Source organism: Rattus rattus, chromosome 3 (genome assembly GCF_011064425.1).
Source record: "Rattus rattus isolate New Zealand chromosome 3, Rrattus_CSIRO_v1, whole genome shotgun sequence".
Lineage (NCBI taxonomy): Eukaryota > Metazoa > Chordata > Mammalia > Rodentia > Muridae > Rattus > Rattus rattus.
The window spans coordinates 3,644,292-3,716,380 of NC_046156.1; the positions used below are offsets into that span (position 1 = coordinate 3,644,292).

General features: G+C 43.5%; 1 protein-coding gene across 1 annotated transcript; it reads left to right on the forward strand.

The window, feature by feature from the left end:
- Window positions 1-6,588: 6,588 nt before the first annotated feature.
- On the forward strand, window positions 6,589-32,706 carry Cth (cystathionine gamma-lyase). The gene is made up of 12 exons (XM_032897112.1): window positions 6,589-6,818; window positions 10,158-10,239; window positions 10,848-10,943; window positions 12,364-12,473; window positions 15,429-15,560; window positions 18,038-18,095; window positions 19,763-19,840; window positions 21,388-21,540; window positions 22,621-22,742; window positions 24,388-24,440; window positions 29,211-29,349; window positions 32,139-32,706. Exons 1-12 carry the CDS (start codon window positions 6,654-6,656, stop codon window positions 32,145-32,147), a joined length of 1,197 nt encoding a protein of 398 aa, XP_032753003.1. The 5' UTR covers window positions 6,589-6,653; the 3' UTR covers window positions 32,148-32,706.
- Window positions 32,707-72,089: the final 39,383 nt, after the last annotated feature.

The window sequence follows — 72,089 nt, forward strand, 5'->3', positions numbered from 1 at the left end:
AACATAGCACAGTCTGGGGATGAGGGAGGAAACAAAACAGCACAACCAGGAAGAACTCGGGATTAGAAGTGGAGGAATGTTACATTCATTTTGAGTGGATCCTGATACTCACCGCAGAGCATGCCACTCTGGTTCTGTGGGTTAGTTTTCAAAGTCCTTTCTGCTAGGAGAACGAGACAGTAAAGAAGCAGAATACGCTATCATGCTTGCCCATAATTGGGACAGAGTAACTGTTTGTTGATGAGCAAATGAATGTTGGAGAGTGACAGCATTATCGTTCTTGGCACACCACATGCACATAAGCTGTGGGGGTGGAAAAAACACAGAATTATTTCGTGGTGTGGTGGACTTGACAGTATTTTTTATGATTAAAAAAAAAAACCCTCAAAAACTCAAAACACCTTTACTTTTGAGAGATTATTCTGACCCTAGACGCAGGATGAACCAGAAAGGGATCAGTCCTGAGTACACATTAACTGCCAGCAGAAGAAGAAATATCAGAAGTTCAGGAGAGAGCTGGGGAGGACAGGGTGTGGAAGTCAGACACTCCATTTATGCTGTGTGTTGTGTTTTATAAAAAGAAGGAGAGACCAGAGATTTGTTTGGTGGGAGTGCGGTATGGCGTGGGGGGAGGGATGCCTCATCATGGACCCACAGAGGCACCCCCTTTGAGATTCCAGCCACATAGATGGTATAGTGTAGAATAGAGTTTATTCAGGGGAGTTACGAGAAAAGGCAGAGAGAGGGAGAAGAGGAGTAGAGGCCAGCAATGAGCACATGGAGAGGGGGGAGGGGAACGGGGAGAGAGGGAGAACAGGAGCAAGAGGAGAGAGCAAGAGCAACAGGGCAAGAGAGGAGGGGGCAAGCAGCCCTTTTTATAGCAAGTCAAGCACAGTTGCCAGATAACTGTGGGGCAAGGCCTAGAAGAAATGCCAACACTGTGCTCCTGGGAAAATGAGGCCACCTCTCCCTTCTTCTCTATTCTGATTTGTGGGTCTGACACGATGTCTACTCTGTGATATTCTCTGCAAGTATTGGCGAAATGCTTAAACTAGGCTCGATAGGAGGCAGCTAAGCAAGTGTGTTTTCTAATGCTTTAAGAGAATATCTGAGGTTGGCTCCTGCACATAGACGCTTACTGACCTCACAGCCCTGGAGCCTCATGGGTACTGAAGGGGCATGGACCAATCTGCCGAAAAGCAGACAGCATTGAAAAGGTGGTGTATGCTCGTGTGAGAGAAATATCACACATCAAATCAGAGTGTAAGACTGGGGTACAGGGTTGGGGATTTAGCTCAGTGGTAGAGCGCTTGCCTATAGCGCAAGGCCCTGTTAGGTCCCCAGCTCCAAAAAAAAAAAAAAAAAAAAAAAAAAAAAAGACTGGGGTACAAAGAAGAAAGTCTTATTGCTTTCTTTTTACACCACCCCTTCCCAAATAATCCAGTTACCTCCCATTAAGCCCTACTTCTTCAAAGGCCTGTCATACAAGGAACCAAGCTTCCACCACTCTAACTGTAAAGCTCCAGCAATGGCTTCCATGGTGTGATTACTGTTGTGGATATAAAAACCCTCAAAGGTGTTGGGGAAGCTGGGAGGCAGTGGGGAAACTGAGTCAGTTCACATCACCTTCTCTATGAGGACGGCAAAAGGAGATCGAGGAAGGAAGTTCTGGAGTAAGGATTTTAGAGAGGATGACACAAGCACAGGATGGCAGTGTACCCGGTCTGGATCTGTCATTCTGTCTCCTGAAGAGCCAATCAGGGTACTGCACTCAAGGCTAGCGTGCTCTGCACAACAGAACAGCCTCTCCCCAACGCGTGAGACAACTAGAAGTTTATCTTGGACATTTTCTATTTATTCTCTTTTCTTCTTTGCTACAGGCTGTTATGTAGCCCAGGCTGGCCTGGAACTAACTCACCATGTAGCTATTTGAGGATGATGAACTCTGGATTCTCCCTGCAGCACTACTGTGAATGTGTCTGTTACCTTCTCTGTAACCAGCATCGACACAAAGCCTGCCAGCCGCCCCAGTCAGTGTCTCTCAATATGAAGTCGGTGGTTGACTAAAAAAATTCAACTTCTTTAGTGTCAACTGATGCTATTTTAAATTATTCCCTATTTAAAATTCAATGTTTCTTTTCCTGCTTGTTCTTTAAAAAAAATTATAGATGGGGCAGGAGGTGGGCTCAGGTAAAAACGTGGTTGTCTAACATGCAGGAAGCCATGAACTCTCCTAACCAAATAAACCAAGCATAGCAGTGTACACAGGAGGCAGGAGGGGCAGATTCAAGACCGTCCTCTGCTACTTTGAGGCCAGCTTTGAGAAACAGGAGACCCTGCCTCAAAACATACAATAAAGCTGAAAAGAAGGAAAGGACATATGTCCTTCCCCAAACCCATGCCCATGGGTTAGCAGGGTTGTGATAATTTCACGATGGATGGTGTTAACAGATTCTCTAGAGGGAAAGTCAGCACTCAGAGGACATTCACTGTATTTAAATGGCCACCACTCATTTACTTTAAAAGTTTTTTTAGTTGGGTACAGTAAAGACTGCCAGGAGTTTAAGGTCTGCGAGGGTTACAGTATGAGACCGTGTCTCTAAAGAAAAAGATTATTCTACTTCATGTATATGAGATGTAAAGGAATTTATTTCCCTGTAGGTCTGTGGTTTCTGCCACCACAATTGTTTCACACGTCAAATCGAACATACATTTAAAAGCCGTGCAGCACAGCATGCGCTGCTGAATTCACACACTCTTTTGTAGGTTTTTTTTTTTTTTTTTTTTTTTGATGTCTTGGGAATGGGAGATCACGTCAGTTTTCTTTAATTCTTCTGCTCATTGGCCACTTCATGTGTCTGTCATAGATCTAGCTAATTGGGCTCTGTAGGATGGGAAGTTAAGTGCTTTCCCTCATTCTAGCATGAGAGTTACTCATGCCTGCCTTTGCACACGTGTAAGATGATGTCTGAGAGAAATTCCTGAGTGGAAGGGACACTCATGTGATTAGAGAAATTTAAATCCCGGGCTGCCACCCCACAGTTTCCTCTCACTTTGTCAGAGGCCTCTCATTCAGAAAGTCTGTACAAGGACCACTTTTCAAAGAACTCTTTATGACAATTACACTGAATAAAATGTCCAGTGGGAAGATGGCTCGGTGGGTAAAAATGCTTGCCCCACAGCCCGACACCCTGTGTTCGATGTCCAGCATCCACCTTTGTGCTGCTGTGTATCTGTAATCTCAGCTCTCCTACTGCAGGAGGCGGAGAGTCGGCTGAAGCTCCTGGGTAGGCTGGCCTGGAGAAAGCAGTGCAAAGACCCTGCCTCAACAGAGTGGTAGAACACTGTCCTCTGACCTCAGGTGTGCCACACATTCCTCCGCACTCTCACACACAATAAACGGACAAGTACACAAAGAAATAGAAAACATCCATGTTTGCATAACCCAGGGTTTACCAAGTGTACTTAGAACTGGAATCAAAATGTGACCACATGGCTTTAGAGATGACTCAGGAGGCAAGAGCATTGCCCACAAGAGCATTGGTTCCAGAGCACCAGGGCTTGGCTCGGTCTCCCACATGTCCATCACATCCATTTATAAATGCAGTCCCAGGGGGTTCCAACATCCTTTCTGACCTTTGTAGACACCACATACACTAAAAGCACTCACATATAGCATACTCATTAAAATATATTCAGGCTGAGAACATACTCCTTCCCCCCACACCTGGAGCTGAGGACCAAACCCAGGGCCTTGTGCTTGCTAGGCAAGCACTCTACCACTGAGCTAAATCCCCAACCCTGAGAACAGACTTTAAAAGGAGAAATATTAAGCAAGCAAGAATCGTAACCCATTAGTGTTTCAGAGACCATATCCCCTTCCCCTGTGCCTCCAGCAGTGTACACTTGGTGCTGGAAGGTGAGCGTATCTGAAGCTAATTTGTTTTTTTTTTGGTTCCCTCCCTATCCTCCCCCATCACCGCCCTCCCCCAACAATCACGTTCACTGGGGGTTCAGTCTTAGCAGGACCAAGGGCTTCCCCTTCCACTGGTGCTCTTACTAGGATATTCATTGCTACCTATGAGGTTGGAGTCCAGGGTCAGTCCATGTATAGTCTTTGGGTAGTGGCTTAGTCCCTGGAAGCTCTGGTTGGTTGGCATTGTTGTTCATATGGGGTCTCGAGTCCCTTCAAGCTCTTTCAGTCCTTTCTCTGATTCCTTCAATGGGGGTCCCATTCTCAGTTCAGTGGTTTGCTGCCGGCATTCGCCTATGTATTTGCTGTATTCTGGCTGTGTCTCTCAGGAGAGATCTACATCCGGTTCCTTTCGGCCTGCACTTCTTTGCTTCATCCATCTTATCTAGTTTGGTGGCTGTATATGTATGGGCCACATGTGGGGCAGACTCTGAATGGGTGTTCCTTCTGCCTTTGTTCTAATCTTTGCCTCTCTATTCCCTAGCAAGGGTATTCTTGTTCCCCTTTTAAAGAAGGAGTGAAGCATTCGCATTTTGATCATCCCTCTTGAGTTTCATGTGTTCTGTGCATCTAGGGTAATTCAAGCATTTGGGCTAATAGCCACTTATCAATGAGTGCATACCATGTGTGTTTTTCTGTGATTGGGTTACCTCACTCAGGATAATATTTTCCAGTTCCCTCCATTTCCCTATGAATTTCATAAAGTCATTGTTTTTTGATAGCTGAGTAATATTCCATTGTGTAGATGTACCACATTTTCTGTATCCATTCCTCTGTTAAAGGACATCTGGGTTCTTTCTAGCATCTGGCTATTATAAATAAGGCTGAGATGAACATAGTGGAGCACGTGTCTTTTTTATATGTTGGGGCATCTTTTGGGTATATGCCCGAGAGGTATAGCTGGGTCCTCAGGTAGTTCAATGTCCAATTTTCTGAGGAACTTCCAGACTGATTTCCAGAATGGTTGTACCAGTCTGCAATTCCACCAACAATGGAGGAGTGTTCCTCTTCACATCCTCGCCAGCATTTGCTGCAACTTGAGTTTTTGATCTTAGCCATTCTCACTGGTGTGAGGTATAATCTCAGGGTTGTTTTGATTTGCATTTCCCTTATGACTAAAGATGTTGAACATTTCTTTAGGTGTTTCTCAGCCATTCGGCATTCCTCAGCTGTGAATTCTTTGTTTAGCTCTGAACCCCATTTTTTAATAGGGTTATTTGTCTCCCTGCTGTCTAACTTCTTGAGTTCTTTGTATATTTTGGATATAAGCCCTCTATCTGTTGTAGGATTGGTAAAGATCTTTTCCCAATCTGTTGGTTGCCATTTTGTCCTAACCACAGTGTCCTTTTCCTTACAGAAGCTTTGCAGTTTTATGAGATCCCATTTGTCGATTCTTGATCTTAGAGCATAAGCCATTGGTGTTTTATTCAGGAAATTTTCTCCAGTGCCCATGTGTTCCAAATGCTTCCCTAGTTTTTCTTTTATTAGTTTGAGTGTGTCTGGTTTGATGTGGAGGTCCTTGATCCACTTGGACTTAAGCTTTGTACAGGGTGATAAGGATGGATCGATCTGCATTCTTCTACATGTTGACCTCCAATTGAACCAGCACCATTTGCTGAAAATGCTATCTTTTTTCCATTGGATGGTTTTGGCTCCTTTGTCAAAAATCAAGTGACCATAGGTGTGTGGGTCCATTTCTGGGTCTTCAATTCTATTCCACTGGTCTATCTGTCTGTCTCTGTACCAATACCATGCATTTTTTTTTTTTTATCACTATTGCTCTGTAATACTGCTTGAGTTCAGGGATAGTGATTCCCCCTGAAGTCCTTTTATTGTTGAGGATAGTTTTAGCTATCCTGCTAGGCAAGCACTCTACCACTGAGCTAAATCCCCAACCCCAAGAACAGACTTTAAAAGGAGAAATATTAAGCAAGCAAGCATCGTAACCCATTAGTGTTTCAGAGACTATATCCTCTTCCCCTGTGTCTCCAGCAGTGTACACTTGGTGCTGGAAGGTGAGCGTATCTGAAGCTAATTTGTAAAGCAAACTGATTGTATTTGCTCTTTTAGCTTTATCCAAACCAAAGCTTTTAAAAACGGTTGTTTATTCCTTAACGCCTTCCAAATTCGTTCAACAGTGTTTCAGAGTTTTAGGTTCGACTTCCCAGATACAGAAACGCCTTAAACTCCCTAATTCCCGGACAAGATGTAAAATTAGGTCAAATCTGTGTCTTTTGGGAGCAAAGCTTGGACTGATCTTGCCGGGGTAGAGAGGTGGGCGCTGGTGACTCAGTTCTGGTGGTCCTGAGATCCGAGCAGTTTCGAGGGAAGCTCAACCCTATGCGACCCTTGCCAGAACCCTGCCCCCCCTTCCCCCCGCAAGGCTGCTGGAGGAGGCCCTCACCCGCTTCCTCATCCTGCAGACAGAGGGGGTCTCTGGACTCGTAGCTGCAGCCAGCTGCTGAGGTGCCCCACGTGGGCGCCGCTCAGTGCCACTGGGAGGCGGGGCAGGAACGCCAAGGCCAACACCTCCACTGCGGACCAAAGAGCAAGGCTGCTGCCTAGGGACCAGTGCTGATTGGCCGCGTCGGCCCCTCCCCGCCCTGGATATAAGCGCCAAGCTCAGGAAGGCTTTGGTCGGTGTCTTACTAGCCAAAGCCACACTCACCCCGGCCCCAGCATGCAGAAGGACGCCTCCTCCAGCGGCTTCCTGCCCAGCTTCCAGCACTTTGCCACTCAGGCCATCCACGTGGGACAAGAGCCCGAGCAATGGAGTTCGCGTGCTGTGGTGCTGCCCATTTCGCTGGCCACCACGTTCAAACAGGACTTTCCAGGCCAGTCCTCGGTGAGCAGCCGGGCAGGGCTGGGCTGACTGTGGGAGCGATCGAGAGACTTGTGGTCTCTGAGATTTTCAGTTAAAAATCAGAATTGCAAGTCGTTGAATTCTGTAGCAGCGAAGCCACCTGCAGCCAGTCCTGCTTTGAAAAACGAAGGGTTTGGGGCTGGTGAGATGGCTCAACAGTTGTGCTGACTAGTTTTATATCAACTTGACTCAAGTGAGAGAGGAGGGGGCCTCAATTGAGAAAATGCCTCCAGAAGATCAGGCTGTAAGCAGGCATTTTCTTAACTATGGGTTGATGGGGAGAACAACTCCATTGTGGGTGGGGACACCCACAGGCTGGAGGTCCTGGATGCTATAAGAAGTTGGATGAGCCAGCCATGGCCTCTGCATTAGTTCTTGCCTCCAGCTTCCTGTCCTAACTGCTTTCCATGATGAACTGTTAGACGGAATTAAAATAAACCCTTTCCTCTCCAAGTTGCTTTTGGTCAAGGTGGTTTTGCTTTTTGTTTTTGTTTTTGTTTTTGTTTTTGTTTTTTTTTATCACAACAGGTATATAAAGGTGCTTGTTACCAGACATGACTACAATAATTCAATCCCATAATCCATAGGATGGAGGGAGAGAACTATCTCCTGTAGCCTGGAGTTGTCCTTTGATGCACTCACAGCGTGTGTCTCTCTCTCTCTCTCTCTCTCTCTCTCTCTCTCTCTCTCTCTCTCTCTCCCCTCCCTCCCCTCCCCCCTCTCTCTCCCCCCGCTCCCCTCTCTCTCTCCCCCTCTGTCCCTTTCCCTCTCTCTCTCTCTCTCTCTCTCTCACACACACACACACACACACACACACACACACACACACACACACTATTGAGCATTTACGTACCAAATGTGTACTTAGAACTTATGTGTGTTACATGTAGAATCTCATCAATATTAGCAAGAAGGATCTTAGCCTGAACTAAGGTCTCAGTGTTCAGACAGATATCCGAGATGTGGGGTTACCAGCACAAGGAGTACCAAGGCTCATGAGCCATGAAAGCGAGCTTTAATTTATATTGAGCCCCTTTCTTCTGCAACTGGCCACATGGTGCTGCACTGTAACTGAGCTAAGTAATAGTTCAAGCCATTTCATCATCTAAGCCAGCAGTTCTCAACCTCTGGTCTGTGATCCCTTTGGGGGTTGAACAACGCTTTCACAGGGGTCACATGTTGGATATTTACATTACGATCCCTAATAGTAGCAAAATTATAGTTATGAAGTAGCAACAAAAATAATTTAGTAGTTGGGGGTTACCACACCATGAGGAACTGTATTAAAGGGTCACAGCATAAGGAAGGTTGGCAACCATTGATCTAAGTAGTGTGGCTTTGTGATTAAGAGCACATGGGTTCTAATTCTTACATCAGCTCTTCTGGCTGGGTAACCTGGAGGAGGAAGCTATTTAACCCATCCAAGACTTGAGATGACTCTGTGTAAACTGGGATAATGATAGAACACACCACACAAGCTGTTACTGTTGTAAACTTTGTGGTACACACTTAGAAGGGCTTCATGAGACCTTAGTTCTCATATTGATGAGGTAAGCTTGCTGCCTGTATGGAACAGTGTGTAGAAATTGAGCATTCGGGTATGATATTAATGTTTGTTTGGTTCAGAGAGCAAGCTGGAGTGGTTAAATCCAGTATGTGCTCAGAATCTCCAAAAGGTAATTGCGCTGTAACAATGAGAAGTATCAGAAATCTTTAGTTCCATTTGAAAAGCTGTGGAGTGCACAAGGTAATTTGCCCATGAAGGAAGCTCTCCCACCCTGGGGGTTAAACGTCTGCATGCTTATGAATATTTATGTGAGTACAGCGCTGTTTTAGAAGCCAAGCCTTCGTAGGGAGGTTTGGTGAGTTTAGCGTCCAGGGAGAGTGGTGAGTGCTGAAGACAGCTGGAGTCCTGTAAACTGTGTTTATCCAACACAGGGGAAAACGCTTAAAATTATTATTACAAATGCTGGAAGAGTCCTGAAACAAGGGTGTAAGTAATGGTGTGCTGTATAAGCCTAGGGAAGAAAATTGTAGGATGTTTTGTTTTGTTTTGTTTTTCAAGACAGTCTCTCTCTAAGTAGCCGGAGATGGTCTTGAACTCACAGATCCAACTTTGCTTCTACTGGGATTGCAGATGTGTATGACCAAGGGAGCTTAGATCCTAGCATTGGCTCTGCTAGGAAAACATTCCCCAGGTTTTACAACATTTGGCTGCGCTTTTCTCCAAGTAGGTCACAAGGCTAAATAAAATGATTACATGAACCTTAAGTATAAAAGGATGAACTTAAGTGCAAAGGGAGCTTGACACAGGAGGAGCTTCACTGAGAATTGCTTCCTCCTTTTGAGTCATTTTTTTTAATAGGGTTAATATCTGAGCCCTGAGCACTTAAATGGCTTTTTTTTTAAAAGATTTTATTTTTTATATGAGTACACTGTTGCTGTCTTCAGACACACCAGAAGAGGGCATCAGATCCCATTACAGATGGTTGTGAGCCACCATGTGGTTGCTGGGAATTGAACTCAGGACCTCGGTACCTCAGAACCTCTTTCTTAATGGCTGAGCCATCTCTCCAGCCCTTGAATGGCTCTTTCAACCCTCTCATGTGCTAAATGAATGGGTATCACTTATGCTTTGGAAAGAGAAACACAGGTTAGACTCATGTGCTTCCCTTTTCCTGAAGCATCCATCCTATAAGGAGAGGGTGAGGTGAACTTAACTGCAAGGTCATTGTAACCTTAAGGACTGCCACCTACCTACTAGCTTATGCTTCACCCAATTTCATCTTCACAACTTTGCATGTAAACATGTATTTTTCCCCCCAACCCCAGATTGACTGTTGGAATGTTTCCCTACTAGTACCAAGCTCATAAGTGGCAGGGACATCCTTCTAACCCATGGCAGATACATCATTCTCATCCAGTTTACTCGTTTTTATGTTGGCCAGCATGTCTATCTGTCTGTGCACCACAGGCATGCTGTGCCTGCAGAGGCCAGAGAAGGCCTCAGACTGCTGGAACTAGAGTTCTAGACACAGCAAACTGACATGTGGGTGCTTGGAGTTGAAGTAGGTCCTCTGAAAAAGTACCAAACACCCATTATGCCATCTCCCCAGCCCCACCTCTGGTTACGCCTTGAGCCTCTCTATACTGCCATAGCCACAACAATGCCACAGATAGAAAGCAATCATGGTGGGATGGGCCTGTAGCTGTGGCCATGTCTTCGCAGGCTCTGATAAAAAAAAAAAACAATAAAGCTCTTAAGATGATGAATAATAAGTCCTGGTCCTCCTCTTTCTCTTCTCCCTTTCTTGTTTTCAGGGTTTTGTATACAGCCGCTCTGGAAATCCGACGAGGAATTGCTTGGAAAAAGCAGTGGCTGCACTGGATGGGGCAAAGCACTGTAAGAGACTCACATCTGGAGTGAATGCCAGATTCTCTTTAGGAGTCTAGGGACCACACAGGCATAGAAGAGAGAAAAACAAGAGATCCTCATACCCCAGATTCGCAGTTTCCTAAGACAGTGAATCTTTTGGCCGTGTTCTTCAGCTGGGCATATGCAGGCGTGTTCTCACTAGTTAGAGCGAGTAATGACCAAGCGTAAAGGTAGCTCTCACTGCACTCTTCATCTCTACGCTTATTTGCTGAGCCCAAAATCTTTAATAATATGCTCTCAGAGAGAAGGAACTCGCTCCCTGGACCTTTTCTGGGGAGTGAGTTCCGGTTAAGTCATCTTTGTATTTTCACTATAAATGATGCTAATGATCAGAATAGTGAAGAGAAAAGGTCTCAATATCCTATCTTTTCTCTCTGTGTGTGTTTATATTCACATAGTATTTTAAAGGTTTAATTTTTCAAACCAAAAGGGCTGTCGTGACATTAACTGGAGAACCTCACAGGAGTAGAGGCACCAGCAGCTCAGTCGGCCAGGGGAACCACAGTACAGGTGGCACTACGTTGTTGCGAAGATTTTGGTCATAGCGTAGTAATTGAATTTGCTGTTCATGGTAGGTTTGACCTTCGCCTCGGGGCTTGCCGCCACCACTACGATTACCCATCTTTTAAAAGCAGGAGATGAAGTCATTTGCATGGATGAAGTGTATGGAGGTAGGTGATCTTTCGTTTCCAGGTGTGCCAGGTAGTGCTTTGAAGATAGCAGTAGGTCTTGAACTACACAGGCACCATTGTCACTTTCAGGGACTATGTCCTTTCAAAGGAGTGTCAGGCATCTCCACGGGGCTCAGACTCTGTGTTTCAGAAGTGCTTAGAAGAGACTGTCTGGTAAGAATTGTGTGCAAGATGCTAGAACAAGGATGCAGGACTTGATTAGCTTTCGGATACAACATAGCTTTGGTTCTGAGCGTGTAACACACGCATTTGGTATGAGTTATACTGTCAAGCCATGTGGTATCAATGAATGTCATAGGAGGACAATTTCTGAGAGGCAGTCCTCTCCTTCTACCCTGCGAGTCCTGATGTCAAGCTCAGGTTGCCATGCTTGGTGGCCAGGGACTTTGACCTGTGCATCTCACCAGTAATGATTCATTTGCTTTAGACTCGCATACTGTGAAGAAACTGCTAACAATTGCTTGTGCCTGTGATCCCAGTACTCAGGAGGCGGAGGCAGGAGAATTGCCATGACTTGGCCAGCTTGGGCTGTATAGTGAGTCTGAGGTCAATTGAGCTATAGGGAGACTTGGTTTTTTAATACATACTTTTGAAATGATAATATAATTATGCCGTTTTCCTTTTCCTCCCTTCAACTTTTCCCATGCACATACACACCCCTCAACGAGCACCCTCTCGAATTCATGACCTCTTTTTCTTTGATTATTGGTACCTCTGTGTGTGTGTGTGTGTGTGTGTGTGTGTGTGTGTGTGTGTGTGTGTGTGTGTTCCTAAATACATTAATACAACTTCCTCACTCTATATAATGTTACCTATGTTTACAATCTCAGGGTATTGGATAACCAACTGGCAGATTCCGGTCTGGGGAAGACTACTTCTCCCTTCTTTAGTTATTTGTAGTTCTCTGCCTAGGTTGAGACCTCATGGCTTTATGCCCTTCCCATGTTAGCATGTCTGTTGATTTCATTGTTGTTCAGGTCTCAGGTAGCCACGTGGGTGAGATTTGATGGGTTAGCCTCTCTTGACATTTCTAGGCAATTCAATCTCACAGCAAACTTTTATCTTTCTGCTCCCCCTTCTGTCATGATTCCTGAGTCTTGAGTGCTGTGTTTTAGATACATTAGCTGGGATCATTGGCACCAAGACCCTGCCTTATACATACATACATACATACATACATACATACATACATACATACATACACACACACACATGTAGAGATTTCTACAGAAGAAGCTGTGTTGGGAGATTAGAGAAAGGGGAGTTTGAGAAATAGTTCTGCTTCTTGTCACTTGTATTTAATAAGTAGGGTGGGGTGGGGTGGGGGAGAGTTCTCATTCTGGATGTGTGTAGGTCTGCCAAGAGCAGATACTTCCTGACATCGTGTTCTCCGCCTCAGGCACCAACAGGTACTTCAGGAGGGTGGCATCCGAGTTTGGACTGAAGATTTCTTTTGTGGATTGTTCCAAAACCAAATTGCTGGAGGCAGCGATCACACCACAGACCAAGGTAACTAGCTTGGGTTCTGATTCAGTCTGTTTTTTCCTGTGTTATGTTAGGCCCATAACTTTCTTTTCACGACAGGTTGTAATTATTACGTTTTATCGAATCTGTTGATGAGTTTGACATGGGCTACAGTCTCCGTGGCTTGACAGCATAGTTACCTGGAGTGCACACACAGATTCTGTGGTGGAATTTCAACTGGGCCTTGAGGTAGGGGGGAGGAAAAGATCATTAGACAGAATATATTTAAAAACCACATAACAAGGCTTTAAAGGGAAGGGGAGATTTCTCTTTAAAACCTGGAGTGGAGGGGCTGGAAAGGTGGTTCAGTGGTCAAGAACATTTGCTGCTCTTGCAGAAGACCAGGGTTTGGTGGCTCATAACCATCTTTAACTTGAGTCCCAGAGGAGCCAACATCTCCTCTGGCCTTTGAAAGTACCAGACATGCGTGTGGCACACAGATAGATATATACACAGGCAAAACACTGAATATACATAAAAACATAATAAATAAATGTAAAACTCAGAGAGGAGCTTTAAGAGTGAGAATGAGCAGGTGGATAGATGGCTTAGTGGTTAAGAGAATGCACTGCTCTTGTAGAGGACAATTTGGTTCGAACATTCTACATCGGATGGCTCATAACTGCCTATAACTTCAGCTTCAAGACATCCGATGCCTCTGGCTTCTGTAGACACAGCACCTGCACACATAAACACACACAGACATACATATGTTCCCATAACTAAAAATAAACTCTTTAAGGAAAAGAATGAGATTGGGAGAGGGAGAGACACACACAGAGATGGATAGAGTGGGGTGGAAGTCGTCAGCCGAGCCTCTTTGAAGAAAAGTTCCACAGCAACCTCAAGAACAAAGGAGATAGCAGACTTTTATAAGTTTCACATCATATGATTTAGTTTAATACTGTGTACATGACAAAAAGCTTGAGTGAGCCAGGTATGTAAATCAGGGACTGCTGTGAGTCCTAGTACAGCCTGCTTCTTAACTCTCTGTCCCAGAAGAAGGGCATGCAGAGGCACTGCATGGCCTTTTAAAAGTGACCTCTGTCTTGAAAGGGTAAGTCAATGTTCTAACAGGAAGTTAAAAAAAAAACCAAAACCATGTGCACTGTTAGAAGCTAGTGTGGGTTTAATCTCTCAGCTCCACTCAATCTATTTTTTTTTTCTTGGTAGAAAATGTAAACTCAGGAGTACATAGTTCTCAGATATGCCAAGTGAGCCTGATTCAAAGACCACAGAGCTCCTCAGGCCAGAGGCTTTGATTTCAGTCCCGGGGAAGCTTTGAGCCAGGGAAGGTATTTGTGCTTGAATAGCAGATGTGGTATTTGGGAACCTCATTTAAATTCTGCGGGAGTGGAAGACCAGTGTCTTTTATAAGTGAGCCTTTCCAACTCTCTGCTAAGGATTAAAGCATTGGATTTATACCCGAGCTCATGTGGCAGTGAATGCTAAAAGGTAAACGTCCTTCACACAAAGGTTTCCTTCCAGATTAGCACCAGGGCACCTTTTACTAAGTAAGAATTGTTTTCAAGGACATTGTGTTTTTATCTTGCTTGGGAGAAAAAAAAATTATTCAAATAGCTGGTCCGAGTGTCCCCAAGGGAAGAAATCAGATCACGAGTACGATACATTTTGTCCATAGCATTTTATTTGTTGGCTCTTTACTCACTTGGATTAATACACTTTCCCCTAAAACAAAAGGTTCAGCTTTTGAAGTTACGTACATATGTGTGTTACTGTATGTGTATGGGTGTTTTGTTTCCATGCGCATTTGTGTACTGTGTGCCTACTGCCCGTGGGGGTGATGGATCCCTTAGAACTAGAATTACAGATGGTTGGGAGCCACCACGTGGTGCTGGGACTCTAACAAGTGCTTTTAGCCACTGAGCCATCCCTCCAGCCCCTGCTGTCAATTTTTAGAGTCCACATGAAACAAATTTTGTATTTAGGTACTTGTTTGAATCTTTATTTGTTTTTTAATATTAGCTCGATGAGAATACATTGTTCTTACCCAGGAGTCATTTTTATAGGATTTTAAGTAAATCAAAAAGTTTTAACTACTTTTTAATGGCGAACTTCCAGACCAGGGAGTGCATTCAACTAGATATCTCTTCTGTCTACATAGGAAATAAAAAGTCATTAGTTCTTCTAAGAGAAAGCTGTAGATGACACAGTTCAAAGCAGATGCCCCCTATTTAACAGTGCTCTCACTTGGTCTTTTCAGTAACTGTTGAGGGTGCCCACCATGGCTGACCTGTAGATCAGTGCACTGCCAGTGAACCTGGCTTTCTGCATGGCTACCACCTCTTTTCTTCAGCCTAATGCATGACCTCGGGCTTAGTTCATCCAGTGCCTTTGTCATTATTTAACTCTGAGGGTGTCCTTGATAGCTGATGGTAACTTTGAATTTGTGGTTCTTCTGCCTCTGTTACTTGAATGATGGGAATATAGGCATTGCAACTCCTAACCCCGACCCACACGCCCGCCAATCCTTTCCGGTTTGTGCAGTACTAGGGATTGATCCCAAGCTTCATGCATGCTAGGCAAGGTCTTTACTGAGCTACTTCCCCAGAGCAAGGGTGTATTTTTATACCATCCATATTATTTGTCTTTGAGAACAGAAGCTCCAGACACAAGTCTCTGGGATGATTATACAATTCACTTTTTCTTATTAGAGACATATAACCTCATTTGAGTCTGACAATTGTCCTGTGAGATAAATATCACCAACACTTTTATGCAGATGGGCTGGAGGAAGAAAGAAGAGAGTCTATAGCCTTGGAGAAATTTGTAGGGGAAGCTCAGACTCAGACTTAAGCATTCTACCTTCATTGTCGAAGCCTTTCCATTGTGGCGAGTACTTGCCTTCTACGTTGTTGTATGTGAGATGCATGTATATGTCATGTTTCTAACATAATGTTGTGTGCTGAATTACTGCAGCTTGTTTGGATTGAAACACCCACAAACCCAACCCTGAAGTTGGCCGACATCAAAGCCTGCGCACAAATTGTCCACAAACACAAAGACATCCTTCTGGTTGTAGATAACACTTTCATGTCTGCATATTTCCAGGTAAATGAAATAAAGGGTTTGTGCTGTGAGATTAATAAGCCACACGGTAATCTGTAATTTAACAAGGGAAGGTCTACTTTATAATGTAATCATTATCAAACTTTTGAGAGATAACTATTATTGGTTAGACAAATAATCAGATTTAGACTTTTTTTTTTTTACATTAGTTAATATCTCAGAACTGTGTTACTATTTTATTGGAAGTTTTTCTGGGGTCAGTTGAGCCCCAGGAATAGGAGTAAACACATTTGTCAGGCTAGAATGTATAAGAATAGACACTGTATAGGTTGGTTGTATTCCACCTTTATGTGTCAGCTTGACACAAGGTAGAATCATCAAGGAAGAATGCATCAAGCTTCACTTGAAAGAATGTGTCAGTGAGATCCAGCTGTAGGGGATTTTCTCAATTAATGACTTATGGGGGGTCTTCCCAGCTCATTCTCAGTGGTGCCATCCCTGGGCTGGTGGTCCTAGGTTCTATAAGAAACCAGGCTGAGTGAGCCAGGGGAAGCAAGCCTGTAAGCAGTGCTGTTCATGGCCTCTGCATCAGCTCCTGCCTCCAGGTTCCAACCCTGCTTGAGTTCTTATTCTGACTTACTCCAGTCATGGGTTATGATCTGGAAATGTGAGTCAAATGAACCCTTTTTCTCCGCAACTTGCTTTTTGGTCACAGTGTTTCATCACAATAATAAAACCCTAAGGCAGATACTATGGATAGAAACATGGTAGGTGAAGTCTCAGAGACTCCAAGCCTTTGAGAAGTAATGGGGTCCTTTTTAGCAGTTAAGAGAAGTTACCTCCCCCTTCTTACCTATTTGAACCCTTCCTCAGCCTTCTGAGTTGAGACACCAGGAGCCTTCAGAGTTAGGCTCCCGAGGTTCCTTGATGGTGAGAGATTGGGGGTTTTCTCTTTGTATTTTAATCTTTCTTGTCCCTGTAATATCATTGGGGTAGCCCTGTCTGGTCCCGGTGGTTATATAAAGTCTGTAAATACATGGCTTATTGGGTGGTTGTATCTCTGATGCCGTCCACATTGCAGGCACTAGCATGGCAGTCTGCTGGTTATCAATCCATGTTAAAATAGGAATTTCTGCTTCACCTGTCTCATGGCTAAGAATTCTTGGTTGTAGTTTGGTGCTGCAATCTGGACGGCTTCAGAGCGGGACTTTGCTTCTTACAAACCAAGTGTGAACAATCAGCTTGCACCTTGCCTGGTTTTAATGATTAAAAATCTAAGCAAAGTAGTTTGTACTCACTTGGCACAAAAAATGATTGATGGTTTCGTAAACTGCTCCATGTGTTTAAGGAGTCATAAAATGCACAGGTTTCTCCTGCAGGCAATAAACTCAGGGCCAGCCAACAACTGTAAAGAATCAAGTTTAGGGAGGCTACCAAGTCCCTGTGGAGGGTCAAGTCTGTGCTGGGAGACGAATCCAGGCATCTCTCTGGGGTTTCCGTGAGACTCCAATCCTTTTCCCAACAGGCCTGCTCTCAGGAGCTTATCACCCTCCAGAGTCCTGATTCCCAATGCCATAGTGTGGTCATTAAACTTCAACATGTGAATTGGGGAGACACAGACATTCCAAAACACAGCCATGAGTGTTTTAAGTGAGAACTACCCAGAGAGACTTTGTCTGAAGAAAACAAAACCAAAATATATGTATATAGCATGTAAGTGCATGCAAATGTGTGTTTTAAAGACGGCGATTAGTTGGCAGCAACATTAGGGCAGGAGAATAATCTGTACAAATTTCCTTTTGAAAACTTATTTATTTGGACACGTGTGTGTGTGTGTGTGTGTGTGTGTGTGTGTGTGTGTGTGTGTGTGTGTGTGTTACAGTATAGTGGTAGAAGTCGGAAGAACTTATGTGAATTTAGCTCTCTCTGTCAACTGTTAGGTTCCAAGGATTGAATTCAGGCCACCCCGAGCCATCTCTCTTGCATGAACAGATTTCTTTGTGACTTTATACTTGTCAAAACTAGTATAATAAGAAAGTGACTAGGAGTCAAGAGCCCCACAAACCAAGTATGAACAAACAACTTGTACCTTGTCAGGTTTTAATGACTAAAAATCTAAGCAAAGTAGTTTGTACTCCCTTGGCCCAAGAATTGCCTGATGCTTTCGTAAAGTGCTCCGTGTATTTAACAAGTCATAAAATATACACCTCTCTCTCTGTTGTAGGCAATATGCTCAGGGCCAGCCAATGACTGTAAGGAACAGTTTTGCCTTTTGTTTCCTTGCAACTTACACCTTCAGACTCTGAGCCCAGTCTTCTGTTTGTTTGTTTGTCTTTTCCTTTTGGAGCTTCTTTGGTAGAAGGAACTGTAGATCTTAGAAAAACCGAAGCTGTGTGGATTCTCACCCAGAAGAGCAGAGACAGATTTACCTGGGATCAGATGACAGATGCAGGTGGATGGAATGGTGCTTCTCAGATGGTTTCTCATTTGAAGTAAAGATGTCTGTTGTTCTCTTTCAGAGACCTTTGGCTCTGGGTGCTGATATTTGTATGTGTTCTGCCACAAAATACATGAACGGTAAGATAAGCGTAGCCTACGTCTTAAACATTCTTCACCCACAGATGGGCAATGGTAGGGAGGGCTTGGCATCTTGGACCCGTTTCTTCTGCTACTGTGTAGGACTTATATTACTTGTGTCGAAGATTCCGTGTCTTGAACTTTCTACGTCTACTTCCCAGGGTGAAAACTGTGCATCACCACGCTCAGAATTCCATTTCTCATAGACAGAACTGCAATCGTTGCTCACAGGGCTTACTGTGAAGGGTTATGCTTCCATTTTGCTGGCAGCTTGACTCTTTATATGACTTATTTTACTGCTTTAGGTATAGTCACTGCTATAAAACTGGATAGAGCTCTCCTAAATGATCAAAGAGAAGGCTTTTTGCCTTCTTAGGATTTTTTTTTCAAGAGACAATCATGGTTTGGTGGTGGGGACTTGCCCTGGCCTTTTGCTGTTTGGTTAGACAAAGGCCAAAGAGTGATCATCTCCACCTTGTAACTCTCTCTCACGGTATTGGAGGCTCGAAACTGATGGCTTCCAGAAACCATACATTCTCTTGCTTATTCTGTGGCTGGAAACTGCTGGCTTCTTTTTTCTTTAACTCTCTGTATTTTATTAATGCTGGAAATTTGAAACTGTTGGAAACTGTTCTGTGCTCCAATAAGCACTGAAAATCTAACGCTTTATGCTTAAATACGCGCTATGGAATTATGAAAAGGATTTATTGCTAGTGCTCCTCTCTCTGGTGAGTCAGCCAGGAGCCTCTTGCTGGCCAGGTGAGAGGCTTGAAGCTTGTTAACTCTTTTTGAACCAGAGAGAAGAAAAGGAAAGGAGTCCCTCACACAGACAGCACACACACCCAGCACACACACTGGGAAACATGTGTGCTGTGTCACCTTTCTTTATTGCTGTAGCCTTTTTATACTTTTAGACAAAAAGTTCTCTAAGAAAGAATTACTTCATAGATAAAATGTCACATAAAAGGGTAGCTATGGAAAGGTATCAATAGCAAGTTCAATGTAGTGTTTCATACTGTAAGCTCTTACGTTCAAAGTTTTCCCATGCCCTTGCCTTATCATAGTGCACACCTGTGGTTTCATCCTTGGACCTGAGTGTTTTCCCTTGAGCACAAATTTGTCCCAAGCCTATTTCTCTTTTTAGTGTAATTATGAAAACTCATTATATTTTTATTAGGAAGCCTTTACCTAATATTTATGAGGAATGGGCACAGTTTATTCTTGATTCTAACTTTATTACAACTTTCTAGCAAAACAAATAAAACCATCTCTTAAACCTTTCTTCCCAAAATTATTTGAATCAAATCAGGAATTCTATAAAATCATTAATTCATCTAAACAGAATTAATTCATGAAAGTTCACTTCATGTTGATCTGCAGAAAATCTGCCCAATAGTGTGGACTGATGCCCGGGAATTGTTAAACTATGTAATAGTGACAGGAAAAGGTTTATCAGCTACAAGAAGCTATTCTGAAATGAACTCTCTTGGAATCTTACCTCTCAGAGCTCACCCATTGTAAGCCATGCAAAGATGATGGGCCACCTCCAGGAAGGCCACCTGCTAGCCTTAGCCTATCCTAGATAGCTCCTGACAGTTTGGAAATTATGAAATGAGAAATAAACATGAATTGTTGTTGATGATGGTGATGTTCTTGTTTTGTTCCAGGCCACAGTGATGTTGTCATGGGCTTAGTGTCTGTTAATTCCGATGACCTCAACGAACGGCTTCGTTTCCTGCAGAATTGTAAGTGGTCAAAAGCCCGGGTTTCCTTGTGTGTTTGGTGTATGTGTGCAGGACTCTACACCTGAGTCCTTTGAGACAGGGTCCCTCCTTAAACCTGCAGTTAAGCTCCAGTGATCCTCATGTCTCCGCCCAGCACAACACTCGTATTACAGGTGCACATAGCCATGTCCAACTTCCTACTTGGGTGCAGTGATCCCAACACGGGCCCTTGTTCTTGTACAGAAAGCACTCTTGGGCACTAGGCCATCTCTGCAGTCCTCTAAGTCTGGCTTCTTGTTATGCTACCAGAGACTACACTTGATATTTGTACTTCTACAAAATGTTGTAACACATTTAGGGAGAGAGAAGGAAAAATGTTACAGCTCATACCTGATGGGCAGAAAGGTGTCTGTGAATTCTAGGCTAGCCTGCTGTACATAGTGAGTTCCAACACAGTCAGGTCTCAGCAAGTGAGACCGTGTTTCTTATAAACAAACAAGTAAACAATTGAATAGAGTTATAGCATAGCAGGCTTTTATGCCTAGAGCATAGTGAGGTTCAAGCTAGTCAAGGCTACAGAGCGAGAGTCCCTGTCTCAGATAATAAACAAAGAAATAAATAGAGCCAGATCATAGTAAGATTTCATGACTTTTTACCTCATTTAAGGAGTGAATATTTTTATTTGCTCAAGAAAAAAAAGGTTAAAGCCCAAGTGAGTTTTCAAGACTCAATGTATGATTTTAAACACTGAAATGTTGGTTCAGGTATGTAAGTATGTGGAATGGTGGTTAGTTTTGAATAGCACTCAAGACCTAAGCATACACTTACATTGTTGTGTCCATTAAATACCTTTCCTGGTGCTGTGCTCAGTTTACCTTGAGTTACAGGTGATCATCACACTCTAGCAGATAAGAGACAGATATAATTAAAAATTAAAATACTCTTCTAGAAATCACTCCTAAAGTGATAAAGGGGTTGGGGAGGGGAGTTCACTGGCCGCTTGATAAATAAGTAGGAATGACATAGCTCTACCTAAGAGCTGAAGCTGCTCATGACGAAGAACCTCAGTTCAGTTCCCAGTACCCCACATCAAGCTCACAAGCACCAGCTCTGGGGATTTGACTCCCTCTCCTGGCCTCTGTAGGCACTGCACCCACATGCACAAATAAAAATAAAATCTTTAAGAGTGGAATTAAGGTGTATTGTTAGTCAGTAGATCGTGTAGCAGTAATCATGGCCACACTGCAAAGTCTTCTCTGTCATGTGTTTCAGAGATGTGAGGGTTCACACTATGTGGACGGTCTCATCGCTGAATCATAAAGGACCATCAGAACTGAAAGCCCCACCTTCGTTTCCATTTCTCGGTGTTAATGGACATTTCTCTCGGTGCATTTGTTGTGCTTCCAGTTCAACAAAGCAACTCCTTCCTAAAATACAAACGTTGAGCTTCTTGGCTAGATTTTTTTTGGAGCCATTCTATTGAAAAAAAACAAAAAACAAAACAAAACAGAGGATTCCTTAAACCCCATGGTAGCTCCAAGCTAATTCAAGCTTTGTTTGCTCTCTAGCTCTCGGGGCAGTTCCTTCTCCTTTCGATTGTTACCTCTGCTGCCGAGGCTTGAAGACACTGCAGATCCGGATGGAGAAACACTTCAGGAATGGGATGGCAGTGGCCCGTTTCCTGGAGTCTAATCCCCGAGTAGAAAAGGTTATTTATCCTGGTATGTCAACCTGAATTCTAAGCATCTCTGTTTAGATTATGTGTCATTCTTTGTGTGTTTTCTGTTTTCGTGTAATTTTACATTGTTCCTTGGTTATTGTCACTCTGTCAGGCTCTGGAATGAGCATGGTGGGGCTTGGATAGACAAGATGTTGGACTGAAGGCAATGAATGTCAGGTGTTAAGGACAGCTTCACGTGTGAGATGCTTCTGCATCTGAGGCTTGTGTATACTCCGTCACAGGATAATTCTGATTAATTGGCTGATGGCCCTGCTGGTCACTTGTTCAACACTAGCTCTTACTATAGTCTGATGTAAGTTTGTCCCACTGAGGCTTGACTTACCAGAATTCTCCTTAGGCTCTTTTCAGTTCACCACCCTTTTCAGGTAGACCAGCAGGCTATTGTTTCCCCTTGAGTTTATGTTAGTTGGTAAGCTGCCATGGGCTTCTGCAGCCTTGTTCTTAGATCCTGTGGTGGTCACAGGATGGATCGTGAGTACAGGGTAGTTAAGATTTTTGCCTTCAAGGAAATTGCGTAATCCAAAGTCAAAATGTATGTGAGCTTGGATCTCTACCTTTCATTTGGTAAACGCCGCTTGCTGGGGTACATTTTGGATACAGGGAGAGAGAAGGGCAATGGATAGCACTAATTTGTTTGGTGTTCATGGTCAACTATTTCCAGAGGCATCCAACAACTGTTGGGCCTGGATTTCCCCTAGGATTATGAATGCTATATTAATAAAATAAGTAGATTTGCACTCATGAAGACAGTCTTGTCCCTAAAATACATTGATTAATGAATTGCAGAAGGGTGCAGTTAACAAGGGAGCCCAGACCTGCAGAGATCCTGAATGAGAGGAGCACAGGCTGATAGAGCACAGGCTGATAGAGTCAAGAGAAGAGATGTAGCCAGGGAATGGGAGGAGGTAGGAGAGTGGTCTGCAGTGCCAGACAGGGGAAAAGACCTGTACAGTCCCACCAACAGGCTTACTTGCAGCAGACTTGGGGTCAGTGAAGTTGCTCCCTTGAAGTTGTAAGCATGGCTCTAGAGTGAGACTTCTCTCATGCTTTGTGGTTTTAGGGCTACCGTCTCACCCTCAGCACGAGCTCGCCAAACGCCAGTGCACGGGCTGCCCCGGGATGGTCAGTTTCTACATCAAGGGTACTCTGCAGCATGCTCAGGCCTTCCTCAAAAATATAAAGGTGAGCTCTAGATCGAATTTCCTTCCTCTAAGACTCACAATCACTCCCGGGGTTTTTTTTTGTTTGCAGGTTATTCCTGGCTGAGATCTGTCTCTAAGATTAAAGATAGTATTGACTTCAGACATTTAGTAAAATTAAGCTAGGTAGTTCTATCCGCTTGGGATATGGAGGCAGTAGGATCATGTGATCCGTAAGTCTGAGACGAGGTTAGGCAACAGTAAGAATCTGGAGTAAGTTTTACGGTGCTGTAACACAGGCTTAGTCCTTAGTGCTTGCCATAATATATTAGCCTGTTTTTCATTTCTATCACAAAATGCCAGAGATGAGCTACTTTATAAATAAAAATTTCCTTCTCTGGATGTTCAAAAGCATACGTTCGGAGTTAGGTGGCCCCTTCCTTAAGGCCTGGTGGCAAATGCGTCATGTGTGGGAGAGAGCGCAGCCACCAGTCAGAGAGGCCATTGGCACCTAGGGGCAGGCTTGTTCTGATGGCAACTGGCAGTATTTTGGTTAGTTCTCCCCTCAGTGACCTCAGAGCAAGCCTCACACTGAGGACCTCCACTTCAACCCCTGAGCTTTGGTAGGACAAGCCGCACCCAAACTAGTCAGGTCACTCAGGGTATAGTTCTGGTGGCTGAAGGGACCAAATCTGTCAGTATCCATGTGGCAGAGGTAGAAATATTTTGAGAAAGGGCTTGTGGGAGCAAGAATGCTTTTAAGGCACCACTAATCTGGTGAATGTGACTCGGTGACACGCAGTAGTTACACATTCCTAGAACCACCACTCTGTAGTACCGGCCTCTCATATCACTCGGTCGACCTCAGAAAAGACCATGTGCAAGCCAAAGAGAATCTTGGACCATAGAAACCTTCTCCACAGGCAGTTAAAGCAGGTTTTAATTTAAGTGTAATATGTATATATCTGTTGCTTTTTTAAAGGCAGTGTCTCACTCATTCTATAGTCTGGAACCCTAGCACTCGTTATGTAGCCCCAGCTGGCCTTGAATTAACAGCTATTCTCCTGTCTCTGCCTCCCAGAGGTACTATGGCCAACATCTGTCTTAAGCATATTTGATACATGCAGATTTCTTAGGTATCACCTAAACTAGGGTGATGCAGGAAACTGACTTCGGTCAGTTTATTGTTGATCCATTGATTTTGTAGTGCTGAGGTGAAACTCAGGATCTTGGACATGCCAGGCAAGCACTCCTCTACTGAGCTACAGTCCTCACCTTGCGAAGTTCACAGAGATAAGGTCTCACTATGTCGTTCAGGCTGGCGCTGAACTCACAGAGATCCTCCTGCCTCTGTCTCTCGAGTGCACTAATGACAGCCCTGGCTTCAAGGCTAGCAACTTTTCATGTTTTCAAGGCCTGAACCCAGGGCCTTGCTTGGTATGCAAGTGCTCTAACACTGAGCTAAATCCCCAACCCCAACTTTTCATGTTTTAAAGGTCTGAAGACAGTACATCTAATTAGCAAAAGCATTGTCTTAGACTTTAATATGTTTTTTTTCTTAGTATCTTGCCCAATTCTTGGTTTATTCATAGTTCCCTTCTGGAACAGAGAAATTTCATCAAAAACAATCATTTTTAGATTTTAGCACTACATTATCAGCCAATCTAAATTCCTGTTTTCTTTGCTAGCTGTTTGCTCTGGCTGAGAGCCTGGGAGGCTATGAGAGTCTGGCTGAGCTTCCGTAAGTATTCTCCTGCTTCTCTGTTATTATGGCATCTCACTTATTTAGTCCTTATTTTTAATTGTTGATTTCTGTATGTCTCATGCTAAGCTGCTGCATTGGGCTGAGTACCTCTCATGTTCACTGACGTAAAACCACAGCTCTCATCTTTAAGGGAATGGGACCACGAACCCAGAAACACAGATTAACACAAATTCCATGTTCCAATGTGGAAGCAGTTTCACAGGGTTTTTATAGTTTTATGGAACAAAGAAAGTTATAAATCAAGTCTAAGAAACATTGGTTGGTACGCTGAGATGGTGAGAGCCATTTTGTAGTCCCAAGATGCTATTGATGATACTCTTAGTCTTGGATTGTTGGAAGCTAGTGTTTTGCTAAGCTTCTAAGAGGCCCTATTTATTACCGTCACAAGATGTTAGTTTAGATGCAGAGTGGGGCAAGGAATTGCTATCTGAGAAGGCTAACAGTAACCCAAGATAAAGTAAATAATCTCTGATCCTACAAAATTCCAATCTCCACAGTACTGAATTCCAATCAGTCCATATCACTCTCTGTAGACACAGACTCCACCCAGAGTTTTATTCACAGACAGACTCAGCTTTGTTCATTCATACACCTCAGCTTCCTGAGGGTGGGGACCATAGGCATGTGCCATCTCCCAAGTCCTAAGTCTGTGGGGACAAGGGGGGGGGGAGCAATGCTCTTCTCAAATGCTGCCTCTTTCCCTGTCCGGCCAGAGAGAACAGTAACTATGTCCTATGCTGCTGTTCTCCTGATTGGGCCTTGGAAGGGATGTTGAAGACTTTATCCCAGAAAAGCTGTCAAGGTTCCCTGGAGAATAGAAAATATGTCCTGTGCCTGGTATAGTCAGAGGAGGGTCTGACTATACAGGTAAACCCATTTATCCTCTTAGCATGTTGTCCTTGATGACATTGTGCTATCTGAATACATATACCCTAACTCACCTGACATTCCACAGCCCCGATAACCTAGGCATTAGCCAGAGGATTCTAGAGAGACACCCAGAAGCTTACATTACAGACAGACCCAGCGAGCTTGGCTGATAGGTTCAGGAACACACGGCAAATTCATTCCTGAGGCTTTGTATCAGATATAGTGTGGGTTGGGACTGGGGCAGTGGGTCGAGAGGTCAAGTGCTTGCAACACAAGCACAAGGACTTGATCTTGGCTTCCAGGTAAAAAGCTTGTCCAGGTAAAAAGCTGGACATGGTAGGGCACGCCTGTAATCCCATGGGGAGAGGGAGAGGAAGATGCCAAAGGCTTGCTGGTTAGCCAATGAAGTGGCATTAGTGAGCTCCAGAACATCACAGTCGGTCTTCAACACCCAGGAAGTTGGATGTAGTGTCAGACTGGACCAAAGACTGTTAGCTCCTGGCTCTCTCTGGTTCTTCTGGAGCCAGAGTTGATAGCTTCTGGCAATTGACCTCTGCTGATAGCAGCAAGGGATTAGGAAAAGAAACTTGAGTACTTAGGCTGGCACTTCCCTATGGGAGAATCTTGCACTCTTTTTAACTCTTTAGGGGCTGGAGAGAGAGAAAGGGAAAGAGAAAAAAAATCATACACACATACAATCTGAATGAAGTTTTTTCCTTCAGGTTTTTTTTTTTAACCTTCTCAGACAAAAGTTCTCTACATAAACAAAATTACCTCATAACCAGAAAAGCAATTATCAGGTAGAATCGTTACAACAGGATAATTGATTACATGGTTTTCTAAACACTTCTACATTCCATAAGTGCATGGTAAGTTTAAAGCAATAGCCCATGCCATGGGTCGATAAGGTTTAAGGAGTTACAGCATAACTGTTTATGTGACTTTCCATTAAGTGTCATATCTGACTAAGCATTCTTAGCTCCATGGATTCATTTTAAGTTTAGAGCAATAGTTTTTATGTCATGTTAGCCAGGTTTTTGTCAAGAGACAAGTCATCTGTCTTTTGTCCTATTATTTTGAAGTCTTATACGGATAAAGTAGTCAATCATTTATTTCCTGTCCTTGTACCTATAATAAATCGCCCATTCCCAGTTTATGACCTTTGGTTTATGACCTCAGCCCATGAAGATTTGACCCTCTGAACTCTCACAGTGCATGCTTTTCTAGTATTCCCTAATTAAAATAACTTTGAGTGCTTTAACTGATGTTTATGAAATACTTTAAAGATAGAGGCTACATGAAATTTCTACACATTTAAAAAGTAATGGCTGGCATGCTCAGCAGTCGATGGCCAACAGAAAAGTTCAATGGCATCTCTAGTGGCTCCTTGTCTCATAAAGTCTTGTCTTGGCTTTTCCTTTAAAAAAAGTTTTATTCAAATACATCACGCACATATATGCTATACCATATGTGAACAACACATGTGCACCACCCATATAATACATAAACACACTGTCCATACCACACACACACACACACACACACACCCCATATACACACACATAAAAAAAGTTTTATTTATTTATATATATATTCCCTCTCATTTTACCCTGCAGCAGGTCCTGTGTGTGGTGTATGTATGTGTGTATGTGTATATATATGTATATATATATATGTATATATATATATATATATATATCTTCCAGTGTTTTTATGGGGTTCCTGATTGTACAAATGATTAGGTTTCTGTTTCCTATGTCATCTCTTGGACTCTTTTTCTTCTGTTTGTTTGTTTTGTCCTATTCTGTGTTAATTTTTGTTTTATCTTATTATGTCTTATTTTATTATAAAAGAACAATGGTATATTTCTTTAATTAAAAAAACAAAGCAATGGTAGACCTGGTATCGCATACCTTTAATCCCAACACACTCTGGAGGCAGAAACAGGCTGTGAGTTTCAGGCCAACCTGGTCTATGTAGTGAGCTCAGGACAGCTAGAGCTTCAAACACTCAGGTCATGTTGAAAGGGAATGCACGGACTTTGTTGGTTCGTTTTCGGGTGTTTGTTTGCTTGCTTGTTCTGGGACAGGGACTCATTATATGACTCTGCCAGTCCTGGAACTCACTATGAAGACCAGCCAGGCCTTGAGCTCACAGATATCTGCCTGCCTCTGTCTCCCAGAATTATGATTAAAGGCCTGTGCCACTACAGCTCACAGGGGATGTTTCTCTTAATTTTTGTTACTATTGGGTGTGCAAGCACAATATGTGTGTGGGAGGGGACATGTGTGCCAAGGCATGCATGTGCAGATCAAAGGACAACCTTGTGGATTCTGGAGGTGGGATTCAGGCCATCGTGTTCACGGTCTCTGCCTGTTGAGACATCTGTTGGCCCTGGAATATTATTCATTCCTAAGAGTATGACTCTCTGAGGCCCAGGACTGTTTGGACCTGTACCTGCTCCCTTAGGGAAGAAAGAATCTGCCAGGGCAGAGCGTTTTCCGGAGGATGTTAGTATTTTAAAACTTCCTGCCTTGTTGCTGTGGTAAATACATGTCCAAAAGCAACTTGGGAAGAAGAGTTTATCTTCTTTTACAACTCTCAGCTCTCACCTCCATCACTGAGAGAGTCAGGACAGAAACCTGGAGGTGAGGAGCCGATGGAAAGGCCGTGAAGGAGTATTGTTGACTCGATTCTCATGGCGTCCTCAGCTTTTTGTCTTACGCCTCATGGCCTCTTGCCCAGGGGTGGTGCCTCCTAATTAATGATCATGGGTGGGCCTAGCCCATTCTTTAAGATAATTCCCCATAGGCTTGCCTCCGGGGCAGTCTTTTGTAGGCATTTCTCAACTGTAACTGCATCTTCTCAGATAGCTCATGCTTGTGCCAAAACCAAAGCCAATAACCTGGAAGCTTCTTAGAGGGCCAGCAAGATGGCTCAGCAGATAGACACTTGCTGCGTAAGCCTGGAGTCTTGAGTTCAACCCCAGAACCCTCGTAAATGTTGGAGGAGAGAACTGACTGCACCACATTGTCCTCTGACCTGCACACGCATCCTGTGCCCCTCCCACCAATCACCTACACATACATAAAAACTAAATAAAAAAAAACCTTCCTTAGAGCAACAAAAGAAGATACTGTCTGTTTACTTAGACAACTGAAGTGCTTGAAGGGCACAGGGAAAGAAGCATCCTCACAGCAGTGCACACATTGGATTTATGTATGACTGAGCAGAGCCCCCTCTGCATGGTTCTCAGTCTACGCAGACCCTCCTTTAACCTCCCACAACCTTCTTGCCTGGATTTCGTAGGTTGGTTTGTCTGCTTTTCCTCAGTGCCTCCTTAATCCTCTAAAATAAGGAGAACACCTCATTTCTCCCAGGTGCATGATGGAATGGCCTCCCATGATGCAATGGGAGCATGATTTTTAAACCTGTTGAGGATGATCAACTTCTAGTTTGGAAAAGTCTTCAGGCCTTTCTTTCTTGGGTTCTGTACTAAAATGTCTATTGCCTGATGCTGGCTGGTAGATACCTGGGATTGTCTTTGATTAATCTGCCTCAGAAGGATGTTTCTTGTCAAGAGCAGCCTAGGAGCAATTTGGTCTCAGTAAAGACTTGTTCCATCAGGTGGTCAAATCTAAAGGTTGCTGGTCTCTCCCCTGCTGCCTGCGTACCAGACTGCTGTCTTCAGCTCATTTTTTTAATGACATAAGTGATGTCATAAGACATCCCAGTTTTCATTTAAACTCATGACAAGAAGAGATAAATTTGGCAAAATAAGGGCAGAAAGAACTGAAGATAGCTGACAACACTGAGCGAGAAATATGACTCCACTGCCACAGTCCAATGACAGAATCTGCTCACATTTTCTTCCAGAGCGATCATGACCCATGCCTCCGTGCCTGAGAAGGACAGAGCTACCCTCGGGATCACTGACACACTGATCCGACTTTCCGTGGGCCTGGAGGATGAAAAGGACCTTCTCGAAGACCTGGGTCAGGCTTTAAAGGCAGCGGTGAGTTTTGTGTGTGTGCGTGTGCGTGTGCGTGGGCCTAATCTTTTGTTCTCTTATTTAAAATGGATTTTTTCATGTAGTTTATTCTGGTGCAGTTTCCTTCCAGCTCATCCCATCTCTCCTCACATTGGATCTTTCTGTCAATCGTTAAAAAGTAGGCAGGCATCTAAGGAATAAAAGTAAAATAAAATAAATCAAAAGAAACGAGTCAGAATGTGACAAAACAAACCAAGAAAGAACCAAAGAAAAGGCACTAGAAATGCATGTAGACACAGTAACACACTCACTTGCAGACATAGGAATCCCATAAACCCCTCAAACTAGAAGGCATGATATATATATATATATATATATATATATATATATATATGCAAAGGACCTGTAAGGTAAAAAAAAAAAGTGGTTTGTTTCATCAGTGACACTCTCGTGGAGAACGTGGCTGTCAAGTGGAGCTAGCGTCTGCATTTAGGGATAAGGGTGTGTATCACGTCTTTCAGCTCCAGGACCTCATCTGCTACAGACCCGTGCAGGCCCCATGTGTGTTGCTACAGTCTGTGAGTTCATATGTGTGCCAGCACCTGTTGTGTGTAGAAGACCTTGATTCCTCGGTGTTTTCATCCTCTCTGGCTCTTATATTCCTTCTACCTGCCCTTCCACAGACTTCCCTGAGCTCTGAGGGGAGAGCTTTGATGGAGGATGTCCGTTTCTAGGGCTAACTCTTCCAAGGTTTCTCACTCCGCATGTCGTCTGCCTGTGAATCTGCTGCAGAAGGAAACTTCTCTGATGGCCAACCAAGACACTGGCCTGCGTGTACGGCAGAAAGTCACTAGGAGTCTTTTTACTCCTATCAATCAGATCAATAGTGATTGGTTTCCCCCTAGGTCCTTCCCTTTCTTTTTTTTTTTTCTTTTTCGGAGCTGGGGACCGAACCCAGGGCCTTGCGCTTGCTAGGCAAGTGCTCTACCGCTGAGCTAAATCCCCAACCCGGTCCTTCCCTTTCTAATCTCAGGCTCTTGGCTACCCAAGCAGCATTGGGCGTGAGTTCCATGTAATGGAATGGGCCTTAACTCAAATCATAGATTGGGTGGCTATTCCCACAAACTTTGTAGTTCTGTTGCATCAGGTAATCTTGTAGGCAGGTCACCATTGTAGATGGAAGAGTTTGTACCTTCCTCCTTTGGTAGCATGCAGAGAACCTTCCAGTAGTATCTGATCTGTGTGAGGTGAAGGCTCTAGGAAGGCAGCAGCTCAACCTCTCCATGTTCAGTAAGTTAAGTAGTAGGACCTTACTGTCAGTTTCTGGAGAGCTACCCTCAGCCTTGGCAATAGCCTGGGTTGTTTGAAGGTTTTCATGGGACCCTTTTGGTCAAGAACTCAATTGTATAAGCCACTTTCAGTACTTGAAACTTCATTTGGTGACAAGAAATGCCCAGTTGGGGCTCTGTCTCCCCTGTTATTTGGTGATTTCGATTGCCTTCATATGTGTATGCACTGCAAGAAGCTTCTACTGTATTAGGTTTCTATACAACTCCTCGAATATCCCTTAATTTTAGCTGTTCCTCTTTATATTCCCTTCCTTGCCCCCTTCCTTCTCTCTCCCTATTTGATCCTCTATTGAAGCCCCCATCCTCCATCCATCCATAATTACTGACTCTGTTTCTCCTTCCTATCTATTCTATATCTCCTCCCTTAGTCCCTTATGCTCTACTTAACCTCTGTGGTTACATAGTTTGTAGCTTGCTTGTCAATGACTTAACAGTGAACATTCTCATACAAGTGAATACATACTATAGCTGGATCTGAGTTACCACACTCAGGATGATTTTTTTTCTACTTTCATACTTACCTTCAAATTTCATAATTTCACTTTTTAAGAATTTCTGAGGAATACTCTATTGTGTAAATGTACCATTTCCTTTATATCCATTCTTCTGTTGAAGTGCATCTGAGCTGTTTCCAAGTTCTGGCTATTATGCCTAGAGCAGCAGTGAACATGGTCAAGCAAGGGTCTTTGTGGTAGGATGGTGTGTCCTTTGGGCATATGTCTTAAGAGTGGTATAACTAACTTAATGTAGATCAATTCCTATATTTCTGAGGAACCACCACACCAATTTCTATACTGGCTGTGTAAGTTTGTACTCCCACCAGCTATAGATAAATGTTTTCCTTATTCCATATCCTTGTCATCATGAGCTGCCTTGTCATCATGAGCTGCCTTGTCATCATGAGCTGTCATTGTTTGATTGATATTAGCCAATAGTATCATGTAAAATGAAATCTTGAAGTAGTTTTGATTTGTACTTCCCTAAATAGTAATGGTGCTAAGCATTTCTTTTCAATGTTTCAATGTGCCTAGTAGTGAGGGTCCCCAAGTGACAAGATAATCAACCTACTGGTCCCTCAGTCTAGGTTCAGCTTATCAGCAGGTCTTTACCCCTTTAATAAAGCAAGAACCCCAAGCCACCCAACATCTCCTAGAATGACATCAGCCTCTCTGAGAACATTCAATTATTCAGACTTCTGGACTGCTTTTGGCATCATCTACAGCACCTTGGGTTTATACAGTATAGGGCATCTGACTCCCAACTTCTTCATCCACCTACTGCAAACCCCAATCTAGAGCCATCCCAGTTCCATTCTGACCCTCATCACCAAAATTAAAGGGGAAAAAAAGGTGTCACTTTGCTGGCATGTGTGCATGCGTGAATCTCAGACTGAGTTCTCAGGCTTTTGGAGTAGGATGTGGAGGTCACTGACATTCTTTCTTTTTCTGTGCACTGTTGATACAGCACCCTTAAAGTTCGAGTCAAAGCTGGCATTCCAGTGCTGCCATCAGCAGCAGCTCCAAGGGGCCAGACCTTCTGAATAACTGGACAGACCATTAAGGAGCATCTGCAGAACTTCACAGTGAACATTTTAAGGCCCTAATGATTTTACAGCTGTAACCTTAAGTCCTTCCCTTAAGGACGGTCTTCTGTTTTTCTTCTCCTAACAGGTTGTTCTGTTAGTATCATTTTGATAATCTTGCTATATTTGTGTCCAAGGAAGAGAGTTGTATTGTTTTGGGGATCATGTTGCTTCTTTTTTCCTTTTTCTTTCTTCGGTAGCCTAAGATATGTTTTAATCATGTTTACAAAATTTAGTATTGATGTTTTATGAAGTTAAATTATTCAATGAACGGTCTTAAATCAACTGTAGGGTTTTTTTTTTGAAAAATTATTGAAAGTGGGGGGTTTTATTTAATTACCATAAGCCAAAAAAATCAAATATTTGGAATACCTACTGTGAAATTCTAGTGATTAAAGGTTGTACTTGATACTTGTTATTTTTCTTAAATAAATATAATTATCAAATGTACCTGGCCCCGATACTGTTTTGCTGGTTCTGGGTTCGTTTTCATTTCCAGTGGCTGCTCTAGAGACCCCAAACTCTATTGATTTCTTTTTTCTTTTTTATAAATGTAACAGAGTAATTCTTATCCTTAAAGTTTAACATTTACATATTAGATACAAATTATATACATGGTACTTTTTGTAATTTTCATGCTTTTATCTGAAACTGTAATTTACTAAGGTTAAAAAAATGTGTGTGTTAAAACCAGAATCTTTTCAGTATTTTTCCCTCAGCAAGAGTTTTTTCTTATTTGTTTTAAATAATTTTACATTTACTCTGCTACAAAACAAAACAACGCACATTTTTTCTTTTTAAACTGTTTCTTAGCCGAAAGCTTTCTGCCTTACTGTGGATCAGGTGTGCACAACACTCCTACTAGCTGGGGCAGTGGGTGGATCTCGCTGGAAGCAGGCTTTCCTGGTGAGTGGGTAGTCAGCCCTCTTGGCTTTCTCTGCTTAGCCTTAGCCATAAGATGTAAAACTACCCAACCACTAGCTGCTAACCAAGTCCCTGGGCAGTAGTGGCTGGGTGCTAACTGACCTTTCACCTTCTGGATGGTTTCTGAGAGATCAGTCTAGCTTTCTGCATTGTAGAATGAAGATAATGGGGTTGATTTCTTGGGCAGATGGGCCCAACTTCTACCATTTATGTAGGGTCCAACCATTGTATGTTTAGTATCTCAGGACTTGTGGGAGAACTGACTATTGTTATGATTGTTGGGGGTTGCACAGACTAAGAGAACCATGTGTGTGTGTGTGTGTGTGTGTGTGTGTGTGTGTGCGCGCACACACGCGTGTACGTGTGTGTGTGTACATATACACATGTGCGTGCATGTACTTCCTTTGCCTGTGTGTTTTTGTGGTTCACAGGATTCAAGTCTGCAGAACTTTCCAGCAAACTGGAAACAGTCAGTGTTTAGATGTTGAGGGTTTGAGGCAAAATCATTTTTCTTCAAGGAGACCTATCTTTGGCCATAACGCCTATTGGATGGGGAAGGGTTCCATTGCAGGGGTTAATTAATATCCTTTATGTTAACAGCAGCATCTAGCCTGGTGTTAACCAAACAATTATGAACCGTGGTTGATGCTTAAATAACCATCACAGCCATACTGAAGATGCTATTCCTCAGTCTGAGAAGGGACTGCTACGGTTATTACAGATAAAGTTTATCAGCAGCTTTGGGTAACCTGTAACCACGCCTCCCTCCAGAAGCAGTTCACACTGAAGTAATGATGATCCTGTTTTTAAACTTTCTCTACCCAACCCCAGTCACACACACACACACACACACACACACACACACACACACACACACACACACACACACACTGCACTGTTAAAATCTCATAGCTGAGAGCAGGCCACAGCCTGCCTTGCACTGGTACTCTAAGACCTCTGTGTTTTCACTCTGGTGTTTGAGGAAACATCCTTGTGAAGACTGAGGACTTCATTTGTTCAATATGCTTGTGTGTATGTGTGTGTGTATGTGTGTGTGTGTGTGTGTGTGTGTGTGTGTGTGTGTGTGTACCTGATCTCTTCCTCATATTTACTCCTGGAAGAAACACTTCTCTGTGCTCCTGAGTCTTTGTACACTAAAATGACAACAATGAAAAGTTGTCTTGTGACTTTTATTATAAGCAAACTATATAAAATGATCTGTTGTTTTGTAATTTTAAGTCAATTGGTTCAGGAGTATGAGGATTACACAAGGACTAAACAATGGAGTGAAGACTAATTTTTACAAGAGAAGATTTCTCTGTGCAGCCCTGGTTGTCCTGAAACTTGCTCTGTAGACCAGGCTGGTCTCAAACTTAACAGAGATTCACCTGCCTCTGCCTCCCCAGTGCTAAGATTAAAGACCTGCACTACCACTACCTGGCTAAATTAATGTATTTTAAACAATAAAGTGGTTCTTTACTGACCTGATTTTTTTTAATGGAGATGGAAAATAGTCTGCAGCAATAAGATCTGTCTTAGCACTGACTGTCCTGGAACTCACTCTGTAGACCACGCTGGCCTTGAACTCAGAGATCTGCCTTCCTCTGCCTCTGAGTGCTGGGACTAAAGGCATGCACCACCAAATGAACTCTTTGTCACGTACAGACTTACTGTAATAAAAAAATTTATGTGTTTCTAAATGGGAAATAAAGATTGAGAAAAGAGTTACTGTCTGTCTTCCTTCTTATTTTTTAAATAAACATTCTGTTTGATGTTTATCCACTTACAAAATAATTAAGTTTGATCCAATGTCAGGCCTCAGGTATTTCAGGCATTCCTGTCCTGGACAGTGTGGCTGTAACAAGTGTGGGAAATTAAAGAGTCTGGCTTCTTTACTGTTTTTATGATACATTGTATAAGTTTCTCCAATTAGGAAAAATAATTCAGGCCCCATTTTCACCCCTCACACAATAGGTCAGTTATTTGCACACCTACAGATAATGTCCATCCAAAGCTCTCAGGGGTCATAGTCCATCCCACGTGACTGCACTAAAACCCTGGTCTCCTGACCTTTCATTTCATTGTTCAGCACAGCATCCTTAGTCTAATATAGAGGATCCTCAACAGGTTAGCAAGCCATACTCCTGACATTGCAAGAGTTAGGCTCTGCTCAGAGCATCACTATAATATCCCCCCCCCACCTTTTCAGGCTTCTAGTTGGGGAGAAATAGGTTGATGACTTGGGACTATAAAACAGGTGTGTTTAATTCAAAGAGCATTCATTTTGAATGCAAGAACAGAGCAGAGTCTAGCCTTGGTTTGCTCCTAGGAGGGGTGATCTCTGAAATAAATGCACTTAAGCACTGGGGACAGCCATTGACTGAGAGCAGTAATGCATCAGAGAAGGAAGAGGACAGAGTAGCCAGAGGAGTCACAGGAGAATTCCAAGGAAAAGTAGCTCTGGACAGCTGAGGACAATTGTTTTTGGAAGGATGGATTGGCACTGGTCTAATAGTGTCCTGATTAACACATCACGATCAATGCTTCTTTCAGTGACCATTAATATCAAGTTCCTCCAAGCCTGCCTAAAACAGTAGCTATGACTGAGATGTGTTGGTTATGATACATAATGTGGTATACAATACATAATATATACATGGTATAAAATGCATTCCCCTCCTGCTACAATGTTTCTTTTCAGCAAAAGTTATTTTTTTTTCCTAGAAAGTTTAAGGAGTTAGAAGAGAGGGCAAGGCCAGAAAAAAGGAAACTTATGGAGACGTGGTACTGGCTAGTTTTATGTCCACTGGCAGGAGCTAGAGTCATCTGAGAGAAGAGATCTTAGCAGAGATTCCATTCCTGCCAGACTGGCCTGTGGTGCATTTTCTTGGTTGGTAATTGGTGTGGGAAGGCCTAGGTCACTGTGGGCAGTGCCACACCTGTATAGGAGGGTTTGAGTTGAAAAAGAAGGCAGGCTGACCAAGCAATGGGGAGCAAGCCAGTAAGCAGCACTCTTCCGTGGCCTCTGCTTCCCTTCCTGCTTCCAGGTTCCTAACTTGAGTTCTTGCCCTGAGTTTCTTCAATGGCGGACTGTGATGTGGAACTGTAAACAAAACAAACCCCCCCCAGGTTGCTTCTGGTCTTGTGGTTTTTATCACAGCACCAGAAACCTAAGACACATGGGAAAGAAAATGAGCTTCTGGTGGGCTGAGAATCAAGAAATACAACACAGTGAAATTTGCTTTAGGCCTTTCTCTCTTCCCGCTGCAAACCTACAGATTTCAAAGAATGTCACCCAAACCTCCCTTTTCTGGGGGAAAAAAGAAAAAGAAACAAAAGAGGAGGGAGAAAAGTCCTAAACCACCTGAACCCCCATGGTTCTCAGCTTCACTTATCAGATTGTAATTCCATTCAAAGTATATGAGAGTCACCCTATACTCTCACTTACCAGAGAGAGGTGGAAGGAGGGAAAGAAAGAGGGAAGGAGGAGGGAAGGGAGAGAGAGGGAGGGAGGGAAGGAAAGAGGAGGAGGGAAGGAGGGAGGGAGAGAGAAGGAGGAGAGGAGGAGGGAAGGAGAGAGGGAGAGGGGGAGGGAGGGAAAGAGAAGGAGGGAAGGAGGGAGAAAAAGGGAGGAGAGGAGAAAGAAGGGAGAGAGGGAGAGGGAGGGAGAGAGAGAGAGGGAGGAGGGGAGAGAGAGAGAGAGAGAGAGAGAGAGAGAGAGAGAGAGAGAGAGCAAGCACTTAGCAATCCTTTGAGATGTAACTTGACTCAAGGGGCATATGGCTCAGTCTTCAACTCCTCCTGGAGAAGACCCCATCCACACGTGGGCATGTCTATTCTTTCCCTGAGCACCTCTTTCTTAATCCCTGTACATCCCTGTACATAAAATCAGCTTTAAGGGGCTGAGAGACAGCTCAGTTGGTAAAGTGCTTGCCATGCAATCTTGAAGATCTGCAGTCAGGTTCCCTCAACCTATATGAAAAGCCAAGAGTGTCATTCTGTGGCTGCAACCCCAGTATTGGGGAGATTAGACAAGAGAATTCCAGGGATTTGCTACCCATACAGCCTATCCACACTGGCAAGCTACAGGGTCATTGGGAGACCTCGTCTCAAAAAATTAAGGTCCCTTGGGCTGAGAGATGGCTCAGCAGTTGAGAGCACTGACTGCGATTGCTCAGCAGTTGAGAGCACTGACTGCTCTTCCAGAGGTCCTGAGTTCAATTCCCAGAAACCACATGGTGGCTCACAACCATCTGTAATGGAATCAAATGCCCTCTTCTGGTCTGAAGACAGCTACATATATGTAAAACAAATAATTCTTTAAAAAAAAATGGTCCCGAACAATAGAAGAAGACACTTGGTGTTGATCTCTGGCCTCCACATATACACATGTGTATATGCGTCTAGGCACACATATCACACACACACACACATACACACACACTTAACATGTCTTTTAATATGTTTTAACAAACTCTTTTCTCTGAAGCCAGAGAATAAATGGCACATCTTGGGTTTGATTTTTAAAATACTGTGAAAAGCCAGGTGTGGTAGAACAGGTAAACCTCTGTGACTTCAAGATCTACAAACTACATTTCAGGCCAGCCATGGCTAAAATGGAGACTCTGTCAAAAGCCAGCTTTGACTTCCAGGGTAAACTGAGGAAGGCAGTAAATGTGGAGTCAGCGATGGGGGTCAGTGCTCCTAACAACTGATGGGGGTCCTCACTGACAGCGGCAGGCAATTTACGGGCAAAATAATTATCTGGGTCTAGTATTCTCCGTGACCAGGGAGAAACTCTGAACTCTTTAACTCTTTACAGTCCATGGAGAAAGAAAGACACACACACATTGAAACACAGCAGGCTCCAACAATCAACCTTAAACAAGCAAGCTCCAACAATTTCACACACATACAGATATGTACATACATACATACATACATGCATACAGACAGACACATTTATACATTAGGTAAATGGAACAAAGCAGGCTCCAACCATTTTATACACACACACACACACACACACACACACACACACACACACACACACACGGAGGACACAGCAAAGCTCTGGCAAGCAAGCTCTAACTATTTTACATATATGCATACACACACACACACACACACACAGTTGGTGGATGGAGAGAAACTCCCAACAACTTTATTTTTATTCTTAGCCTTTTTATATCTCCTAAGACAAAGCTCTCTATGTAAGAAAAAGAATTACCTCATTCAAACACAGATAAGATGTTACATAAGAGGGAGTTACAGCAGGATTGTTGATTGTAAGTTTGTAGCAGTAGTTTTATCTCTCTTTCATTCCATAAGCTCATCACATCCGCTCACAGCCTTACTTTATCAGGGTGCAGACCTGTGGTCTCATCTTTGGACCTTACCTGAAGCGAATGTTTTCTTTGATCATTAAGTTTTCCAAGCCTAATTTTCTTCCTAGAACACGTTATGTGCTTGTGACATCTGAAAGCTTACTGTTCTCCGTCTCATGCAGCCATTACTGTTCTACACAGGAGAGGCAGTAATTCGAGACAGTGGGCTGTCTCCAGGAAGCTCACTTGCCTACTGGGAGACTGTGTCAAAAACACAAAAAGAAACAAACAAACAAACAAACAAAAGAGCCCAGCCGAGATGGGCCTTAGAGGTAGAACGTGTGCTTAGTATGTCCAAGGCCCTGGGTTCAATCCCCAGTACAGCAAACAAACAAACAAATAAATAAATATTTAATATCTAGTATCCTCTGTGGTTTTGATCCTCAAAGTCAAATAGATTTTTGTAAAAGGCAAAATACCCAAAACTACAGAGTCGTTTTGTTAACCAGTTAGTGTGTCCCCCTCCTCTCAGTATGGACTGTTTTTATAGAGAGCCCATTCAACCTTCTATGAGCAACATATACCAAGCCCTAATACTTTATTCTGTCTGGGGAAGAACTCTCATGATGAGCGCAGATGATCAGAAACCTATCTGTTATCCTGTGTGACAGTGGCTTTAGATGAACCTTGGTCTAAGATCACAGGTCAAATCTCGAACTCTTAAAGGAGTTACCAGAAAAGGAACATTCTCGTCCCCTGTGGCTTAAGCCTGCCAGGGTGTGATGTGTATCAGCAAAGCCACCTCCTCACTGTGAAGGGGACACCCATCCAAGATGACAGCAGAGAGGTGACATCTCCAAGAGGTAGAAAACTGGGCTCTGGTAGATCATCCTAAAACACAGACCTGTGCTGGTACATGTGGGTCCCGTGAGTCAGCTTTTCCCTACTCCTCTTTCTTGCTCTTCTTCCTGCTTCTCCTCTCCCTCTCTTCCTCTCTTCTCTTTCCTTTCTTCCTCTCTCTTCCTCCTCCTGCCCTCTCTCCCCTTCTCATCCCTCTCACTTCCTCCCTCCTTCCCCCATCTTCTCCTTTTGTTTTTGCTTTTACGGAGCCAGTTTTTCTTTCATCGTTTGTTGCCACTGCTCTTAGTAACTGAAAAAGTCTCATCTGATGATGACACGAAGGGACAGGCTCTACGTGATTAGATCAAATTCACTGGAGGTTGCAAGAAAATTTGATCTTCCATCTGAAGACTCTTACCCTAGATCCCTCCTTCTACGATGCTATTTTATCCACATGGAAGTTTTCATGAGATGCCTAAACCCGTCACTGGGGTCCAACTCCCCGATCTCAGGTAATCCTGTTTCCCAAAGGCCCCACCTCAAGCCCCATTACATTGGAAATTAGGGCTTCAATATATGAGGGTACGGTGAAGGATATATGAGGAATAGCAGTGAAGGCACACATTCAGTCTATAGCAGAGAATTCAGGAAAGATTAGTAAATGATGAACGAATATTTGCCTGGTTAAAAATAGCGTGTGTTGAGATGTGGAGCACTAAAGAACAAGATCAGTCAACAGAGGATTCACTTAGCATGTAGCCCTGAGTTCACTCCCTAACTCCTCATAGACTAGCCATGGTGCTTCATGCCTCTAATTCCTGCACTCAGGAGAGAGAGAGAGGCAGGCTAATGAGAAATGCAAGGTCATCTTTCACTACACAGCATGTTTTAAAATGTGTGTGTACGTGCATGCCCACTCAGAATAAAGTAGCAGTCTATCATTAAAATCTTGCCCCCTCACCCTCACTCTCTCTCCTGTTTTAGTCTGGAACGGAACATCCATCATGTAAGCATCCACATCATCAAAACCTGAAGCACTGTGGGAGAGAAGAGTCACTGACAGGGAGCCAGGCAACATGGCAAGGGTTTGGAAGTCAGACTGAAGAGGTGAAGCATGGGCTTTCCTGTTGTATTTTGCTTCCTCACAGGCTGGCGAGGTAGCTCAGAGGTCGAGAACTTGTACTGTTTAGCAAACACAAGGCCCTGGCTCCACCTCTAGCACTGAAGAGGATGCAAAGCAACAACGGCAGCAACTCAATGACAGAAGAGCTGGGCAGAACGCTGTGTTAACTCCAGCACTCAGGAGGGTTGAGTTTCAAGTTCTCAAGTTCAAGCCCAGGATGGACTATATAGCAAAACTGTCTCGAGAAAACAAAAGAAAAAAAAAAGAAACAGAAAGAAATTAGTTTTGCTTTATCACTGTCCCTATATTTCTTCTTTGTTTTAGACTGGCAAGTGCTGGGAATATAACCGCTTGGGGTTACTTACCCAGGGAAGGGGGAGCCTTGGCAGTTCATCATGGCATTGGTCTTTTAAGAGATAGACCTGGCAATTTGCCTGAGAACCTTTGAGTTAATGACCATTAAGCCAGGTGAAGGAGACAAGAAGATTCTGCCTTCTGCTCTTGTTACCTCAAGCTCATCGACACAGATAGCATCTTGAGGTCAGAGTACATTAAACTCAGCTCTTGAGCCCAGGATGTGAGAGAAGGTTATTCCTATCTTAGCAAATGCAAGACCGGCATCTGCCGACTTCCTGCTTCCTCAGACTGGGCCAGGGATCCAGTCACCATGTAGGAAGAATCAAAATTTCTGTTTGGGAAGTTGCTCCTTGCATAGAAATGTACATTCAGATACACCCTGGGACTCTGCCATCCAAGGCACGATTACATCGGCAGCTCTGACACTTGAAGTTCCTATCAGATCACTGGCTACTAGTCAGACTTCTTGCATGATGGAAAGGTATATACTAATGAGACGGAAGGAACCATCCAGGTTTGAACACAATTAATGGTTGCTTAAAGCATTGCTTAACTGTACAGAAAAGTTTAGGGAAACAGCTAAACATTCAAAACATTGATAGAGTAAACGTTTCACTAGGTAGCCCTGGCTGTCCTGGAACTTTCTCTGTAGTCCAGGCTGACCTCAAACTCACAAAGATCTGCCTGCCTCTGCTCCCAAGTGCTGGGACTAAAGGTGTGAACCACCAGTGCCTGGTATTTTCTTTGCTCAATAAACTTTTAGAAAAGTTATAGATATACCAGACCTGGATCAAGGGGTTAGAAGTAAAACAGTAAATGAAGTTGATAATATTTCATATCCAAATAGGTCCAACACAGGAGTAGTGTGTGTGTGTGTGTGTGTGTGTGTGTGTGTGTGTGTGTGTGTCCAATGTCCAAGAATGTCCCCTCAGACTCTCCACAGTAGAGAGCAGGGTAGGGAATGGAGCCCTGCCTGATTGGATGGCTTTATCAATGCAGTAGATAATACTAATTCTGTGCTAGATAAACTTGCCTACTACCCTTGCAACTTCACAAAAGCCTGCTACACACACTGTTTGTCAGTTTGGTTCCTCTTTTTCATCTTGCAGGAAACAAAGAAATGAACCCAAGTTTCCATCATTTCTGTCAGAAGAGGAGCTACTGGAGAGCTCTTAGGGGCAAGAAGTCAGCTCAGGAACGCATTGAAACCCTGCAAAATCCTGGATGGTGTGCCACGGGTTAAAAGTAGACTTGATTATGTCAAGAAGTATATTTAGGTTGCCAATGTTTTGCAGGGAAGGGTTCATCTTATGTCATATTCCAGAAGGCCAGGGGCAAGGGCCCTGGGCAACATTACTGCCTGATGCCAAACAGGAAAAGCCTCTGTCTGTGGGGCATGGCGTTCCAGACATGAACAAAAAAGTGTTGAAAGACAATGTCTGGGTGCTTAGGCTCTACAGTCTTACCCAAAAGGTGACCAATGACAATGATTTCTGAAGATAGTGCAGATGCTGATTTCGGTGACTGTTTGACATGTACTTAAGGTAAAATGAAACCAGTGTAGAATCTCTTCAGGAATTTTGATCCTCATCCAATTATTTTGATGATTTAAAATGTCTGTCTTGTTTTGGATGTCTACACTTGAAATGACTGTCTCTTGGGCCAAAATCATTGTAGTCAGTAAAATTTTGGATCCAGTCACACGGCAATGCTGCCACTAAGGAAAAACAGTTTTAGGGCCCATGATCTGCCAGCCTCATTAGTTATATATAGAGATTGTAGTAAATGAAAGCGTTTCACTATTGAGTGAGGCTAAGCCAGTTTCTATCCAAGGAATTTTACATGGTCTGGTATGACCAACATGTTAGAGCCAGTATTACATTCTGTTACTCCGCAAGGAAGGTAAAAATACAGGCTCAGAGGATCAGAGCCAGCTCCTGTCCTGTGACATCTAATGTTCTGAAGCAAGGACTCAAGAAGAAGGTTCAAATAGCAGAGGCCTCCTGGGGCCTCTTTAAGGCATTGGGATATCTTGGGGGGACATTTGCTGTGATCTGACGGCATTTGATCTGTGCCGGGTTGAATACTTTCTGTCTTTCAGTACTATGCTCTTTGAATAAAACTTGTGGAGAATGGTAAGACCCCAGCCTGCTTTCTGCTACAGGCGTAATTATGTTTTAAAACTGACGTCTTTTACCAATACACTAAAACACTAATACTAAAACTTTCTGCATATCAAATTGTTTCGTGTCCTGGCTTCTGTGAGAACACGGTCCATGTGCTGTCATTGGGTCTGGACTGCTCCCCAAAGGCTGGTGTGTTTTAAAGCCAGAAAGGGATTATGTGGAGGTGGTGATAACTCCAAGCAGCTGGTCTGAGGGAGACCCTTAGCTTATTAGAGGCATGCCCTGGAGGGGGTTATGAGACCCTGACCCTTTATTCTTTCTCTTCTTCTGTGTGCGTTTGTGAGGGGTGGGTGGGAGGTGTCTCTCTTTCAGTGTATGTGTGTGTGATCATATATGTGGAAGCCCAATTTCTTTCCTCCACGACTCTCCCATTTTTGTTTTCTGAGCAGGGTCTCTCACTGAATTGAGACCTATCAGATTGTCTAGGCTGGCTGGCCAGTGAACTTCAAGAATCTGCCTATCTCTCCAAGGCTGAGCTTATGGACATGTGCTGCCATGCTGGAGTTTTACATGAGTTCTTGGAATTTTCACTCCATGAGATAGAACCCATACCCAGCACTTATACCAGAGCCAAGAAGCTGTGGCTAGACAGGTCATGGGCCCTAGGGGAGAACGTAATGTTATTTTTCTGCAAAATGGACATAGTATTAAGAGGATTCCTCATGACTCATTGTTATACCCATAAATTAACGCAATCTCTCAACCCTCATCCAGGAGGCTTCATCTTGCCATAGATGGTGATTAACACGAAGATTCACAACTGGCCAAGAGAATAAGAGACTGCTGAACAGTTAGCTCTAAATGGAATACCTGTATCACACCTTTTCCCCTAAAGGCTCAAGGATCTTTGTGGAAGAGGGGGTAGGAAGAGTGTAAGATCTGGAGGTGGTGGGTAACTACAAGAAAGTAATGTTTCCCAGACACAACAGAGAAGTTGCAATATGCACACCATGGTTTTGATAGCATGTACAAGACTTTTGCAAGATCAAGTCAGACAAAAATTCTAGCATAGGGGTGGAAGGTAGGCACGAGGTCCCACCCCTAACTGAAGAGCTATGGGCAATTGACAGATACAGGGAGAGTCGTTTTTCTTAGTAGTTCCTGGTAGGCTGACCACACTCCTAGGCTGGCCTTACACACAATAGTATTTGGGTGGATTATTTTAAAGATTTATTTATTTAATATGTATACAGTTCTGTCTGCATGTATGCCTGCAGACCAGAAGAGGGCCTGAGATCCCAGTATAGAAAGTTGTGAGCCACCATGCCGTTGCTGGGAATTGAACTCAGAACCTCTGGCAGAGCAGTCAGTGCTCTTAACCTCTGAGCCATCTCTCTGGCCCTCATATTTTAGAAATTTTGTTGTTTTTTTTAAGAGATAGGGAAGTGGGGGTAGATCTAGGAGGAGTTGGGGGAAGTGAGTGAATATGGTTAAAACACACTGTATGAAATTCGCTAAAAAACAACTAAAAACAACAACAACAACAACAACAAAACACAGCATTCCAGGCACATCTCCCTGTTCACGGTTGTGGGAGTGTTTGGAATTAATGCTTTTCCAAACTTCAGTTATTTCAATTATACAGACAAATGCTACCAATTGTTTTTTTGTTTTTTTTTTTTTTTTTGGTTCTTTTTTTCAGGGCTGGGGATTGAACCCAGGGCCTTGCGCTTCCTAGGCAAGCGCTCTACCACTGAGCTAAATCCCCAACCCCCCCAACCAATTGTTTTTTTAACGTCCTTCAACATCGTCACAAAATGTTTATCAATGTGTTGTAGCTCAAGGGTTTTGCCAGGAAACAGATTTAGCACAAATCAGCCATGCCCTCTGTGAGCTGCAAGCCTTTTGGCAACGCATCTCCACGTTGGCGTCTGTTAAGGGGACAACAATGCTTTCCTTGTAAGATTGTGGAAACCAAACTTCAATAATTTACATAAAGATCTTGGCAGCTTCTGTGACTAAAAGCGAAAGCTCCCGGGTGGAACTTACTGTTACTCACAAAGTTGTGTCCACTTTTGTGACTCACCAGAGTTCCAGCACAGATGAGTCAGGAGCAGAGAGATTGCGCTCTCTCTGCGTGGGGAGAGGATGCAGACTTGGTTTGATGAGTTTCTTCAAAGTTTTTCATACGGGATGATGAAGAGGGCAGGTGCGTCAGTTATTCTCTTGCTGCTGTGGCAGAGTTCCTTACAAAAGCAAGTTAAGGAAGGAGTTTATTTCAGTCATAGTCAGAAAACAGTCTGTCACCATCGGGGAAGGCGTGGAGGCAGGAGCATGAGGCAGCTGGTCACGTGGCATCCACAGTCAGGAAGCACAGAGAGAATATCAGGGCTCAGTTCACATTCTCCTTTGTATTCAGCCCAGGACTCCAGGATCCGCAGTTTCCTTTTGTTAAACATTTCTGGAAATATCCTCTTAGAGACGCCCAAAGGTTTCCATGGTGATTCAGAATCCTACCGACTTGACGAAGGTCCTTGTTTGAAATGGGAGGAAGAGGTTAAGCAAAGAAATGGAAAACCTTGATTCCTCCAGGAGTACTGAAGTGAAAGCGAGTCACATGGAACAGAGAGCTCAGGAGACCGCTCGGTCCTCTTGGGAGCAGTCATATCTTGTTGAACACTGAACACTTGGGCAAGGATCCATTCTCCTTGAGCACCTTCGTTCCTTGGTGCTTGCATTAAGCCTCTTGAACTCTCAATGCCTGACGTTGTTGTTGTTGTTGTTGTTGTTGTTGAGAGGATATTTCTATGTGACCCTGACTGACAGAGAACCTGCAGCAATCCCCCTGCCTCATTCCTCTCGTACTGAGATCACAGGCGTGCACTGCTAGACCTGGCTTTAGTGCTGTCGTTTGATGCCTTACTTAAAGTGAAGGACAAAGCCTTCACTTTGTGTGGTTGATGTAACAGAGAGTGAACGATGAGGGTTGACTTTATTTTTGAAGAAAGCTTGCGAGCAGGCTTTCAGGAACCCACGCCCACGTATATGCTTTGGCTAGAAAGTCCAAACCTGAAGTTTTTCCGTCCTGTGAGGAAACCTAGCCTTTGGCCACTTTTCTCTCCGAGAGTGCTGCCTCTTCAGAAGCGGCATTTAATTATGCACGTGACAGAACTCTATTAGGCCTTTTCCGTAAAATGAAAGCCTGAAAGCCGCTGCGATCTCTTAACTAGATCACCAGGAACAGGGCCTGCCTCCCCATTTCTGGATATTTAATCTTAGGCCACAGACCACGCGGCTCCAGATCTTTTACTCTGCCGACTGAGTTCTGTGGCGTAGTTTCCCATCAGTCCTACTTCAGAGACAGAAATGCATTGCCAGGCCATGTCAGCTCTGGGACTGGACCCAGGCGCCTTGTATGGGCTTCCTGAGGCGTCGGTCACATACAGCTCTCCTATCATCCAGGCACCAGCGCTCAGACTTGGTAAATGACTAAATAAGGAGTTTATTTATTTTACAGTTTTACTCTTCATAGCTTCTTCCTAGACAAACTGTTTAGAGGAACTTGACACAGGGAAGTAGAGTCAGGACCACTAATGTCCTCACTCATGGCCGCAGCTAAGTTCTGCATCTTGTCTGTGGAACTGTCGAGTTGTTTGGAAGCTGGTGCACAGAGTGGAAAGCTGGGCTTGGTTCTAGGCCAACAGTCTGTTCGGGTTGCTTTTATAAATTTCATATGTATAAAACTGAGTAAGAACACTGGTTACTGTCTTCTTTTAGTATCCCTTTAGCCTCCCTTAGCTTTTTTCATCCAACACAACCCACATGGAATCATTAATAATATCTATTTCTACTTAGACATCTGGTCAGTTGTTTACAGTTCGTTTTCTTCAACGTTCTAAAAGTTATCCGTTGCAAAAAATTTCCATTTCTTTATATAGTTTCCTAAAATATAAAAATCACCAGAGCACTCAAATCCAGTAAGGTGCAACTTGTTCAAATCGCAAAGCAAACACATTTCTATTTCACTGTTCAAGGCCGCCCATGAGTGGAGCCTTGTACACTGCGATGAGCATGGTGACCCTGACTTTTCAGTAGTGTGGAGTTTATGAACTCGAACAGATAAAGAGGGATGGCCATGGGCACGGTTCAGCATGATGTAGCTCAGTTGCAAAACACAAGAGAGGGCATAGGTGGACAATGACCACCATTGTATAACCTGCTCATGACATGTGAGGAGGGACATATGTGTGCACTGTCCAATTCACCGTCGGATTCAGGTCACCAAGAACGTCTGTCTCTAGTTTACTTTCATGTCTCTGCTTTTCTGACTACTACACCAGTCATGCTAGCATTTTGTCTAGGCTCTGCCCCACAGTTACCTGGCAATAGACAGGCGTGCCTGACTCACTATAAAAGGGGCTGCTTGCCCATTATCTCTCTCTTGATGCCTTGCTCTCACTCTGTTCTCTTGTCCCCTCCTCCCTCTCTTTCCATGTGCACATGGTCAGCTCCTCCTTTTCCATGTGCTCATGGTTGGCTTCTACTTCTCTCTCTCTCTACTCTCCCCGCTTTTTCTTTCTCTGTCTCTACTACCCTCTCAACTCCCCTCCTCATGCCCTGAATAAACTCTATTCTATTCTATACTATCCTTCAGGGGGAAGGGACCTCAGCATCGGCAAGTGGAGGCACCCCCTTCCCCCAGTTCTGACTACACATCCATCAGACATATTTCTTCTCTCTTTATTTTTATAAAACAGAATAAGTCAGGTCTTTAAAAATTAGATGATGTACTCATCTGTTAAAAAATCTTCCAGAGGCTGGGCCGTGGTGGCACACACCTTTAATCCCAGCACTTAGGAGGCAGAGGTTGGTGAATCTCTGTGAGTTAAAGGTCGGCCTGGTCTACAGAGTGAGTTCCAGGACAGCCAGGGTTATCTAGTGAGACCCTGTCTTAAGAGAACACAGAGAAGCAAGCAAAACACAAAACCAAAAACCAACCAACCAACCAACCCCACCTCTTGTTTCTGATAGCTCTGTCTCACGTTGGCCTAGCGATTTTATTGTGGGAATTTCTCCAGCTATACCTCGGCTCACTCCTCCTTGCTCACTGCGTACTGGCCAAGATGGGAAGTGTTTAGTTCGCCACACAAGCCAAACTTATTCCTGCCTTGAGGAGTTTCTCTTGGATTTGCTTTCCCAGAAGCCTGCAGTTCAGGTTTCCCATGATTGGGTCCTTCCTGGCATTTGGACCTAGGCTCCTCTCCAGCCTTCCAGAAGATCATATCTTCTCTGTTGGCTGCCTCGGCTGAGCAGGGAAGATTCGCTTTTTCTTCTCCTGACATTTAAGGAGTCACACTTGGGAGATGGACTTGGAGCTTAACAAATCAAAGGTTTGTGGTTTTTAACTTTTCTGCTCGTGTGTACCACCCTCTCCTATGAGTCTTCCCTTCGTTCACCCTCAGAGGCATCATGGGAAATATGTCTTCCTACACTTCCCAACACGACCATCACAGGGTCTGACTATGGGACTACTGTAGCTGTGGGTTTCTTTACTGTAGTTATGGTGTGTCCCCCACTTCAGGAGATCCCACAGCAACCCTGCAGAGATAAAAAGTATCGTCCAATTTTATAAAGAGAAACTACCCAAGTTTGCACCCAAACAAAGTCCAGTGCACCACAGTGCGTTCCAGGCTGTGGTCAGCCTCCTACACGTCACCTTTCCCCACCATGGGAAGGTGCTTGCATCTGTGAGGTTAGGAATCTCACTCCTGATTTCTCCAGCTCACGTCTGCTTCCTACACGTCCCAAGACCTGTAGTTACAGGGAGGGAGTCAGTTCCATTGATAGCCTGATTTTGGGGGAATTCCCACAGCGGACCAGACCACCTCAGCATCCCCATCAGACTTCAAGAGTCATGCACATATCCTAGTCCACAGAAAAGATGACAATTTAGGCTGGGTGGCACATACGAAAATGATGGCCAAGTGATCGCTGGTAACTGCAACCCATTAAACCACCCAAAATGGTTTGGAATGTGCCTCACTCTGTCTCCTGTTCCTCTAACTCAGCATTTGAGTCTGGGTACTTTACAAAGCATGGAGGCTTACTTAGTCCATGGTGTTGAAGGCTGGGATGTTCAAGAGCATGTAGCTGATTGATCTCAGGTGAAGGTCTTCTCCTGCATCAGAACATGGCGGCCAGTACCTTCTGGAGCTTTGTAAACATGTTAACCTTTCTTTTTATAAATTCGGTAATGTAGTCATCCAAATTCAAGCACCCTTGAATACCATTATCTATGAGTTTGGGAATTAAGTTTTCAACATACCATCTCTAGAAGTATAAACACACAACCTAGATAATACGGTACCAGGCCCATTTCAGGTTAACAATAAATAAGCCAACACAGCTGTTCATATTTCTACCACTTTAAAATTATTTACTTTATCTTACGTGCGAGCTGTTTCCCTACATGTATGTCTGTGCACCATGGGTATGCTTGATGTCTGTGGATGTCCGATATCCTGGGACAGCAGCTAAAGATGGCTATGAGCCACAGTTGGGTGATGAGAGTTGAACCTGGGTCCTTTGCAAGAGCAGCAGTTGTTTTTAACCACTGAACCCCCCCCCAGTCCTCCAGTGCCTGATTTTTCTGCCCTTCATATTCTCACTTAAGTACATGGTGTTTTTATCTCTAGAAATTCTGTCAAAAGGCTTATTCTATGTTAAGATAAATAAAATGACCCGGAACAGCTTGAAAATCCGGAGCCTGCTTAGGATTATTCCCACCTAAGTGGGTATTGACATTTGCTAACGATAAAGGAACATTTGAGGCTCCACATTTTCCTAAATTGTGAAACCGCAGCTATTGGCCTCTTATTCTGCATATGCATGATCCAAACATGAGACAGGAAAAAATTGTAGGGTGTCTGAGGACGATATGGGAGGGCCTCTAAAGACATGGGGACGGTGCTCTAAGGCAATGCGAGAATCTCTTGAGCCCAGAATTTGTGGTGTTTTCTTGCTTTCTTGGACTCTAAGGTGGCAGCCAGAATAGACCTTTTTATTCCTTTGGGGTTGGTGGGAGGAGAGAATGGTTTCTTGAGAGACCATTAATCGAGCAATCAAGAATAGTGGAGTCAGGGGCTGGAGAGAGAGCTCAGCTGGTAAAGGCAAAGACTCCCAACCAAAAGTTTAAAGAATGGGGCAACCTGTTTTGAGAGATGCCTTAGCAGGCAAAGGAATTTCTAATATGTCTAACAGCCCGAGATGGAACCCTAGGACCTACGCGGCAGAAGGAACAAGTTATCTTCTGACCTCCATGTGTATGCCTACACACACAAAATAAATGAATACTGTGAAAAAGAAACGCGAAGTCCAGAATTTTAAATGGAAGAAAACCTTCATCATCATCATGATTAAATTTTATTAACTTTTATTTTACGCGCATGGGTATTTTGCCTGTATATGTGTGTTCTGTGTGTGTTCAGTGTCTGTGAACACACGGAAGAGGGTGTCAGGCCTCTGGGACTGGAGTTGCATATGGTTTTGAACTACCATGAAGGTGTTTTGGAAGCAAACACAGGTCCTTTGGAAGGCCAAGTGCTCTTAACTGCTCCTCCTTGTTTTTAAAAATACCAGGCTGGTTAATTTAGGTGATCAAGTTGGCCACATTTAGAACCAATTAAAACCCAAGGAGTCGGGCATGACTGGATCCTTTGAGGTTGGAAGACCCATCCTTTTGGCATTTAGTCTAGGCTCCACCCCACAGGTAACCTGGCAACAGTCGGGTGAGCCAGACTCAGTATAAAAGGGGCTGCTTGCCCCCTCCTCGCTCTCGCTCTTGCTCTTGCTCTATCCTCTTGCTCCTGCTCTCCCTTTCTTCCCATTCCCCTTCCCCTATTTCCCCAGGTGCTCATGGCTGGCCTCCCTCCCTCCTCCTCCTCCTCCTCCTCTTCTTCCTCCTCCTCTTCTTCCTCCTCCTCTTCCTCCTCTTTCTCCTCCTCTTCCTCTTCCTCTTCCTCCTCTTCCTCCTCTTCCTCCTCTTCCTCCTCCTCCTCCTCCTCCTCTCTCTGTCTCTACTCCCTCAACTCCCCTCCCCATGCTCTTAATAAACTCTATTCTATACTATATTGTCATGCTGCTGGTCCCTCAGGGGGAAGGGATGCTTCAGCAGGGGCCCACAGAGGCACCCCCTTCCCCAACACCTGGCTACACACCCACCAAACATATTCCTTCTCTCAGAGGCATCCCTTTCCTATACCTGACTACACATCCACCAAACATATTCCTTCTCTCCCTTATCTTTTTTATTTTTCCCCCCGGAGCTGAGGACCGAACCCAGGGCCTTGCACTTGCTAGGCAAGCGCTTTACCACTGAGCTAAATCCCCAACCCCACTCTCCCTTATCATTTTATAAAACACAACACATTCTAAGTGAATCTGGACCAAACCTTCTGATGGCAGTCTAAAAGGGCATGGAAGAAAGAAGGACTTTGCTTTTTGCCTGCTTGCAAGTTCATCTACCCTGTTGCTGAGGTATCCCTTCAATAGCTTTAGAACATACTTCTTCAGGAATCCAAAGCAGTAGGACTTCAGGCTAGATCAGAACTGCTGAGACATCCAGTCTCATGGATGGAACAACTACTGGATTCTTGGCCTTTCTGTTGAGAGAGAGCTGTTGTTGGGCTACCTGGACCTGTAAGACAGCCTGTAAGCCTCTCTAATATATTTTCATCCAATCAGTTCTGCTCTTTTAGAGAGCCCTGACTAACACAAAGACATTGGTTTCTTTCTACTTAAAATAAGGAAAGCAAAACAAATTCTCTTTGTCCACAAGGTGGTCATTGGACTTCTGTTGCTGTGTTCTGGTCAGTCCACTGTGTCCATTAGAAGAGTTTACTGTAGAAACTCAATGTGGGAATTGTTAGGTTTCAGACCTCCGAGATATCGAGGAATAAGCTCAACCTGGACTATAGGGAGATATCTGGTGGTTAGATAAAACCAAGCATTCACTCTGGAACTTGTGAAACTGGCTCCCATGTGCCCAAAGGAGTCATTTCCTTTACCTCTGGCAGAAGAGCCATGTGGCTTGATTGACCTTTACCCTTGGCTGCATATCAAAGCTCCTGCTTACCTCCAGGTGCTCTTGGGTTCACAAGTACCTGTTATACATTCCTGTTGCCAGTCTCCTGGCCCTCCCCTCCCCTCAGCTGTTCATCCTCTTTATAATCTATTAGTCCCTGTTATTCTGTCTTTCTGTCTCTTATTCTTGTCTGCTCTAGTCTCTGTCTTTTACTAACTTGCTTTCTCCGGTATTTTCTCTACTCCCCTGCTTCCATAGCCTTGCCTATGTTCAGTCTACTTCTTTCTCTCTCTGCTCTGAACTCTTCCAGATGCCTTTAGTCTCACCCCCCCTCTCTCTCTCTCACACACACACACACACACACACACACACACACACACACACACACATCTGATACCTAAACCCTCCCATACAAAAAGTGGCACAGTCCCTCTCCTCACTTACAGGAAGTTACACGATGAGAGCAAGGACAGAACATGGAGGAGTTAAGGGTAGAACAAGTTTTGCTGAGGCTTTGACAGAGTGGTGAGGCAGGACCCAGCTCTCAAAGGGTGAGGAAGAATTAGACACACAAGACATTTCAAAGGCAAATCTTTAGAAAAATCTTCTCTAATAAGAAAAAAGTTATCTTGTGATCAAGGGAATGCTGATTTGGATGATCCGTGAAACCAGCATTTCTACAAGACTACAAAACTCACATGATTGTTGCTTCTCTGATCTTGTGGTATTCATTTCAGGATCCATTCTATTGAGCTTTCCTGCAGAAAGTCTCATGTCCTCTGAGCTGCAGAGTTAGCTACTGGAAACCTAAACACAAAAAACCTTTTCTGGATTCAGGAGTTGTCAGACTTCCCTCAGGACAAAGTAAAAATGGAGGCGACTTCTGTCAGGATGAAGAACAATGATGACTCTTTGCCAAGAAAAAAGAAAAAGAAAAAGGAAAAGAAAGGAAAAGAAAGGAAAACAGGTTGAGCTAGTTCTCAAAACACAAGACTATAGCGATGTTCCTGGGTTCACAGGAAACCAAACTCCAATCTTAGGCTCAAAGGAAAAGTCACTTAAACAGCAGAGAGCGACACCTAGTGGTGCCTAAGGGAAGAGTCGACAGCCAGAAGCGCTGGGCTGTTTTCTGAATTCTAAGTGCCCCACAATAGTTTAGGGTGGGCAATGTTAAATTACTCAAACTGCGAGAACCATGGAAAAGTACTTGTTATTTCACTGTGTGCTGTCAGGTTCTTCCAGAAAGCACGGACGGAGATGTGTTTAGGTGGTTTCAGACGGGAGTTTATGGAAAGGAACACGAAACTAAAATAGTGGCCCAACAGCCGGAACTTTAAGGAGGGAGTGAAACAGCTCTGCGGGTCATCATAGCAGAGGTCTGGGTCAGCACAGTAGCAGCTGCAGGTGCCCTCTGGGCACCGTATCCAGTTTGTCTCTAAGTAAAGCCTGCCAGGGGCAGCCCTATCAATGTGTCTATTAGCATCACCTGAAAGGGCTGAAACTCAACCTGGAATGAGGGCCGACCTTCGCATGTGGGCCAAGTTCCCAGGTGAAGCGGAGGCTGTGAGTTGAGGAAGTTGTGTTTTGAGAACCTCAATGACTTTCCAGATCCTGTTTCTGGAACAGGAGCAAGCACGGGTGTATCTGAGGGCCAGGGAGAGTCAACTCTGAAAGGAGAGACAGAGCAGAGCGAAGATGAAGATAGAGCTAAGCAAGCAGCAGACAGACAGGAAGTAATGCATCTCTTTCATTCATTCATTCATTCATTCATTCATTCATTCATTCATTCATTCATTCATTCATTCATGCATGCTTTAGTCAATACGTGCCAGAAATTGTTTTAGGAGGAACTGCATATATTGTCACGAGATGTTTAAGGGAAAATAACTTTCAACTAAGTTTCGTGCACCGGGTCACGAGTGAAATGCATGTCTAAGTGCGTGAAGTGTGCCTCCCCCAAAAGCCTTTATTTAACAACGAAGAATTAGGAGGAGGAGGAGGAGGAGGAGGAGGAGGAGGAGGAGCAACTTGTCTACCCTTCAGGATGTATCTGCAGCTTCTACAACTCCTAAGGTAGTGCCTCTAATGTCTTTGCTGTCAAGATGCTTAGCACAAATACCAGGCATATTTCATATTTAGTATGGAATGTGGTGGAAAGGCTCCAAGGGAGAGGCTGAGTACATTTACCAGAACTAAGGTTGACTAAGCCTCTGTCTCTTTGTAGAATAGAAAAACTGAGGCATCCATACCCTGGAATTGCTTTGAGGCAATGTGTATCAGTCTTGGCTGACTAGGCACTACGTGAAACACATGGAAATATTCAGATGCCTCCGTACCTCCCCTGAAGAAGAGGCTAGAGTCCACATTTTCAAAGAGCACTCTTGGGGACTTTTATGACCAATCAAAACTTTAGAAGTATTTTTTTTTGAAGGCAATGGTTTCGAAAGTAAACAACTGAGTCAAAACCTCTGTAGTTTGTAATTTAAAAAGCACTCTGGGTGATTTTGAGGGAACTACAGTTTAGGATACATTGTTAGAAACTGGTGTGTTTATAATCCCAGTACTTGGTAGGCAGAGGCAGGAGGTTCAGGAGTTTCAAGGTCATCTTTGACAACAAGATAAAAGGTCTGTGCTACATGAAACCCCATCTCCATCTCTTCCCACCCCACAAAACAACCTGTCAGTCTTTTTCTAGCAGGCTTCAGATCAACGTGTAGAACTCTCAGCTCCTCCCAAGACATGCCTGCCTGGATGCTGCCATACTCCCACTTATGTGATAATGGACTGAACCTCTGAACCTTTAAGCTAGCCCCAATTAAATGTTGTCCTTTGTAAGAGTTGCCTTGGTCACGGTGTCTGTTCACAACAGTAAATCCCTAAGGAAGACAGAACCACTGCTAGAGGTCTTAAATCACACAATCAGAGTTTGGCTTAGAGAAGAAATGTTGGGCTATTGAGATGGCTCAGCAGGTAAAAGCATTTGCTGTACAAATCTGACAACTTGAGTTCCATCGCTGGATCCCATAGTGGAAAGAGAGACCTGACTTCTGCAAACTTCTCCGCATGCACCGTGGCAGGTGTGCATCTCCACTCACAAACATACCTCACACACAATAAATAATAACAATCACAACCACAGAAACAAGTTAGGGGACTGGAGAGAGAGCTCATCGGTTAAGAGCACTGGCTGCTTTGTCAGAGGATTTGTGGTTCTCAACTATGTACAGTTCAAGTGCCAGGAGATCTAACATCCTATTCTGGCCTCCTCCAGCACTGCACATAGAAAGGATACCATATGCATCAAAGAAATCGGTCTTAACAGCAATACATTAGATATGTTTAGTTAATAACCATTAAAGACAATTCTAACGATTATTAATGACAGAAAAGATTGAGTCAGTGTATCACCTTCTAAAATGACAAGTGAATTGGTTTTCTTTGTTTTTTGGCATTTATTCAACACATTTTTGTGTATGTTCATGTTTATGTAGATACACATGTATACAGGTGCACGTGTATGTGAGCTTACACACGGAGGTCAGAGGTCAACCTCAGCCGTCATTCTTCAGCCTTGTGGTTTCTTTTCAGAGTTCAAAACTTATTTTATAAGTATCATTTTTTCTTGCATGTACATGTGTATACCACATGCACTCATGGTGCTCTCGGAGGTCAGAAGAAAGCACTGTATGTGCTGGAACTGGAGTTGTAGAGGGATGTGAATCGCCATCCGGGTGCTCGGGACCGAACCTGGGTCTTCTGCAAGAGCAACAAGTGCTTTTAACCAGTGATCTGATGTGGGGCAGTGGGCTGTGAAAGGTAGCCTGGTTTCTGGTCGAGATAAGGTTGAAGACCCGGTGACCCTATGGGACGGTAGGCACTTCTCTAAACTCCCAGGAGGCCAGGCCCCTCTCACGTAGCTACAGCCCCCCACAACAGCCTGTGGAGATATTTGTGACCATCAGTTACGAAGAAGCAGGATCATGCCCTCCCGCATGTAGATTTGGTATTCCTAAGCTCTCAGACCAAGCCAATAGGAAGCACCTACTGTCAGACCCTGACCCACCCCAAAACTGTGTATAAGAATCCTATCCAGAAGGGTTAAAGGTGTGCAAGAACTACTCTGTCATCTGAGAGTTTCTGCCATAAGAGCTGTAACACTGCCGCTTGGGGAAGAGATCCGCTCTCTGGCCAGGAGCTCCCCTGTATCTCTCGCTGGCTAGCCAGCCAGCTTCCTGCTGGCTCAGCCCAGCGGACATCTTGGAGCAACTGAAGCGGCGGCAGCGGAGGAAATGGAGGTGGAGCAGCACCAGCAGCGGAGACAATTCCCCCTCCCTGCTCGAGTTCTCTCCCCTTCGCCTGAACCCTTGCACTCTGGCTGAGCCAGAGATCTCTGTGAAAGCCTCCAGTATGAAGGCCAACAAACTGACTCTCTAGTCTCCACCTTGGTTTTTGAAACAGGGTTTCACTTGGACCTGGGTCTCACCAGGCTCTGCCTTTACAGGGCTGGGATTACAACTGTGCACCTCCAAGCCTGACTTTCTACTCCACATGGGCCTTAGAAGAGGGAGCCCAGTTCCTTTAGAATTGCAAAGCCTGACAGCTAGCTCAGGTCCTCAGTGTCCATTAAGGTAACCTGGAAGCCTTATTCAGTCCCAATTGGCTTTGGATGTATATATCTGTGGATACCATGGTGGTTGAGACAGTTTCTGTCATCAAGAAGTAGAGAAGCAGACTGACAAGGTCAGAAACGCCGTGTGGGGCTGGGCATTGAGGAACTTATTAACCTTCATTTCCCTCATCCCGGGATGTGTTAAAACAGCCATTGCATTCTGTTGATCTCTCCCTCTGTAAAGTTTCCTCTCATTCCTTCCCATCTGCACAACCGCTTCCTAGATCAGACCTTTTGCTCTTAGTCCTCTCAGGCCTTCCTGCCCCGAGGTTCTTCCTTCCTCTCATAGCTGGCTTGATGTTTATAATAAAAAGACGCTGTCCAGATGTCTTCCCTCTGGACTCGGGCAATCTTCTAAAGAGGCGAATCCCACTTGTCATTTCCTTTCTTGTAACCCACAAGGGCTTTCGTTGTGATGAAGTGTAAACTGTTGAATGCCTGCACAGATTTCTCCTGCTCTGGCCAAGTTTAGGGCAGGATACAAGGTCGCAAAAAGAACAAACTGGGGTGTGACTTATGAGGTGGCTGTAATTAAATTTCCGAGTAAAATAGATAATATTCCATACCTAAGCACTAAGCAGCAGGCGAAGATTGACGAGCATACCTTATAGATAGTGTGATGGCTTTACTGAGAAAGCTGGGTAAGACTGTAGAATTCTTGGAAAGTGAATCGGATTTATGTAGTTGTCACAGCTGAGTATACAGAATAATTACTGTACAAGTGACATTTCCGAACATTTAGAATGGCATCTGCTTTAGTGATGAGAAAACTGAGTGCTAAGTGGCCTTTTTGGTTGCCTTGAGAAAACACCCTGACAAAACGACTGGGAGAGAAAGGTTTTTTTTTTTTTTTTTTTTATTTCTTTCTTTTTTTTTTTTTTTTCAGAGCTGGGGACCGAACCCAGGACCTTGTACTTGCTAGGCAAGCGCTCTACCACTGAGCTAAATCCCCAACCCCGAGAGAAAGGTTTTAATCGGCTTTACATTTCCAGAGCCAAAGAGTCCATCGTTGGTGGTGGTGAAGACATGACCACGGGAGCAGGAATTGAGCTGAATACATTGAAAACACACCCAGGAAACTGGGCTGATGTGTCCTGTTAACCCTGCTTAAGTAAATAGCTCTCACCAGGGCTATCGCAGATGGGAGCACACTTAGTTCTTTCTTAGTTGTACTGGTGGCAAACCGCCATAGAAGTGCTGGCAGGGTGTTGTGTGGTACCCGGGGAGGAGACAAGGTGTAGGTGTTGTGTTTTATGAAAAGATAAGGAGAGAAGGAATATGTTTGGTGGATGTGTAGTCAGGTGTGGGGGAAGGGGGTGCCTCTGAGGGCCCATGCTGAGGCATCCCTTACCCCCCCCCCCGAGGGATCAGCCACATGGCCATATAGTATAGAATAGAGTTTATTAAGGGCATGGGGGAGGGGAGTTGAGAGGGTAGTAGAGATGGAGAAAGGCAGAGAGAGAGAGAGAGAGAGAGAGAGAGAGAGAGAGAGAGAGAGAGAGAGAGACCGGTCATGTGGGAATGGGGAGGGAGGGGAGCAGGAGTAAGGGGACAAAGCAGGAGGAAGAGTGCAAGAGATTGAGGAGGGGGCAGGCAGCCCCTTTTATAGTGAGTCAGGCACACCTGACTGTTGCCTCCCATGTAGAGGGAGAGAAAGGAGGGAGACGTTCTGCTGATTGTTCTTAGGACTGCATGGATTTCATCATGAAGCTCTGCCAGGACCCAGGTACCTCTCAAAGGCCGCCATCTTCAAATATCTGTGCACTGGGGTTCCAACAGGTGAAATGTGGAGGACACAAATACTCTGTCCACATCAGTTGATGTCTCTTGATGCTTTCTAAAAGACCGGTTATTTCTAGGTGGTTGAGTGGCCCGGTTTCTCCCCAGTATTAGAGGCGTCTCTAGGCACGATGATCCCCACACACTGATTCCTGTTTCACGCACACTCTCTTTATCATTCCCTTCCACGACTCCGCTGTTCTGCTTTAGTTGTTAACATGGATGCTTCTGCTGTCTTCCCCTCACTTCTTGATCCTATTGCTATCTTCTTCCATTTTTATTTTTATTTTTTGTTAAATTAGTATGTACACTGAAAACAGCTTTCCTTTTAAGAATTACCACTATTTAATCTGTTTTGTAACAATGACTACAGCCAATTGGATTTTACTATTAGGCCCAGGTTGATAGTGCTTGCCATTTTCATGTCTTATTATGTTATTTGGTATCTGAGGGGATAGGATTAGTGTGTGTGTGTGTGTGTGTGTGTGTGCGTGTGCGTGTGCGTGTGCGTGTGTGCGTGCGTGTGTGTGTGTGTGTGTGTGTGTGTGTGTGTGTGTTTTGTTTGACAGGGTCTCATGTATCTTGACCTGGCTTCAGACTTGATACGCAGTTAAGAATCATCTGGAATTCCCGATCCTTTTGCTTCCAAGTCCCAGATACTGGGATTCCAGACATGAGCCACTGCTCCCAGCTTACATGGTGCTGGCGATGGAAACCAAGGTTTTGTGCACACTAGGCAGGCACTCCACCAATTGAGCTACATCTTCAGCACATCGCTGATTGTTTTAAAAGTAGGATTTACAGGGAGATTTTGTAGATGAAATGTGTTTGACACTGAATTCCTCTCTTGCTGTGTTTACCGTTGACTTTTGGTTGAATTCTGTCACACATTATATCTGGTTTTTAGGACATTAGCATGCATGTACATTCTCCAAGAGTGTTGTTCGCGTCTGTGTAAGACTTGAAGTCTCCAAACTCATTGAAATTCAGCACTTGTGCTGTGTTGCTAATGACGGCCTCATGCTCTGAAGACTCAAGATTCAAACTCCGGGCCTGTAACATTCTCCTTACCCTGTATCTAATCATTTAGAATCCCTCAGCTTTATCTGTTGTGTTTCCCACAATTGATGCATTTTCAGTTTCTCATGCTGCCACAATCTGGTTTCTTTACTAGTTTTTCTATTATACTCTCGGTTTCGTAATTTTCGCTGCTGTGGTTTGAATTCCTAATGTCTTCCACTCGGTTTAACGCTTGGTCCCATCTGGTGGTGCTGTTTGGAAGGCTGGGAGGCCTTTAGAAGGTGGAGTCTCTGAAGGAGGTGGGTCCCGGGAGGACCTCCTTTTATGGTCTGGTATTGCTTTCTGATTGGCTAACACGTGAGCCTGTAGCTGGCACACATTTCCTACTGCCAAGCAATGACTCGCCCCGAGTCTTTCCTCCAGCGATCATTTGTATTCCTCCAGCCACCCGCAACCCTGGTAAAGTTGCTTCTCTGAGGAATCCTGTCAGAGTGACAAGACAGCACCAGTGCATGTCTCCTCTTCCCGTATTTTACTATCAGGTCAACTACTTGAGAGCCTTTGCTCACAAGTTATGCTGAGTATTTCCTGTTCCATCTCAAGCTGCACCTAGGAGCAGGGTCCCCGGGGGCTCTACCCCTTCAGGCTTCCCTGCCTTCTCATCCTTGGCTTCCAGCTGCTTCACCCCTCCCATTCCCAGCAGTGTTTTTTACAGGACTTTAGCGGGAGCAGGCGAGGAAATAGGTTATTTATTCCCTTAGTTTTCACTTGGGTGTAGTCTGGCTGTACTCCTCCAAAGGCCTTAGTTACACATCCATGATCATGGACTGGTTTTGACATTTCTGGAGGTGGCACCGGGGCCTCGTGCCTATTACGTGAGTGTCTACCACTGCCTACTGGAAAGTGTGGATCTGCAGGCTGAAGCTGAGTGTTACACCTCAAGCTTCTCTTCAGCTCTTTTACATCTTTACATTGTCCCTTTGCTCCAGGAAAACTGGACATTGATGTTGAGTAGAAAACAAAACAAAACAACAACAAAAAACAGTGTGTAATGCCTGACTTTTTTTTTTTTTTTTTTTTGGGAGTATATTTATTTCTCTAATGTCACTTTGTCGAAATCTTGTTACCCTTTTTTTCCCGTGACCCTTGATTTCAGACACCACCTCTGCTGTTGTTTATTTCATGGTTTAAAATCCATCCTTCTGCTAGCGGTCACTTATTCTTGTCTGTTCCGAAGCAGGTATTTCCATCCTTGTAACTGTTGATGTGATTTTTTTTGCGTCTTCAACTTTGTATGTTCTTTGTGGGAAGGGTTGTATCGGTTGCATGGTTAGTGTCGATAACAGTGTAAATATTGTTAATGTAGAGACAGTAAATTACATTGGTTTAACGGAAAGAACGGACTATTTTAAGGTAGAAACGTGGTCCAAGTCACACAGACTGCTTAAATATCCCAGTTATTATATTGTAGTGATGGTAAACTGGCTTTGACTGACATGGAGGTAGATGATAAAGGAAACTCAGAAATATCATCTCAATTCATTTATTTATTTAATGAATAATTAAATAAATGTTTGTTGAATTTTTTTTGTCCATCAGGAATTTTCCTAACCACTTTAAAGCATCTTCACTGACGTCCAGCAACAGGGATTTCTCTAATAGAGAATTAGAATTCATGATTAGCTATTTAATTAGCAATTTTATATTATTTGCTGTTATTGATTTCTCTGTGTATCCCCGACTGTCCCGGAACTCTCTCTGTAGACCAGGCTGGCCTTGAACTTAGAGATCAGAAATTTTATAATTAACCTTATGGATGGTTTTCAAGCGAGTATTACACAATTCCAAGGCTTTATAATAAACTTCATAACAATGTAATAGTTTTCCACTTGTTGTAATATTAAAAAGCAATCCATTAGGAAGCGCAAGGCCCTGGGTTCGGGTCCCCAGCTCGAAAAAAAAGAACCAAAAAAAAAAAAAAAAAAAGCAATCCATGCTATTGCCGGCTTGTCTCCGGCCTGCGGTCTACCGGCCCCCATGGCTAACCCCATGTAGCTTCTGCCCAACTTCTTGAAGTTCCCAGCCACTGAAACTGCTCACATTCCTAGTCATCTATCCCCCGAGGCTGGCTGCTGCCAAACCCACTCAGCAATCTCAAATCTCCGTGGCTAGCTGGGGTCACACTCTTGCAAACTTCATCATGGTTACCTTTCCCTGGAGCTCAGCTGAATAGCCTTGAAATGGAAATCAACAGACGATTTTAGTTTAGAATCAAGAGATAACAGAATTGCTGAGCTCAGAATCTATCATCCTAAATTCACCAACTATTCTATGTTAGAAATCTTCTGGTAAAGGACCCTGATGGATTCAGCCTCCAGAACTATCGGTTCTAGGCCTTCATCTTGTCTGTTTTGCTCCCGCTGTCCAAAAGGAAGTCCCCTCTACCTGCCTTCCCTCTTCCTCTCTCGGACCCGGAAGGCCCGCCTCCTTCTTGCCCAGTGATTGGCTTCTTGTCGTCTTTATTATTTAATCAATTAGGAGAAAATTCCGCCACACCATGCACTAAGTATTTCACAGTGAAGAGTTTCCTCTGCTTCTAGAATTATACGACTATTATCCAGACTTAGTTTTGCTCTGTGACTTAATAGAAACACAGCAGCCAACTGGTATGAAAAAAAAAAGTGCCATAGGGAATAGACATGGTGGCATTTTAACTTAAAATTGCCATTCTCACATTATAAATCGTGGGTTCTTTTGTTTGTCTGTTTGATCAGTAAAAATCTTATGTATGGGTCAATGAGGATCCTTTCCAGTAAAGAAACAGATGGATGTGGTAAATTGAAGCTTGCTAATGAGAGAATTTATCTGCTGCTGCTCTGCTGTCCTCTAAAACGCATTTCATTTCAGTGCTTTTATTCTTCACTCTGTCTTTTTCTTTATTTTCTTTTTTTTTTTCTTTTCTTTTTTTCGGAGCTGGGGACCGAACCCAGGGCCTTGCGCTTGCTAGGCAAACGCTCTACCACGGAGCCAAATCCCCAACCCCTAGTGTTGAGTTCTTGAAGAAGGAAGAAACCAAACAGAACTGTTGCGAGATACGGATGCTAATTTGGTCACGGAAGTACTCAAATGATAAAATGAACATTGGTTAGCTATTTAGAAGGAGCAGGAGTATGTTTCCGGTTCTTATGCTTGGGAACTTTGATGAGTTATCTCCAGGGTGGTGATGGAAGGGAACAGATGGTGTAGAGGTCTAAGAGGCCCCGAGGTGAACTCTCCTGCCCACTTGTGCTTGAAGGTCCAGCCTTCTGTGTTCTTGGTTGGACTACTCTGAGTCACCCAGTATCACACAAGGTTGTATCCTTCTAGCAAATTATTCATTTTCTGGGAACTTGATGTTTCTCATCTGTTACTGATTGTGTCCAAATTAATGTTCATTTTATAGAGTAATAAACTTGAGTCATTTTTTTCTCATTACACAGAATGAAAATAGCGGCCACCACCACCACCAAGAAATCAAAGGGGCTATAAAGCAATGGATATTCCAGGGGAATTTCTAAGGTTCTTATTGTTTCCTCCAGGACTTGGAAAATCGGAAAACAAGGTACATTGCTCTTCACTTTAAGGAAGCCGGACTCCCCAAGGTGAGAATTACTTTCCCACCCAGTAAAGCTGAAAAAAAAAAAAACAAGCCAAAATGTCTTTAAATCTTATTGCTTGAAAAGGGTAATAGAACTTTTCAATTTACCTCCTCCTTTTGACCTCTCTTGACAGTTCTGATGGGAGATCTCTGTGGATCTGACTTACCTGCCAGTCTGGAAGGTCAGAGAACGAGGAACAGAGGGTTAATTAACACTGACACAGACAATCTCTGGCTCTAAGCTCTTGTATCTTTTTCTTTCTTTCTCTTAGGTCATAATACAAACTTCTGCCCATCTCCACCTGAATTTTTTTCTTTATGGCATTTTTTTCTACGTTCATATTTTATTCAATTTGGAAAAGAGGTTTAAATAACATAATATGAAGAAGATTGAGACCGTGGACTTTGGAATTTGCTGCTCTGATGAAGTCACATGATCCACTCTCCCTTTCAATGCTTTTTTTCTTCAACAAAATTTTACAATCTGATTTTTTCTCATTGTTTGCAGAACCATAATTTGCTCATGATATGTGGGACTTGTTTCTATGATAAAGGAGACATTTTACCCTTAAAGGCAGATAAGGTGAAGACAGTATCTTTTTTTTCTCAAAAATTTTTCTTTTGAAAATAATAGTATCTACCCATAAAGTTGTATTTATTCTTCACAAAGTATTAAAATGCTAATATATGTGAATAATTTAAGCTTTTACAATACTAACCCACCAGCAAGGTATGCTCCCTGCTGCAATAGTGGGTGACCACTCTGGGGGCAACTCGTGGCTGATGATATTTGAGACTATCTAAAAAACGAATAATTTCATGATGTTCCAGATACCTGTGAGAACATTGACAGGACTGGGGAAAACAGAAGCTTTAGAACTATTCCTGTCAGTGTAAGGACTATATCTGCCATACATATTGGCCTCATCACCAGGAAAGCTTGAATCATTTTTCCAACAAGGATGTCATGTTACTCCCAGATCTAGGTCCTTACTTCCAATTTCATGTCTTAGATCTCCATGTCCTCCCATCTCACCCCTCACTGCATGAATCATTTTCCCAAATGCAGCCAGCTTCTTATGGAAGCAGAGATGAGCCTTGCTACTAAACTCCCTGTTGCTTCTTTACAAAGACAGCATGAAACAGATTCTAAGACAAAATATGCCCTTATTTCTCCCTAGAACCCAAAGAAAGAAAATTCTTACGAATTTGAATTCATTTGCCTCAGATTGGTGTCAGTGGTTTATTCCAACTTTATATAAAGTATTTAGAAACCAAAATAAGATAGAGTTATAGAGGAGGAAGAGACCTTTTCTAGAACCTCTCCAAGGAGAAATGGGCAAGTATTCAACTGTTGAGTAAATTTTAAAGCACTCTGAGACCTCCAGAACAGCTGGATGGCAAGTGTCAAGCCATTCACAGGAAACCTGTGTCTTAACTCTTATGAGATGAATGGAGGACGAGAGTGGGTTCTAAAGCTTGTCATGTCAAGGAGAGTGTTGTCTGCTTTCTCCCAGTGCTGGCATGCACCGTAGGGAACATAAAGTAATGTCATGTTCACTATTTCTTTAAACCGTTGTCCTAAAAACAACGCAGTGGTGGTGATGATGGCAGGCCTTGGCTGGGTCGAGTACGGGGAGGGCAGGAATCTACGTGTTAGTACATAAGAACCTCTTAGTACCCAAAAGGTGAAATCAAGCCAGTATGTGAGAAGCGGTGTCCATTGTCTGCCTTGTTCACTCGCAAGCTGAGTTTATAACGTGGACTATTTAAATGGAGGGCTATGGCTTTGTCAGTCTTCCCTCTTTCAATAAAGGTGACAGGAAGAAGAATATCACCTAGCCTTCAGGAATGGTAAGTTACGGAAGAGGCACAGGTTTAAACAGTAGGGAATGTTGGGGAAAAATAGGAATCAAGGAAGGAACTACAGGGAGAAGTCAGAACACACAGAATATGAACAAAGCCTTTCTAGCACTCCCTCCTGCCTGTACACCCAGCCTCTCCAGACCCTGTACTGAGGTAGGAACTAATAGAGGCCTAGTAGTGTCAGAAGTATGGTGTGGGGAAAAATGTTGGGCAAACACTACACAAATAGTGAAATAAACATGAGGATGTATCCTAAAGGCTTTCAGAACATTTTGTAAAATTCCAGAAAAGCATTTATTCTTTCCCTCTTGTCATAGTCAGGGGTTTCTATTCCTGCACAAACATCATGACCAAGAAGCAAGTTGGGGAGGAAAGGGTTTATTCAGCTTACACTTCCACATTGCTGTTCATCACCAAAGGAAGTCAGGACTGGAACTCAAGCAGGTCAGGAAGCAGGAGCTGATGCAGAGGCCATGGAGGGATGTTACTTACTGGCTTGCTTCCCCTGGCTTGCTCAGCTTGCTTTCTTATAGAACCCAAGACTACCAGCCCAGGAATGATACCGCTCACAAGGGGCCCTCCCCCTTTGATCACTAATTGAGAAATGTCTTACAGCTGGGTCTCATGGAGGCATTTCCTCAAGGGAGGCTCCTTTCTCTGTGAGAACTCCGGCTTGTGTCAAGTTGCCACACAAAACCAGCCAGTACACCTCTGTTTGGAAGAAGACCAAATAAATATATTCTGTTCCTAACAACTAAAGTCTGCTTTGTGTGCAAATGGATTCAAATGCATATTGAAAGCCAAGGTATTGAAGTCATGTTCTTTGTATCTTTAAATTCTGTGTTTCCACTCTGCTTCTCTTGAGCCCCCTCCATGTGAGCATTAATTTTCTGTGGAGATTCTTTTGCTAAGGTATGGCTCATCAGTGTTCTCACAGTCCAGGAAAGTGTGATCATCTTTTAGCTGCTGCTAGAGTCCCATGCATCTTCCTCCCTGTAGTCAACAAAGGTATGGGATTGGTTTCATAATTATAGAATGAGACTTTTAGTTAAAACTTGGCATTGTGGTGCACACTTTTAATCCCAGCTCTTGGAAGGCAGTGGCAGGTGAATCTCTGAGTTAGAGGCCAGCTTGTTCAACATTGTAAGTTCCAAGACAGCCAGACAGCCTGTCTCAAAAAATTTAATTAATTAAAAATTAAGTGGATTGTAGCCAAAGGATGCAGAATTACTACTACTACTACTACTACTACTACTACTACTACTACTACTACTACTACTACTACTGATTTTTTTCAGGACAGGGATTCTCTGTGCAGCCTTGGCTGTCTTGGAACAAGCTCTATAGACCAGGCTGGCCTGTAGACTCAGAGATCTGCCTGCCTCTCTCTGCCTTCTAAGTGCTGGGGTTAAAGGCATGTGCCACCATCGCCTGGCTTATAATTTGTAATATTTTGGTTCTCCGCTGGTTCTGGAAAGCATGCAACGGAAAGCATTATTTGTTTGCTTAGGTTTTCTCAATGTTGGGATTGAATCTAGAGCTCGCTGTATCTCCCACCCACTGAGATACAACCCCAGTTGCCTGAACTGTCCCTGAACTGACCATGTAGTCTTGTGATCCTCCTGCCTCAGCAGGGATTGCTAGGCACTCACCACCAGGCCTGGCTCTTTGAGTCAATTAGAAGCAGTATACTTAGTCTTTTATTCTCTCTATTTGAGGGAGAGAGTCCTGGTTTGCCCGGAGCCAAGGGCATCTTAAAAAGCTCCTGTGAGAGAACATGGTAGGCAGGCATAATCTAGCTCCTGTTCTGTGGCTGTATTTATTGATTGGAGAAATTGGCACCTTCAGGCACTGAGAGGCTGAAAGATGGTGCTTCTCACCAGCCTGACTCACTTGAAATCTATGCCTTGCTTAGAAGCCAGGAAGAGTTTGAAGAGTCAAACTGAATTGATTACCACAAACTCACTTAATGCTTGCAGTTCACAACTGCTTTCAGGAGAACAGCACCCCTGCTACTTGGCACCCAATTACTGACCTAGCTGATCGAAAGCAATCACCTTTGTGTTAGCACTTTCACTTCCTTAGCTGCCAGCCAGCTCTTCAGCCTGTCATTATGACTAAGGTCAGGAAAATGTTCTGTGAAAGGCCCAGTGGCAACAGATTAGCAGCACCCCCATCTTCTTACCCTATTCTTGTCCTTTGCAATACTTGAAAAGTATTGAAATCATTCTTATTTCCAGGGTAATGTAAAAACAGCTTGCAGGGTAGGTTTTGCCACACTCCCATCCAGCCCACAGCTAACACTAACGTCCAATTTAAGGATTAACTGGTCATAGTGACATTGACTTGGTAGTGTCTTAAGACAGTAACTGTATGATCTTGGATTTCTGATCTCTCTGTAAGACTCTAAGCCTTCCGTGGCTGTGTGGTGCTGGACATAGAACCCGGGGCTTTGTGCCTGTTAGGAGGGTTAGTGTTCTAAGTACTGGCTAGCCCAACCCTTTCCATGGCTCTGGTCGCATCTCCATGAATTGATCCTTGATCAGTTTTTTATTTTCACATAGAGTGATCCTTTGTAACAATATAACACGACCAGCTACTGCTAGAAAAAGACATGACCATGGATCCCGCTAAAACTGAAGTCACTGCATTTTTCATTATTTCATGAATGAATCCATTATCAAATGGCTGCCATATCCTGGTACTTTCCGGAGAGCTGTAGCTACGGCTGTGCATACGACAAACTCTGCTACAAAGAATACACATGACTGAATACTGGAAGGTATGAGCCACAATTGACAGTCCAGTAGTTTTAGATTCGTGATATTGCCCATGTCTAGTCAATCAATGAATGAGTTCTGTGGTAGCTGGATTGGAGGTATAGTAATCTGGAATCTAGAAGAGAACTTGGATTAAGGAGCGGTTTTAGCTATTTGGTTTATTTGAATTAGCTTACCACTATGCCCTTCTTCAGGTTCTCATATGTTTTAATTATTTCAAATGTTGAAAAGGACAACTTTCACAGAACCTGAGTTCATTGATGCTCTAATAGCGCTGTAAGGCTTATAAAGAGAGTAACTTGTGAACAAACCAGTCTGGCTAAGGAAGAAGCCAGGAAGGTGTATTCTATTAAGCTCCACATAGAGTTCTTAAGTATGCAGTCCATGGTGTATACTATGATAAATAACTGCTTAATATAGAAGACAAAGGTGTTCTTCAGTCCTTCAAGAATGCACAGTTGTGGCTGGAGAGATGACTCAGTGATCAAGAGCACTGACTGATCTTTCTGAGGTCCTGAGTTCAATTCCCAGAAACCACATGGTGGCTCACAACCATCTCTAGTGGGATTCAATGCCCTCTACTGGTGTTCTCACATACATAAAGTAAATGAATAAATTTTTAAAAAAGGAAAAGCAAACAAAGAATGTTTAAAAAAAAAAAGAAGGCACAGTTGTTACTAGCACCCCATTCTCCAGGCCCACCTCTGGCATCCCTTAAGGAGCCTTGGTCTTCTGTCTTATTTGCCCATACAGTTGCCCAACATATGATTTCTCCTCTTTGATTCTGACTAGAGCTGTGTTTGAGCTTTCTCTTCTTTTTAAAAAGTTAAATATTAAATTTATCCATTTTATATGTGAGTGTTTTGCCTGCATGTCTTTATATACGCCATGTTGTGTGAGTGGTGTCTATGGAGGTCAGAAGACTTCATCAAATGCCCTGGGAATGGAGTTACAAATGGTCGTGAGCCTCCATGTGGGTACTGGGAATTGAACTCAGGCCCTCTGCAAGAACAAATGCTCTTAACTGCTGAGCTATTTTTCCAGCTCTAGGTTTTGTTGCTGTGTTTTCCTGATTTGTGATGTTTTCTTGTTTCTACTCATGGCTCTGAATGCTGGATCCTTCAGAAATTTCCCCAAAATCATGATAAGACACAGTTGAATTATGTATGCTTACGATGGTTGGGGAAGCCCATCATTGGCGGTGTCTTAGTTCTTTAATGGAAGAATGTAGAGCCAGAATGTTCATGAATGCTTTGAAGTCCAGATTATGTCTCCTTTAACGTAGGCACTTTATTGATAGGGTGTGTTGTGACAGTTTTACATTTGTAGATTTTTGAGGTGAGGGATACCAAGTATCTTGGGATGTAAACTCATATTTATGTTTTCTTTTTCCTTTTTAAAGATTCAATGGGAGACTGGAGAGATAGCTCAGTAGTTTAGAGCACTGACTGCCCTTCTAGAGGTCCTGAGTTCAAATCCCAGCAACCACATGGTGGCTCACAACCATCTGTAATGAGATCTGATGCCCTCTTCTGGTGTGTCTCAAGACCGCAACAGTGTACTTATATATAATAAATAAATAAATCTTAAAGATTTGATGGTCTTTCATGTGATTCTTGAAATAAACAGAAAAGTTATTTTCAGCTGCTGTATTCCTGGGTAAGAATTTCTGGAAGAGTATGTCATAATAATGGCAGGAGTGGAATGATGAAATCATATGAAAGTAGATACTGGGTGTGATGTGTGACGATGACTGGGGCTCCCATTTCTCCTCAATAAAATTTTATTTATTTATTTATTTAACTTACATACAATAGAGTATATACCTGAGTTTGTAGTGTTGTGTTGGAATTGGTTCTCTCTCTCTCTCTCTCCCTCCCTTCCTTTCTCCCTCCCTTTTATTTTGAGACATGGTCTCTACACAACCATGACTGTCCTGGAACTCACTATGGAGACCAGGTTGGCCTCAAACTCATAGAGTGCTGGGATTATAGTTATGTGCCCCTATACCATGCCCCATTGCTTTCTTTTAAAAAAGGGACATCAAGAAAGCTACTTCTAACATTTCCTATTGATTCAATACAGGAAGTTGTCAGACATAATTTTCCTTTTTTAGATAGAAACCAAGGTTTTTAAAATATTTTGTTTATTTTCCTCTCATGTAACACATCCTGATCACAGCCTTCTCCACCTCCACTCTTCCCAGTTCCTTGCCCAGACTTTCCCTTCCCCTCTATATTTACTGTTCCTACATTTTTATATTAAGATAAAAAAAAATCAGTTAAAAAGTCAACATTCAGGTCACATAACTTTTATTATTGTTGCTATTATTAATTATTGATTTTTTTGAGCAAGGTCTCTCTGTATAGTTCTGGCTGTCCTGGATCTTAATATGTAGACCAGGTTCCTCTGTCTCCCAATGCTGGGATTAAAGACATGAAACACCACACCCATCCTGAGTCCACATAATTATTATTTTTATTTTATTTTATGTGTATGACCATTTTATCCACATGTGTGTTTGTGTACCACTTGCATGCCTGAATCCCACAGAGGTCAGAAGCATCAAATCCTCTGGAACTCCACTTGATGGCCGTGAGCCACCTGTGGATTCTGGGGATGGAAACCAGGTCCTCTGCAAGAGCAGCCAGTGCTCTTAACTACTGAGCGATCTCTCCAGCACCTTAGTTCTCATAATTTTAAAGGAAAAAAAATTATATAACACTGAGGCAGTTATTAAATCTAATGAATGTTTTCCAACAGAAGAAATATCATTTCAGAAAGGATTCTTGTAAGGTTAGTAATAAAAGGTTATTCCAGAAAGTCCTTTAATGTCCTGGATCAAGTTTTCAGAATGTTTTTTTTTTCTTGCTATTTTTGAACTAGGAAGAAAATGAGGTGGGGGGGCTTCCTGCCCCCTTGTGCTCTTCCCCATTGAGAATGTAGGCAGTTGGGTTGGGGATTTAGCTCAGTGGTAAAGCGCTTGCCTAGCTAGCGCAAGGCCCTGGGTTCGGTCCCCAGCTCCAAAAAAAAAAAAAAAAAAAAAAAAAAAAAAAAAAAAAAGAGAATGTAGGCAGTTTCTCTTCTCATACTTCAGTCATGTGACATTTCAGTCCTGTTTTCCAGCTGTTGGTCTTGTTACCAACCATATTCTTACCATGTCTCCATTTAGGAGTATTTTCGATTTGATTTATCTCTTGGTTGATTACATTTTAATATCAATTTTTTAATTGCTTGTTAGTTTGTCTTCCTACTTTTCTTGTTCTTGTTTGGTTCAGAAAGACTCAGATACTGCATTCTTAAGGTCTTCCACATTTGAAGATTATCTGTTACTTTCATGCTTAAAACAGAAGTGACAAATACATGAATTTCTAAGTTACATTTTCTCAAGGCAGTGGACTTTAAGTTTCTCTCCCTTAGACACTTGCTTCAACCTTGTCTGGTACTGAATAATCTTCAGATGTTCAAGGTTGACTTAATGTTTCCCCCACTTCCGGTGGCTTCTTTTCTCTCCTTGATAAATGAAGAACTATTTTCCTTTGAAATTCTATAATTTAATTGTGCTACATTAGTTAGCCTACACTATTACTTAGTCTATTTAGTCAGAGGTTTTTATTTCACCTCCCATCTTGACTCACAAGAGCCATTAATAGGAAAAAGTGGTGGTGGGGTGTTTGGGGATGCTGCTCAGTAATCGTTACTGTTTTAGTTGGGGTTTTATTGCTCTGAAGAGACACTGAATCACTGCAACTCTTATAAAGGAAAACATTTAATGTGCTTTCAGTTTCAGAAATTTAGTTTATTATCATCATGGTAGGATGCATTGCAGTGTCCAGGCAGTCATGATTCTGGAGAAGGAGCTGAGAGTTCTGTATCTTGATCCATTGGCAACAGAAAAACACTGTGTGTCACACTGAGTATAGTTTGAGCATAGGAGACCTCAAAGTTACCCCAAGTGATACACTTTCTCCAACGAGGCCACAGCTCCTAATAATATCATTCCTCATGGACCAACCATTCAAACACATGAGTCTATGGGGGGTCCAACCTATTCAAGCCACCACAGTTACCTAACAAGGGTGATGTCCTTAGGTTTGATCCTCAGTAAAACAAAACTGAAGAAGACAAGCAAATAGGCAAGCGAGGAAGAAACATGGGTACTGGATGGTAGGACAGTAGACTGTGTCACTAGTAAAAATACTGTTGAGGTTGAGTGGATTCAGGAACCCTGGCAATTCTCATAATTGAGAATGGTGGGCGATTAACTCTACCTCTACTCCTGACCAGGTTCCTGTTCTGGATC

What these genes read in the sequence shown, in the direction of transcription:
- Cth (XM_032897112.1), top strand. Translation starts at nt 6,654, where the DNA reads ATGCAGAAGGACGCCTCCTCCAGCGGCTTCCTGCCCAGCTTCCAGCAC. An exon ending in ACTTTCCAGGCCAGTCCTCG is followed by an intron (nt 6,819 to 10,157) that starts GTGAGCAGCCGG and finishes TCTTGTTTTCAG; the next exon opens with GGTTTTGTATACAGCCGCTC. An exon ending in ACTGGATGGGGCAAAGCACT is followed by an intron (nt 10,240 to 10,847) that starts GTAAGAGACTCA and finishes TGTTCATGGTAG; the next exon opens with GTTTGACCTTCGCCTCGGGG.